This window comes from Salvelinus alpinus, chromosome 1 (genome assembly GCF_045679555.1).
Source record: "Salvelinus alpinus chromosome 1, SLU_Salpinus.1, whole genome shotgun sequence".
Taxonomy (NCBI): domain Eukaryota; kingdom Metazoa; phylum Chordata; class Actinopteri; order Salmoniformes; family Salmonidae; genus Salvelinus; species Salvelinus alpinus.
In genome coordinates, this window is record NC_092086.1 from 75,612,214 (window position 1) to 75,684,302 (window position 72,089).

Genomic DNA, 72,089 nt, shown 5'->3' on the forward strand with positions numbered 1-72,089 from the left:
CCCCTATGAGAAAAATGTATGTTGAAAAACGATTGGAACCATTTCCGTGTTACTTTGACTGCTAGATTTGATGGGTATTATGACAACAACACTGGGGTACCCTATTGTAAGATGTTTCATTCATCCACCTGTTTATTTTAACCATAGAGATAGTTAGAGGACACAACATGTACCTGTCACATTAGGGAGAGGCTATACGGACATTCCTGGTGCCCTAATAGATGAGAATGTCGTGCAGCTCGAGTTGAGACGGAGGGTTTCGGTTCTGTCAGTTGTCCCGATGAGCCCTTCCCAGCTAGCTAGTTTATGCGCTGGTTCATGCTTGTGGCTAAAAACTCCAGCAATAATTTGAAACTTGTCTGTCGAAGTTGAAACTTGGGAGAGTGTTCAGAAGCATTCCGTTTTTATTGGAGTAAAAAAAAGTACATTTTTGGTGAAAATCACTACAATGTAGGTGCTTTAGCTGTCACCCTGGCCGTCAAGCGGGAGTGAAGGACACATGCCCCATGTTGTGTTGCTAGCTTGCAGCGCAAACTCACACCATTGAGCAATAAACTGTATCACAGTGACATCCAGAAGGTTACGACCAATGTTACAAGTTATTTCTCGTGTAGGCTGCCATACTACTCAAAATAAAATGAAGTGGGATGGAAGAAATTGGCCACGTTAACTACCACCTGCGACATGTGATACAGCTGCGTTCGGAAGCCACTGCTGCAAGCACCTCAACTGCTGCAAGCACCTCGATACAACACCGTTGCACATTCATAACATCAACTAATTGCTTGTCATGGTGACATCCAGATGGAGACCAATACTACAAGTTTTTTCTCCCTCGCCCATCGAAATAGACTTCACTTTCTTTTACAAGTTTTAACTAGCTCCATATTCTGTTGTTGCCAGCATAACTGATTGACTGAACCAAATCCATTCCTCTCCACTCGACTCTCAGCTGCATGACATGCGTCATCAATTTGGGCACCAGTGTCCGTATAGCCTCTCCTGTCGCATTATGGCATCTGTGAGAGCATGGGCAGCGCCATTGATGCCATATCAATTTTGAAGTAGTTAATTTTCTTCTACTACTTCTTTGGTAAACAAACTGAAAGGGTGCATACTGCCACCTGGAGTGTGTTGTTTGAACAGGTATAAAGTCAAGGTTGATGATTTACTGCCATCTGCAGTTATGGAATGTTTGTGCACAAGTATAATTCATTGGCTGATCCCTCCTGATGACCTGGATGGTATTATGTTATCCATTAGATGCAGTAAAGAAGTCAGTGGAACGACCAAAATAATGGTAATACCATGGAAACGCGTGGGGAAAGATCCAGAATATCCTCATTGCCAGCTAAATTTGCCTACATTTAGGCTATTGTTTTTATGTGTATTTCACAATATGTTGAGGTAAAAATCGGAGTATATTGCTTGTATGGATGTCAACCACAATATACGTTCATGTCATCATCACCAATGAACTGCATTAAAGTTAAAATGACTTTGACTACCAACACCGATTTCTGTAAGCTCTCTATTCTACCAGCTCATAATAACACAAGTTAGCATTTAGCAGTCACTTCTTCTAAACCTGAAAAGCATATGTGGGAACTCCTTCAAAACTGTTGGAAAAGCATTCCAGGTGAAGCTGGTTGAGAGAATGCCAAAAGTGTGCAAAGCTGTCATCAAGGCAAAGGGTGGCTATTTGAAGAATCTCAAATATGAAATATATTTTGATTTGTTTAACACTTTTTTGGTTACTACATGATTCCATATGTGTTATTTCATCGTTTTGATGTCTTCACTATTATTCTACAATGTAGAAAATAGTAAAATAAAGAAAAACCCTTGAAAGAGTAGGTGTTCTAAAACTTTTGAACCCAAAATATAAGCTTGTTTTACTCCAATGTTTGTAAACATTGTAAAAGTTAACAAACGCTGTATAGCCTCATAACATTTTTAAAACAAAAATGTTTACATAATGGATGGTCAGTCCTTGCATCCATAGCTCTGTCTATTAATCTGAGAGTGGTAATATTTCTCCTGGCCCATCCCTCAGCTTTTTACCAAAACATACGCGGGGCGACCGTTTAGTTATTGTTTCATTTGTGGATTTGCCCTTTAAACAGCTGCGTATTATCAAGATATCAAAGTGTCACCAACAAAAAGGTAAGCAATAGGCCTATAGCAAATGCAGCATATGGCATTCATTTTTCACATGTAAATAGCACGCTTCAGTAGCGCTCAAAGCATGCCATTCCATGAGTGCAGCATTTTTTTCCCAACTCAAATCAATGAGCCCAATCAGTCCTCCATGACAACAAAATCATAAACAACAGAGTAAGACTGGCTAATAAGTCCTTAGTTTTGGGTTCATGCTCAGGTAAAACAATTTGGGTAATCTATACTTCCATATTTCCAAGTCCTATTCTTGAAGATCAAGGGGTATAACATGTATTGGAATGACTGGAATTCTGACAGACTTTGGTTTTCAATGTAAAGATATAATTTAATTGTATTATTATATGTAGTAGAATGTGATGGATTAGAAGAAGCCTACATTACCAACCCATAAAGTAAAATTGAACATCCATATATGGTCAGCTATGTAAACTTTAACATTGATTTATCCTGCAATAGATGTGGTTCAATTGGTAACATAAGTAATCCAAAAGTAATGTAATGTAATCAGATTACATTACTGAGTTTGGGTAATCCAAAAGTTACGTTACTGATTACAATTTTGGACATGTGACTAGTAACTGTAACGGATTACATTTAGAAAGTAACCTACCCAAACATGTTGATGTGTACACGCAACTGAGGTCTCTTTTGAAACTTCTAGTAAGTCGGGGGAAGTTAATAGTACAAAAAGTGAGAATGACTGGGTTACAGTGGCAAAGAAAAAGGGAAACGAGATGTAAAGCTGTGGTGGAAAATAGGAAACCACTAGACTCGTTCTTAGTCGGAGTGAGGGTTTTGGAACAATGCTACTTGGGAAATCCGTTTAACGTCTCGAGGAAAATCTGGAATGTGTGGAGGCTGGAAGGTGAGAGTCACAATAATTGGTCTTATTTAGATTTGTTGTGTGTCTGCAGAGCAGAAGAAGCATGTTTCAAGACTATTTAACTAGGCAAGTCAGTTAAGAACAAATTCTTATTCACAATGACAGCCTACTGTCAAACCCGGACAACCCTGGGCCAAATTGTGACCCACCCTATGGGACTCCCAATCACGGCCCGGTTGTGATACAGCCTGGATTCGAACCAGGGTGTCTGTAGTGACGCCTCAAGCACTGAGATGCAGTGCCTTAAACCGCTGAGACACTCGGGAGGCACCTGTGCCTGTGTAGGATGTATTTTGGAGTGGACTGTGATTGAATAAGTGTGATGGGTTTTGTAAGTTGACCTATTTAATTTTGTATGATGTCGTTTTCCCCCCTTCCGAAAAGTTTTTTTACTTTTCTTATTCAATTCCCCGTTCAGTTGGTGGCGGTAATGCACCATTAACATTGGATGCTAACCGCCGTTAAACCCCATCGAAGAAGAAGATGACGTGTGCACGCGCCCAGCGTCATAGCTGTATGAACCAATGGTATGTTACTATTCAGGAAATCCCTCCTCCATGAAACCGAAAGAGAATCGCTCTCTGGTTGGCGGTACTTCCTTCCCTGGGTTATATGTTAAACGTGCTGTTGCCTTGTGTGAGCAGCTAGTTAGGTCAATACGGGAAAGGGGGGGACCGTGGAAAAGGTGAGTGCCCGGCTTGTTACTATGCTAAGGAAACGAAGACAACATAACATTAAACACAAATTATGAACTCGTAAAATGAATCACGCTTTTTTTTTACTCGTATTTGCAGCTGACTGAGGCCAACTGGGAAACGGTGTTCATTCACTAGCTAACGGGGGAGGCGGGTAGCTAACGTTAGCATAGCTAGCTGCATCAAGTGAGTATGGCAGCCATTGTATATCGATCCAAGCTGCGTTTTCGGCGAACTGTCTGAAATCACATTTTGTCAAGAATTAAATGCTTAGGGTACGTTTTCAAACCAGTTAGTGTTTATCGTGATATTTCTCCCATTTGTAACGTTATAGCATTATTTGATGAACAAAACCGCGTGAAACCATGCAATGATGTGCGGCCTAGTTTCTACGCGCAAAGTGCTGTATTGCCCACTGCACTGTTGCTAGCTAACTAGTTGTGTGCATTGGTCTCATCTTACATCTAACGGTAACGGCTACTATAGCTAGTTAACTACTGCCACTTTTAACGTTAGTTAACAACACTTGTTCTTTCAGCAAATTTTTGTGAACTCGGTGCCGTTAACTGAAATTGTTTGTGCAGAGTGAACACTCCAAAGGAACTCAGACCTTTCAAAAGATCCCCGGAACCGAACTAACACCATCTCGACAGGTGGTCTGGGTTAGGTTCGCTTGAATTCCTCTGCCCGGTTTCCTTTTTTAGAGCATTGTGAACACGAAGCATCTCAGGTTTGCTTGTCATTATTCCTGCACCACACACTAGGCTATTGCAATACCGTGTCCCCTGCCATAAATCCTCACATTTATGCCACAAAAGAGAGAAGAGGTGGGGGTTTGCAGAAGAAACGGTCTTTGGATATTGATTGGGATTGTCAAGGCTGCAATTCCACTGGAGTTTAGTTCAGATTATTTGTATGCAATATGTCTTCTATATGTTAAGAGAGCTTCAGAAAGTGTTTATTTGATTGTGGGGTTTGAATAGTGTGAGAATAACAACATGGGGGTACAAAATCAATTCTAGCTCTTAAAGGTGTAGTAGCCTACGTTGGGTGTAAATTGAATTAGTGTTATTTAATCTGCAGTTATTCTAGTATTTATTCTGTTACCTATAATTATGTACATTTTAATAGTATCTTCTGGTTAATTATTGTCTCATCTTTTAAGTAAATGCAATTTATTCGCTTACAAAATGTACGTAGGTATGTCTAGCTGTCTGATACCACTTTCTGATGGAATGGCTTGGCCTGCACTTTGTAAAGACCCAGAGTGCATTGAGTGAATGTTTAAAAATATCTAGGTTCCTTTCAAAACATAGCAATGTGAATGTAATCAGGACTCTGACAAAATAGGTGACCTGGCAAAAGAGTTGTCGTCATTCAAAGGCCATCCAACCGGCCTCACAACCGCAGACCATGTGTATAGTGTGGGCAAACGGTTTGCTGATGTCAACGTTGTGAACAGTGTCTCATGGTGGAGGTGAGGTTATGGCATGGGCAGGCATAAGCAAGGACAACGAACACAATTGAGTTTTATCGATGGCAATTTGAATGCATAGATACTGAGACCCATTGTCGTGTCGTGCGATTCATCCGCCGCCATCACCTCATGTTTCAGCATGATAATGCAAGGATCTGTACACAATTCCTGGAAGCTGAAAATATCCCAGTTCTTCCATAGCCTGCATACTCACCCATTGAGCCTATTTTGGTTGCTCTGGATCAACGTGTAAGAATGCACATTCTAGTTCCTGATGATATCCAGCAACTTTGCAGAACCATTGAAGAGAAGTTGGACGACATTCAACAGGCCACAATCAAAAGCCTGATCAACTCTATGCAAAGATGATGCGCTGCATGTGGCAAATGGTGGTCACACCAGATGACTGGTTTTCAGCTCCACATCCCTACTTATTTTTTTTTAAGGTATATGTGACTAACATGCATATCTGTATTCCCAGTCATGTGACATCCATAGATTAGGGCCACATTTTATTTTTTTCAGTTGCATTTATTTTCGTTCAGTATAGGACTATACCGCAATATGTTTAGATGGAGTTGTTGGTTACCATAGCCAATTTCCCTCTAAACACAACATGTAAGGTCCTTGGACTAGGAGTAACGTTAGGCTCTTTTAGTCCATTATTGGGCTAGCTAACCTTTAGCCAGCCTCACTTGTAGCTTGTGCTGAAACTATTTAATTGTTCCTGTAAAATAATGATCAGCTGTATAAATTGCAAAAAAAATCGTGAAAATTATGAGTTGGTCATTATTTCATACCCAGTGCAACAGGCCATGCTAGTCCTGAAGGTCTGTATGGTGTTACACAAGGTCTCAATGGCACTCCTTCATATCTGGTTTCAGTTTTTAAGATGTCCCACTCGTCATCACGTGGCTCCTCGCGCAACACTGACTGCAAGGTCTATGTGGGTGACTTAGGCAACGGGGCTGCTAAGGGGGAGTTGGAGCGGGCGTTCAGCTACTATGGACCTCTGCGCAGCGTCTGGGTGGCCAGGAACCCGCCTGGCTTTGCCTTCGTCGAGTACGAAGATCCCAGAGATGCTGAGGATGCGACGAAGGGCATGGATGGCAAGTGAGTACATGTGAGATTGCATACAGCAGCCCGTTATTCTGTGGATTCATAGGGCTTAATCTATAACACTTTGTCTTCAATATTAAATATTTCAGATTTTTGCAGACCTAACACTTTCACAAGACCTGACACTTGCTAGCAGGCTATATATGCCATCTATTCTTAATCCACTGTCCTTTTTCAGAGTGCTCTGTGGTTCTCGCATAAGAGTGGAGTTGTCAACGGGCATGTCTCGCAAGTCACGCTACGGCCGCCCCAGCCGTCGGCACTTCGACCCCAACGACCGCTGCTACCAATGTGGCGAGAGTGGCCATTATGCATATGACTGCTCTCGCTTTAGCAAGAGGGGAGGAGGCCGTCGCCGCAGCAGGTACAGTGTAGAGGCCGCCTGCTCCAGAATGTTTCTTTCACCGTTAATTGGAATGTCACTTTCGTTGAATGATATTCAACAACATGGTGGCTCCAAGATAATGTAATTAGTGTAGCAACCATACATATACTGTATGTTGATCAATGATCCTCCTCTCAGGTCCCGCTCACGATCTCGCTCAAGGTCCAGAGGAAGGCGTTACCGCTCACGCAGCCGAAGCAACGACCGTGACCGGTGAGTGATTCTGTTTCACAAAAGGACCCCTGCAAGTTGACTTGAAGAGACTTGGAGTCTCCTATGAAATGTTTTTATTTTATTATTATTATAACTGACCTTGGACCCGTGTCTGATATTATAAGGCTGTTTTTACACAGGCAGCCCATTTTTGATATTTTTGCCAATTGGTCTTCTGACTGATCAGCTCTTTTGCCGGTAATTTGGCAAAAGATTAGAATTGGGCTGCCAGTGTAAATGCAGCCTAAGAGTTCTCTTAATTGCTATTATCAGCTTCATGAGTTCTGTTATCACCCTCTAACAGGCGTAATAGATCCCCATCATACTCAAAGCGCAGAAGCAGGTAAGATTTAATCTACTGCTGAAATCGGTGAATATACTATATTTTCTGACTGTTTATTATAAAAAATAAAATAAAAATTGCCTTGTGTAATTTGTAGCTACCATCCCAACCCTTAGTTTACATATAGCGGCTAGAGCTGCTTTGAATAGATGACATGACACAGCGGGTATTATGTTTGCACGGTAGATCTGGGTCCCCAGCACGTTCCAAGTCCAGAAGTCCAGTGCGCAGATCCAGGTCCCCAGTCCGTCGGTCCAGGACTCCAGTGCGCAGATCAGTAAGGTAAATGATAGTCAGTCATGAAGTTGTCTTTAAACATGGTAGGCCTGTCGTCTAGTTCTTACTGCGACAGATGATGCTACTGAAAGTAATGATTGATCGAAAGTGCGTGATTGTGGGGCCTCCTGAACGGCGCAGCGGTCTAAGGCAGTGCCCTGAGGCGTCACTACAGATCCGGGTTCGATCTCTGGCTGTATTGCAACCGGCTGTGACTGGGAGACCCATGAGGTGGCGCACAACTGGCCCAGAATCGTCCGGGTTAGGGGAGGGTTTGGCCGGCATGGGTGTCCTTGTCACATCGCAATCTAGCGACTCCTGTGGTGGGCCAGGCGTGTGCACGTTGACAAGGTCGCCAGTTCTACAGTGTTTTCTCCGACACATTGGTGCAGCTGGCTTCCAGATTAAGCGAGCAGTGTGTCAAGAAGCAGTGCGGCTTGGCAGGGTTGTGTTTCGGATGACACATGGTTCTCGACCTTCGCCTCTCCGGAGTCCGTACGGTAGTTGCAGCGATGAGACAAGACTGTAACTACGAAAAAGGGGTAAAAAAGTACAAAGTAAAGAAAATGCGTGCTTGCTACTTTCGTTTTACTGACGACAAACTCCGGTTTCGAAAAGCCAGTGTTGCTCTTGAAATTAAACAAACGTGTCGCAACTGCCCCACTCTAAACAGGGCTTTGCCACAACCTGATGGGGGCGATAAACTAATAGGGTTTTCAATGTAAGGCAGTGAAGTGGCAGGGCAAGGACAAGTTGGGGGAAGCTAAACTTTATGCAAGTACTACGCGATGGCTGCTGATGCCTAGCACTACCTAGTCTGCTTGTTAGCACTTATGAGGTTGACACTTGGTTGGCTATCCAAATTATCGTGTTATGTGAATTTCCTGTAAGGTGGTTTTAATCAATGTTGTAAACCAACCAATATGGCACTCAAGAATGGACTATTGTATCATGGCAGATGTCCCTTGTTGTGAAATCTATTCCTTGGGAGAATAATACAGAACTTTTGCACAGGTTAAAGTAAACTCAATCTACATTCTGACTAGAAATGAGACGGTTTCCTAAATGGCAGTAACCAGGTTTCCATCAAACTATTTGAGTCAAGTACCTGTCAAACTGAAGACAGACCTGGTGGAAACATTAAGTTGTTTTAAAGATGTTGATGAAACAAAATATGCTAGACAAGGGTGGATAGTTTTTTGTAGTTGATTAGATTCTGTGACGAATTGGGAACTATTTATTGTGCAATTGTTGATAGAATAACCGGTCACGCGATGCTATGCGGTGTGGTCCTCCCACTACGACTTTAAAAAGCATGCACAGTTTATTAGGCTACAGATTAAATAAATTGAACTTCGGTGTGGTAAAAGTGCACTGTGATGAGCTTGATGCTCCTTTGCAATAGATCATTGGTGCTTGGCTGCCAATTGATAAATATAGATTCTTGCTCTTATCTGTAATCTCATCATGTAGCCTACCCTCTGCACTGTATCTGCAAGCTGTTGGCTAGAGCGCATGCCAATACCAGAATGGGCACATTTGCTGTTTAAAACAGACTTTGTGCCGAAACCAAGTTAAAAATGGGATGGAAATGCATAGCTTTTGCTTTTTATTCGGTAAATGAAAGTTATGCTTTTTTGTGTGCACTTCATTACGCACAGCCTTTTATTCGCAAGAAGTTGGTTTGATGTTAACACACCGCTGCTAGTAAAATGCCAATATAAAAATATTGGCTTGCAAATCTGCCACATTTATGGAAACCTAGCTAGTGCTTGAAGTGGAATAAGTGCTAGTACAAAAAAAGAACCAACCAGTCACGGCTGAACGATTAATCAAATTTGACTCGAAATTGCGATATTGATGTGCAATATCCATATTGCAAGAGGCTGCAATATTTTAACATCTACTTCATCACCATCCCGGATCCGGGAGCATCCTCATCAGTAAAAAAGCTGACTAGCATAGCCTAGCATAGCGCCACAAGTAAATACTAGCATATAAATATCATGAAATCACAAGTCCAAGACACCAAATGAAAGATACACATCTTGTGAATCCAGCCATCATTTCCGATTTTTAAAATGTTTTACAGCGAAAACACAATGTATTTCTATTAGCTAACCACAATAGCAAAAGACTCAACCGCATATTTTCACAATTTTTTTACCGCGTAGGTAGCAATCACAAAACCGACCAAATAGAGATATAATTAGTCACTAACCAAGAAACAACTTCATCAGATGACAGTCTTATAACATGTTATACAATAAATCTATGTTTTGTTTGAAAATGTGCATATTTGAGGTATAAATTTACATTTACATTTAAGTCATTTAGCAGACGCTCTTATCCAGAGCGACTTACAAATTGGTGCATTCACCTTATGATATCCAGTGGAACAACCACTTTACAATAGTGCATCTAACTCTTTTAAGGGGGGGGGTTAGAAGGATTACTTTATCCTATCCTAGGTATTCCTTAAAGAGGTGGGGTTTCAGGTGTCTCCGGAAGGTGGTGATTGACTCCGCTGACCTGGCGTCGTGAGGGAGTATGTTCCACCATTGGGGTGCCGGAGCAGCGAACAGTTTTGACTGGGCTGAGCGGGAACTGTACTTCCTCAGAGGTAGGGAGGCGAGCAGGCCAGAGGTGGATGAACGCAGTGCCCTTGTTTGGGTGTAGGGCCTGATCAGAGCCTGAAGGTACGGAGGTGCCGTTCCCCTCACAGCTCCGTAGGCAAGCACCATGGTCTTGTAGCGGATGCGAGCTTCAACTGGAAGCCAGTTGAAAAATAAATAATATAAATAAATAAATCATAGTTTTACATTGCAGCTACCATCAACAATATCACCAAAGCAGCCGGAATAATTACAGAGAGCAACGTGAAATACCTAAATACTCATCATAAAACATTTATGAAAAATACATGGTGTACAGCAAATGAAAGATAAACATCTTGTGAATCCAGCCAATATTTCCGATTTAAAAAAAAAAGTGTTTTACAGCGAAAACACAATATAGCATTATATTAGCTTACCACAATAGCCAAACACACAAACGCATTTATCAGCAGCAAAAGGTAGCGATCGCAAAAACCAGCAAAAGATATTAAATTATTCACTAACCTTGACAAACTTCATCAGATGACAGTCTTATAACATCATGTTACACAATACATATATGTTTTGTTCGAAAATGTGCATATTTAGCGGTACAAATCGTGGTTTTACAATGTGAATACGTAGCCAAAATGCACAAAATTCTCTGGGGATATTTTGGACAGTCACCTAATCTAATCAAATAACTCATCATAAACTTTACTAAAAAATACATGTTGTACAGCAAATGAAAGATACACTAGTTCTTAATGCAACCGCTGTGTTAGATTTTTAAAAATAACTTTAGTACGACATACAGCTTACGTTATAGCGAGACAGCGCCCGCAATAAGGGCGGAAAATAGGACTAAACATTTTCCACAGAAATACGAAATAACATCATAAATGGTTCCTACTTTTGCTGAGCTTCCATCAGAATCTTGTACAAGGAGTCCTTGGTCCAGAATAATCGTTGTTTGGTTTTAGAATGTCCTCTTCTCCTGTCGAATTAGCAACCATAGCTAGCCATGTGGCGCAAACGTGCCCAACTTCACCTGACGCAAAGAAAATAAAATTCCAAAACTCGCAATAAACGTTCAATAAACTGATACAACTCGGTTGAAAAAAAGTACTTTATGATGTTTTCATCACATCTATCAAATAAAATCAGAGCCGGAGATATCTGACGTGTATGCCGAAAGCTTTTCAGAAGGCAATCTGGGGTTCCTTCTCGCGCCTTCGAAGACAATGACATTTCCAGACACGTCATTCCAAAATCTCTTGTTCGGCCTCAGATCAAGCTAGACACCCCATTCCACCTCCCACTGCCTGTTGACATCTAGTGGAAGGCGTATGAAGTGCATGTATATCCATAGATTTCAGACAAATTAATAGGAAGACCCTGGAACAGAGCCTCGATTTCAGATTTTTCACTTCCTGTCAGGAAGTTTGCTGCAAAATGAGTTCTGTTTTACTCACAGATATAATTCAAACGGTTTTAGAAACTTGAGTGTTTTCTATCCAATAGTAATAATAATATGCATATTGTACGAGCTAGAATAGAGTACGAGGCAGTTTAATTTGGGCACGATTTTTTACTAAGTGAAAACAGCGCCCGCCTATTGACAAAAGGCCATGTAAGTGAAAGACTCATCAGGAGGTGGAGCAAGCTGGGTGGAAAGGACCGGCGGAGTAGTGACTATGCTAGCAGGATATTATTATCTCCAATCTTTACAGATAGCAATCGTTTCCATAAATTTATGAATAGGTCTAGCTTAGCATGTATGGTAAGGCCTCGACTATCTTCCTATTCAAATGAGCTCGAAAAAAATAAATGGTAATATTCTTATTGTTCTGTTTTGTGTGGCTTCAGCGCTAGCGATAACAAGTGAAAATAGAGACCAGTTCTAGTTGAGATACGCGTCAAAGCTGTCAGCCTGCTAGGCATCATTATAATTCAGAACCATGCATGCTAAAATCGCACGCTCATGTTTGAGTTTAGGCCGTCCAACATTTTTTTTATATACTTTCGATTTTTTTGCTGGAGTTGGGAGTCCTCTCCTCTTTTGGCCGCTTCCCAATCCCACACACCCCGCCCCCTGTCACTCCAGCAGACAGTTCCTCGTGCTTGAGATTCACTCAGCATGCATTGACCAAAACGCATGCAGTCAACAGATTTTCCCAAACAAAATCGATGCAGCTTTCCACTATTCGTAATATAAATTCAAGTGTTCTATTATACTATTCGTTTGTATAACTAGCGTTTTGCAGAGAGCAAGTGATCTTAGCAAGCTCCAAATGTGCCTAAAAACAATAGCCCCTCATGCTAATTGCTAGTGACCAGATGGCTAGCGAAATCCACTGAGGGCAACCTTGCTAGGAAACTTTTGCTCTAATACAGGCTGGGACCAGTTTATCAGCACTGTTCATAATCTGAGGAAAGGGTAAATAATATTCTAAAATCTGTCTGCATGTACATTTATCTAATTAAGGTCCCATGGGAAACAGTGACCAAAACTTTGATTCCTACTGTCACAACCATTTCCTTCCTTCATTTGTTATCATGCCAAACTAAACTGCATTCCAACTATATTCCAACCTTTAAAATTAGAATGATCATTCTATTTCTGTGATTCCAACAGTACCTGTTTTGATCTATAATAGCAAGTAATATCGCAATATTTGGTACAGGCCATATTGTGCAGACCTACAACCGGTATTGAATAGAGGATTTTGAGGCCCCTCATTGCCCACTGACGCCAATGCTGTTTCTTCTGCAGTCGCTCCCGTTCTCGCTCCCATTCCCGGTCAGTGTCCCGCCCCAGGGCGCGGAGCGTCTCCAGATCTCGCTCCAGGTCCCGCTCAGCCACCACCAAGAAGAGGTATTAAACTTCAGAATCTCCTCATACCCCTACACCAGGGTTTCCCAATCTCGGTCTTCGGGGCCCCAAGGTGTGCACATTTTTGTTTTTTGATAATATGAATCGGCTGTGTAGTGTTAGGGCAAAAAACAAATGTGCACCCCTTGGGGTCCCAAGGACTGAATTTGGGAAATGCTACCCTACATATGTTTTCTTTCATGTGGCACTGAAGTAAGACTTTTATTCATGCCTTTGGTACTGGAGACACTTAAATTCAACTCAGTCAAAATGGGTTGCCTCTGTCAGTACACTAGTTTTCCTTCTTTTGCAATACAGATGTCTTTCTCCAGGTCGCATCCCAGATTACTAGCCATTTTAGTTATGGTGATTACCAGATGCTTGTACAACTTTCAGGTTCTACCTTTTTTTTTGTCCCCAGTATCTAAACACAATGATTATTTTAATTAGGAGTAGTGCCTGGTGCAGTCAGCTGATGAAATAGCTATGCCAATGTTCATGTTTTGTTTTAAAGGTCGTGCTCCACCGAAAATGCTAATTGTCTTCCTGCCTTGTTTCAGCCGATCTAGGTCTCCCAGCCAGAGGAAAAGCCCCATACCTGATGCTGACTGACCATGGGGGCGAAACCGCTCCATGCCCTGCTGTTCCCCTATCCCCATTTGCCTCAGGGCTTGAAGCCATTTAACCCCTTTGTCCATGTATTTTGATTTCTTTCTCCTGTCAATTAGTTTATTTATCCCTTGGTGTTCATCTTCTGGCTTTGGCATTATTATTTCATCTGTATGTACAACAAATTCACGAACTGTACATTTCAATGGCTCTTTTTACAGTGGTGATGTTTTTAGCTTTCTGTGCATTTTGAATTTGTTAGCCTTTGGCCAGTGTTAATGGCAAAAAAAGTTATTTTTCTGATATATTTGGCAATATATCAGCTCCAGTCGAGTGCATTGAAGTGTACTCATAGCTGTACTAAAAGCAGAATGATTTGGGGTTTTATTTCATTTTCAATGTAAATGGCGGTATCTTTTTAATAAAATGAATCTTTACACTAGTGATCTGATTCATGATTGTCTGATGTAGATTTAGTCTGATGTGGATTTAGTCTAAGTCGATTGCTCACCTGTGTCTATTTTTAATTAACATAATAATAAAATCCCCATTTAAAAATCAGTCTGTTTAAGCTAGAGGTCGATTTTGTATGGGCTACGTCTCAAGCCATTGCAATGGCCTTCCACATTTGTGGTGGAAGATGGCAGCTACAGGGCTGATTATCAGACCAGGAGACATCCCGAAAATCTGTCTTCACACAAGTCTGAGGTCAGTACTTCTGGGCTGTAGTGTCAGAACCATTTGGGATACAAACTAGACTGAACTAAATTATAAATGCTACATGTAAAGTGTTGGTTTCATGAGCTGAAATAAAATATCGCAGGAATGTTTCAATGACTAAAAGCTGAAAATTTGATTTGAACTCAAATGTTCACATTTTGTTTACATCCCTGTTAGTGAGTATTTCTCCTTTGCCAAGAAAATCATCCACCTGGCAGATAAGTATAATATGACCCTACTATGGAAAAGGGAGAGTCCTAACCAACCCATAAAGTAAAATGTAACATCCAGCTATGTAAACTTTAACATGGATTTATCTGCTAATGCCTCTTAAGGGGAAAGTAATCCGATTACATTACTGAGTTTGGGTAATCCAAAAGTTATGTTGCTGATTACAATTTTTGACAGGTAACTAATGGATTACATGTATAAAGTAACCTAACTAACCCTGCTGACATAACTAACGTTAGAGCTGACCTGGCTGTGGTAGCTACTCATTCGCGTAGCTCATTCATTCACCTCAGTCGAGAGGGGATGAAAAATTAGCTGACGTTACATGTCAGTTAAATTACTAGCTCAGCACTGCTAATAAACACTCGTTTCGTGGGGGGGGAAAAGAGACAGGAGAAAGAGACAGATATCGGGGACGAAGGTCTGGGTGCCTTATAAGGATCCAACGGCGAGCGGGTAATCTCCCTTTACCATCGGTCCTATTAGCCAATGTACAATCAATGGAAAATAAAATAGATGAACTACGATCACGTATATCCTACCAATGGGACATTTAAAAACTGTAATATCTTATGTTTCACCGAGTCGTGGCTGAACGACGACATGAATAACATATAGCTGGCAGGTTTTAAGCTTTTTCTGCAGAGTCCTCTGGTAAGACAAGGGGTGGGGGTCATGTATTTTTGTAAACAACAGCTGGTGCACGAAATCTAAGGAAGTCTCAAGATTTTGCTCGCTTGAGGTAGAGTATCTCATGATAAGCTATAGACCACACTATTTACCAAGAGAGTTTGTATCTATATTCTTTGTAGATGTCTTATTACCACCACAAACCGATACTGGCACTAAGACCGCACTCAATGAGCTGTATATGGCCATAAGCAAACAGGAAAACGCTCATCCAGAGGCGGCGCTCCTAGTGGCTGGGGACTTTAATGTAGGGAAACTTAAATATGTTTTACCTCATTTCTACCAGCATGTTAAATGTGCAACCAGAGGTAAAAAAACTCCAGCCCACATTTACTCCACACACAGAGATGCGTACAAAGCTCTCCCTTGCCTTCCATTTGGCAAATCTGACCATAATTCTATCCTCCTGATCTCTGCTTACAAGCAAACACTAAAGCAGGAAGCACCAGTGACTCGGTCAATAAGAAAGTGGTCAGATGAAGCAGATGTTAAGCTACAGGACTGTTTTGCTAGCACAGACTGGAATACGTTCTGAGATTCTTCCGATGGCATTGAGGAGTACACAACATCAGTCACTGGCTTCATCAATAAATGCATCGATGACGGCCTCCCGTGTGGCGCAGAGGTTTAAGGCACTGCATCACAGTGCTAGCTGTGCCAGTAGAGACTCTGGGTTCGAGTCCAGGCTCTGTCGCAGCCAGCCGCGACCGGGAGACCCATGGGGCAACGCATAATTGGCCCAGCGTCGTCCGGGTTAGGGGATGGTTTGACCGGCAGGGATGTCCTTGTCCCATCGTGCACTAGCGACTCCTGTGGCGGCCCGGGCGCAGTGCACGCTGACACGGTCGCCAGGTGTACGATGTTTCCTACGACATATTGATGCTGCTGGCTTCCGGGTTAAGTGGGCATTGTGTCAAGAAGTAGCGCAGCTTGGTTGGGTTGTTTTTCGGAGGACCTTCCGTACGGGAGTTGCAGCGACAAGACTGTAATTACCAATTGGATACCACGAAATTAGGGAGAAAAAAATAAGTGCATCGATGACGTCGTCACCACAGTGACCGTACATACATACCCCAACCAGAAGCCATGGATTACAGGCGACATCCGCACTAAGCTAACCTGCCACTTTCAAGGAGCTTATAAGAAATCCTTCTATGCCCTCCGACGAACCATCAAACAGGCATAGCATCAATACAGGACTAAGACTGAATCGTACTACACCGGCTCTGACGCTCGTTGGATGTGGCAGGGTTTGTAAACTATTACAGACTACAAAGGGAAGCACAGCCGCGAGCTGCCCAGTGACACGAGCCTACCAGACGAGCTAAATTACGTCTATCTCGCTTCGAGGCAAGTAACTCTGAAACATGCATGAGAGCATCAGCTGTTCCGGACGATTGTGTGATCATGCTCTCCGTAGCCGATGTGAGTAAAAATATAATGCATTATTATTCCCATACCATTATTACAGAGACTCAGATAAATGATGCTACCCTCTGCCTATTAGCTACTTAGCTTAATCAAGCCTTTCTCAAAATACAACACTGTCCCTTTAAGACAAAAATAAGCTCTGTACCTGACTTGCTTTTCAAAGATGTCTAGAAACGTACAGGTTTTGTGCTCTTGTAGGAAGGAATCACTCCCCTATTGCTGACTACAAATGATCTATAACTGGGCTAATAACACACTGACGCACTAACTAGCAAACATTAGGAACAGAATGTGGCTACATGCAGCTCTTGTTTTGATCTTAAAACAAGCACATCTACTCACTACCACAGCAGTAAACACAGTCCAGTTCATAGTAAATGGCACAGATCTATATTGTATAGTCTATATGCATAGTCTATTTGCATATAGGCCTACTGCAGCTCTGATTGGTTACACTGCACCCGTCTGTGTAGAGTACGGGCTGAGTCGTGCACATAGAATCCTACTCCAATGCGTTCTGCCTACAACAAAATCTCTTGCATAGTTAATTTTGTTTCTGTATGTTGTATTGAAAGTGGTTAATATTGCGTTGATTCGATCACAATTGCCACAGTAAAGGGAAATGTTGATACTGTTAACTAACAGTGAAAACTCTAGAAAGTTGAGTGTAGTTCAATCTCGTGCTTCTCCATGGTCGGATATTTCTTCTGAGCTTTGTGTGCCAGTGCTGCAAGCGGCAACGCTCACATGCTGAATAGAACGGGCACACGCCTGCATGTTGATTTTGTCCATCCACACCAGATGCATGCAGCTCTGAACCACCTATATTATTTGGGGACAGGTCGAAATGCTTGAAATTCATTAATGGCCATTTATCTAGCTAGCTTGCTGTTGCTACCTAATTTGTCCTGGGATATAAACATTGGGTTGTTATTTTACATGAAATGCACAAGCTCATCTACTCTGACAATTAATTTTTATTTAATTTAAAGGGCTAGGCATCCCGCTGGCGGGACAACTTCCAGTGAAACTGGAGGGCGCGCAATTCAAATAAATAATCATAAAGATTATGGATATTAAACATTTATGTACATACAAGTGTCTTATATTGGTTAAAAGCTTAAATTGTTGTTAATCTAACTGCACTGTCTGATTTACAATAGGCTTTAGAGAGAAAGCATGCCATGTGATTGTTTGAGGACGGCGCCCCACATCAAAATATATTTCAACCAGCACAGGTTTCATAAATTCACAAATAGCGATTAAATATTCACTTACTTTTTGAAAATCTTCCTCTGATTTGTCATCCAAAGGGTCCCAGCTACAACATGTAGTGTCATTTTGTTAGATAAAATCCTTCTTCATATCTGTTTAGTTGGTACCATCGAAAGGAAGGAATCCAAAAAGCTACCGCTAAACTTTGTTAAAACAAGTCAAAATATGTTTCTACTTAATCCTTAGGTACCCTAAAATGTAATTAAACTATAATATTTAATACGGAAAGAAGTAACTTATGTGCAATAGGAAAACGATATTAGCAGGTGCGCGTCCTCTTCGTCGTGCACAGACTGATTACTAAAACTCATAATTATTCCTCGTTTGGGAAGAAACAAGCCTGAAACCTTCACCAAAGACTACTGACATCCAGTGGAAGCTATAGGAATTGCATATGGGGAGCTGGATTACATTTCTTCCCTATACGTTATAATGGAAGAGCATAGCCTCTCTCTCAAAAAAAAAATTCTGGTTGGTTTTTCTTTGGATTTTCTCCTACCATATCTATTTTGTTATAGTCTCCTACATTATTTTAACATTTATACAAACTTCAGAGCGTTTTCTTTCCAATGGTACCAATTATATGAATATCCTGGCTTCAGGGCCTGAGCAAAAGGCAGTTTACTTTGGGCACGTCAGTCAGGTGGAAATGGAGAAAAATATACCCTAGCCTGAAGAAGTCAATATAACTGATCATCTGTGGTGTCAGCACTGAGTGTGTTCATGTAAATGTAATGTGTGAGCATGGGTGCATGTGTATGTGTGTATGCATGAATGTGAAGTGTCAGTGTAGGTGGGTGTGGCTGAATGGTAGAGACCTGAGGATGGGCAAAGTCCTTTCAGGTAGTCAGTGTGGATAGTCTGTTGTATGCTATTCAACAGTCTTATGGCCTGGGGAAAGAAGCTCTTTTGGAGCGTGTTGGTCTGTGACCCGATGCTCCGGTACCGCCTGCCAGATGGGAGCAGAGAGAACATGTCTCGGTTGACTGGAATCCTTAGGTTGCTGGAGCTTTTCAGGCCATTCTCAGACCCCACCTGGCATGAATGTCTTCGATGGCTGGGAGCTTTTAAGATGTATTAGCTGTTGTTTAAAGAAAGTTTTTAACAAACAGGGAAACCTTTGCCCATCCCCTTAACCCAGACAAAAAATGATACATTATAGCAATAAACTTTTAGCAATTGATTAGTATTTTAAATCTGTGATTATTATACTATTATTTTGGTGAGGAAAAACCTTTTGGTACTGGTAGCTGGGGATTCTACAACAAGCACACAGGTTGCATAGAAATAGGTAAATAGAACAGATGTATTCATTATATTATGTGATATGACATTAGCTAGCTACATTGAATCAAACAAATATTTAATTAAAAGAGACAGGCAACATTCCAATGCCCACCCCTTTTCTAACAATGTTTCTACCGTCCAATCACCACAAACACTAGTAGGGGAGGGAATATCTATCACTGTTGCACGATTGGTCTGTTGTGATAGATTGACGGATCACTCCCACCACTGTACGTGTGCTTCAGCTCCTGTCATCATTTTTTTTAATTACAATTTCTATTGCAACAATAATATCACAATACTACATATCAATACAGGGACAATACAGGGTGCACAATGAATATGGGTGAAGAGAAATCTAACAAAATATAACAAGAATATTTCAGGACACATTTAGATGTTACAAGGCAATGAGATATCAACATACATTCAGAAACATGACTTCATGACTTTAGACATTTTAAGTTTTACAAGTTTGAGGGATTTATAACATTTTTGCAGTTCAATAAAAATAAAAAATAAAACATTTTCCCACCCCAAGGGAATAGCCCCCCTATCCTTTAGGAAATGGGCAGTATCATCTGCAAATTGACTGATATTTATATCTTTACCAAAAATATGGATCCTGTTTAAATGATCAGATTTGTTAAGAAATAAGGCTAAGAAATATGTGGCTAAAATAAGTTAAAGAGGGGAGCTTTGACAACCCTGTTTAATTCCTCTAGCAATAGAGAAATTAGCGGATGTTCCATTGCTCATAGCCACCGAACTGCTAGTATCATTATACATCATCCTTATCACTCTACATAAATCCTCCCCAAACCCAAAGTAGGTTCTAAATAAAAAGCTGTCCTCTAATGTGTAAAAAGCCTTGAAAAAAACTAAAGACTATTTAAAGCCATCTTCTTCTATGAACTCACTGTAATGTAGGATATCTAATACCAATTGTATATGGTTATGAATACTCCTTCCTTCTTATGGCTGCAGGGGCAGTATTGAGTAGCTTGGATGAAAGGTGCCCAGAGGTGCCCAGAGTAAATGGCTTGCTCCTCAGTCCCAGTTGCTAATATATGCATATTATTATTAGTATTGGATAGAAAACACTCTGAAGTGTCTAAAACTGTTTGAATGATGTCTGTGAGTATAACAGAACTCATATGCCAGGCAAAAACCTGAGAAGAAATCCAAACAGGAAGTGGGAAATCTGAGGTTGGTCGATTTTCAACCCAGCCCCTATTTAATACACAGTGGGATATTGGTTATGTTGCACTTCCTAAGGCTTCCAGTAGATGTCAACCGTCTGTAGAAACTTGAATGAGGCTGCTACTGTGATGTGGGGCCGGATGAGAGCTCTTTGAGGTCTGAGGTCAGAGGTCTGGCAGAGAGCCAGGTCCTGGTCACGCGCATTTCACATGATAGCGACCTGCGTTCCATGGCTTCTCTACAGACAATGGAATTCTCCGGTTGGAACGTTATTGAAGATTTATGATAAAAACATCCTAAAGATTGATTCTATACTTAGTTTGAAATGTTTCTACGACCTGTAATATAACTTTTTGAACTTTTTGTCCGACGTTTGGCTGGACCTGCACGAGCGTTTGGATTTGTGTACTAAACGCCCTAACAAAAGTAGCTACTTGGACATAAATAATGGACATTATCGAACAAATCAAACATTTATTGTGGAACTAAGATTCCTGGAAGTGCATTCTGATGAAGATCATCAAAGGTAAGGGAATATTTATAATGTTATTTCTGATTTCTGTTGACTCCAACATGGCGGATACATTTTTTTTTGCTTCTGAGCGCCGTTCTCAGATTATTGCATGGTTTGCTTTTTCCGTAAAGTTTTTTTTTTAAATCTGACACAGAGGTTGCATTACGGAAAGGTATATCTATAATTCCATGTGTAACAATTGTATTTTCATCAACATTTATGATGAGTATTTCTGTAAAATTGATGTGGCTATGCAAAATCACTGAATGTTTTTGGAACTAGTGAACGTAACGCGCCAATGTAAACTCAGATTTTTTTATATAAATATGAACTTTATCAAACAAAACATACATGCATTGTGTAACATGAAGTCCTATGAGTGTCATCTGATGAAGATCATCAAAGGTTAGTGATTCATTTTATCTCTATTTGTGCTTTTTGTGACTCCTCTCTTTGGCGGGAAAAATGGCTGAATTTTTCTGTGACTTGGTGGTGACCTAACATAATCGTTTGTGGTGCTTTCGCTGTAAAGCCTATTTGAAATCGGACACTTTGGTGGGATTAACAACAAGATTACCTTTAAAATGGTATAAGATACATGTATGTTTGAGGAATTTTTATTATGAGATTTCTGTTGTTTGAATTTGGCACCCTGCACTTACACTGGCTGTTGTCATATCGATCCCATTAACGGGATTGCAGCCATAAGAATTAATGAAGGCTGATTGAGTTTCAGTAAGATCTGACAGAACAACTGGTCAGGGTGGTGGATGCGCTACATTCATAAAAGAAGGTCTTGTGTAACAGTATAGCTTCCGTCCCTCTCCTCGCCCCAACCTGGGCTCGAACCAGGGACCCTCAAAACACATCAACCACAGTCAATCACGAAGCATCGTTACCCATCGCGCCACAAAAGCCACGGCCCTTGCAGAGCAAGGGGAGCAACTACTTCTAGGTCTCAGAGCGAGTGACGTCACCGATTGAAACACTATTAGCGCGCACCACCGCTAACTAGCTAGCCATTTCACTTCGGCCACACTTGCATATCGTAATATATCTGTTCCACTTGAATATGAATGTGTGATGGTTGACATCTACAGTACAGGTAATAATATTAAGCTGGTCAATTTAAACAATCCTTGTCAAAAACTTTGTATAGCAATGTTTGATGAAATATCAGGATACTTGGGGTCTAGAGCGATATGGTGTGGTGTCTTTAATACACATACTACTTTATAGGGAAGCCCACATACTGATGCTAATGGTAAGATTGTCAAAGATATGATGGAAGAAAAAGCATTAGTATGTCTTAAAGATGGATGGTGATACAAGAATAGAAGTTGTCAGAGAGGTTACATCCTGCCTGGACCTCACAATGACTTCTAACGCTATTGCAGCCATGTGTGAATGGAAGGTATTGGATGATTCTACTATTGGGAGTGATCATTTCCCGATTATGTACCATGAACTTTGATGTCACTATTCCAGATAGGGTATCATTCAGAAGATGGGGCTTTCCTAAAGCAGACTGGGAAACGTTTGGAGAACATTGTTTAAACTCTGTTGGAGAGTTGTCTTTAGAGAGGTATGTTGATGTTTGTGCTGCCTCTGTCACTTCTCTGATTTTGTATGCAGCGAACTTACATATACAGTGGGGCAAAAAAGTATTTAGTCAGCCACCAATTGTGCAAGTTCCCAAACACACCGCCCGGGCAACGAAGGAGTGGCTTTGTAAGAAGCATTTCAAGGTCCTGGAGTGGCCTAGCCAGTCTCCAGATCTCAACCCCATAGAAAATCTTTGGAGGGAGTTGAAAGTCCGTGTTGCCCAGCAACAGCCCCAAAACATCACTGCTCTAGAGGAGATCTGCATGGAGGAATGGGCCAAAATACCAGCAACAGTGTGTGAAATCCTTGTGAAGACTTACAGAAAACATTTGACCTCTGTCATTTCCAACAAAGGGTATATAACAAAGTATTGAGATAAACTTTTGTTATTGACCAAATACTTATTTTCCACCATAATTTGCAAATAAATTCATAAAAAATCCTACAATGTGATTTTCTGGATTTTTTTTCTTTTCTCATTTTGTCTGTCATAGTTGAAGTGTACCTATGATGAAAATTACAGGCCTCTCTCATCTTTTTAAGTGGGAGAACTTGCACAATTGGTGGCTGACTAAATACTTTTTTGCCCCACTGTACCAGTGAGTGAAGTGGGTGAGAAAAGAAAGGTACTTCCTTGGTGACTGTCACGTCTGCTCCCCCTCTTCCCCTCCCCCTGGCGCTTGAGGGCGCCAGAATGCCTTGCATCACTCACTCCTGCCATCCATCACGTACACCTGCCTTTCCTTGTCACGCGCATCAGCGTTATTGGACTCACCTGGACTCTCATCACCTGTTCATTTCCTCCCCTATATGTGTCAGTTCCCCAGCTCTGTTCCCTGCTTCTGCATTGATTGTTTTTCTGTTTGCTAAGCTGTTTATGTCTCGTTCTATGTCCGTTATTTATTAAATGTTACTCCCCGTACCTGCTTCGTCTCTCCAGCGTCATCCTTGTGATAGATCGTGACAGTGGCCTGAAGATTGTACTTTGGCTATTCGAGAAAGATATAGGGTCTACAGAGTATGACTTTGACGCCTGAAAATCTAATTGATTTCCAAAGGAAGAGACCTTTGGTCCATAGGGTCGTTAAGTCTGCCAAGAGAAATGCATGGAGACAGTTCGTCCTACAATAGGCAGGGGTACTGAGTTGAGAGATGTTTGGTCCAAGTTGAAGAAAATGACTGGAAGAAGCAAAAACACTCGAATTCCAGTTTAGGTGACGGTGATAATCTGGCTGTATCAGATTTAAAAAATATGACATGTTGGGAGAGCATTTGCTAATGTACATAGTGGGGTTACTTTGAACGAAGTGTACAAGCAACGCAAGCATCTAATTTCAAATGCTCATACTAATGTGTTTAAGAAGAGGAATATTGTTGACTCGTCGTTGGATGCTGGTTTCACATTGCATGAGATGTGATTAGCCCTAATAGGCTCTGGATGTACAGCCCAGGTTATGATAAATTATGTTATGCAATGTTTAAGCATCATCCTGATGAGGTCATAAATATTCTCCTGAGATTATTTAATAAGATCTGGAGTGAAGGGGTTCTACCTTCTAGATAGAAATGTGTAGTTATATTGCCTTCTGTAACGCCTGGGAAGGATCCTTCATGTGCGGGCAGTATGGTGGCAAAATTGCAAGATTATGTTATAATACTTTTATTGCATCAAATGGTTGTTTTATTCAACAGAATAGAGTATTCTTAACTATTGTGTGTGTGTTCTACTGAGGATGGACCTCTGGGAGATAACACTGACAGGAGATTTATGATTTATTTTGGGTGATAAAACCTAAAGAGCATTCCAGAGCATGAGTTAATGTTTCTGTTCTATACCGTACCAGGGAGAGATGGTTCCAGTTTGGAGTCGGAGGGACAGACACTGGTCTATACAATGAAAACTGTTGACACAGCAGATACTGTCTGCTATGTATTATAGGTATCTTTCATACAAATCTTAACCTTGTGACCCATTCTATATATCTGTTGTTCGTCATGTTGGTTGAAAGGGGTGTATCTTGGCTATACTTTTTTCTTGGCGCTCTCAATGGATCATCAGAGATGGTGATTCGTCGACCAGCCATCGCCTTTGCAAAGCTCTCACTAATAAAGTTTCAGTTTAAGTATAACTCTGTGATAAGTTTGTCTCTCCTCATTTGATAGTAAAGAAATGAACCACCACAGCAGTTATAGACTGATAGTACTAACCTCTAATTTATGTAAACTGATGGAAAAGATGATTGTCAATAGATTGTGCTATTTCCTGGAGCACAGAGGTTTATACAGTCATTGTCAAAGTGGTTTCTGTAAAGGTAAACCTACCCTGGATGTATTAGTAAAGGCAAATAAGTGTAAAAAAAAAACTCTGGTCACGAAAGATGGCTACTGTCTTTTTTGACATTGAAAAGGCCTACAATACAATGTGGAGAGAAGGGCTATTGATGAAGATGGAACGTTTGGGCATTGGTGTGAGGTTATTTAACTGGGTTTTGGCCTTCTATTTAATTGTTCCTTTCGAGTTCAAATGGGACCCATTTGGGATATGGGATATGATGATTTTGGAGTTGACAATGTGTTGTGAAATATGTTGTAAAAATTTATTGTAATGTTTATAAAATTGTATATAACTGCCTTAATTTTTCTGGACCCCAGAAAGAGTAGCTGCCTTGGCAGCAGCTAATGGGGATCCATAATAAATACAAATGCAAATAATATTCCTCAAGGCAGTGCTATCTGTTCTATTCTGTTCAACATTATGATTAACGATGTGTTTACGAATGTGGTTAGGGGCACTAGGGCTTCCTTATATTCTGACAATGGAGCAATTTGGAAGGGGAAGGAATGTCTCTCATGATCAAATCGATTCAACAAGCTACAGTATATATTGGCTGTTGAAAGATGGTTGATTAACTGGGAATTTAAATGATCAGTGGAAAAGTCTTGCTGTATGTTCTTCTCAAAGACAAAAATTGCTGATAATAAAAGTTGTTTTTGTATGAACAGCCTATGGGTAGGGTTTCTACATTCAAATATTTGTGTTTATGGTTCAAATATATATATATATCATATACCATTTAAAAAATCAACCATATAAGAGTTATATATTGGAAAGACAACAAGAGACAACAAAAATACTATTTACACACTATTCATACATATTCATATTCTTATATACAGTTAAATTAGATCTTTAGAAAAAGATGATGTGATATAATATATATTTTTAAAGCTTGCTTTTTGCCTGAGTAACCTCTGGTGGCAAATCATTCCACAATGCATGGCTCTATACATAACTGAGTGATGCATTAAATCTGTTTTTGGTTTGGGTACAGTGAAGAAACCCACAGCGGTGTGTCTGGTGGGGTATGTATGTCTGTTTGAAGTGTATGCAAATAGATTATACAAGTGGTTAGGCATTTTCAACAAACAAATGTTTATTAAAAAGACGAGAAGAGAAGATGTCAAATTCTCTTCTACCATCAACTCTCCAACTATGTGATGGCAGGTTATGTAAACTCATAACAAGTGAGTTTTTTCAATAACAAATTATGATCAATAACCTCAAAGGCTGCACTGAAATCTAACATTACAGTTCAATCTATCATCTTATTATCCATTTATTTTAGACAATCATCAGTCATCTGAGTCGGTGCAGTACAAGTAGTACACGATTAGATAGGAGGGTTTAGTTTCTCTAATGTTTGGTGCTTTAAACATTTAAACAGGGTGTACACTACATGACTATCAAAATCCTAACGTCACTGAGCCTCTCACATTAAACGACCGTATTTCCTGTATTTTTTTGTTGTCTTGCCAACACTAAAAGATGTGGCACAGACGGGGATGACACACTACAAGGTTCTTCACTTGGATCATGAGGATTGTCGATTGCAGGTTGTCTCGCTAAAACAATGATGTGATAAGATTTAACGTAGCTACAACGAGCTGTGGATCAAAGCAGCCTCATTAACGTTTTCAGTCAGACATTTACGCTTGCCACACAGAGTTGAAATGTCTAGCCAACATTTTGAATTGAATAACATTGCATGTGCACTTCAGAGCTGTAACGATTTGATGCTTTGGTTATTTAATTTTTTATTGAACCTTTATTTAACTAGGCAAGTCAGTTAAGAACAAATTACTATTTACAATGACGGCCTACCCCTGCCAAACCGGGACGATGCTGAGTTAATTGTGCGCCGCCCTATGGGACTCCCAATCACGGCCGGATATGATACAGCCTGGATTCGAACCAGGGACTGTAGTGATGCCTCATGCACTGAGTGCCTTAGACCGCTGCACTGGCCTCTTCTCTGGCAAGCTCTCTTTGGCTTTTGCTGATCGTTTTTTTCAAAACTTGTCGTTGCACATCTCACACCACAAGAGCATTGCAGATTTTTGTCCGATAAAATCAAACATGTTTGAAACTATCGGGACATGTGGGACTGCTCACATACGAGATCGGAAGCCCTCTGATTGCGTCTCTGACCCGCTCATATTTAACGAGCGTCGGTGACGGCCGCCCGTCCCGAGTAGGCAACAACATGGTGATTTTGTCTCCGATCTTAGAAACTTGTCTGGGACAGCTAAATCGGGGCAAGATCGTGTAGTGTACTCCCAGTGACAACACACTCCAGTACAGTAGGTGGCGGCATGCACCTATAATGTTTGCCATAATATTATAGAAGAAGAAGACAACATGGCTGCCGCAGCAGGTCGCTATTACAACGAGGGTGGCAGAGCAACGAAAAGACAGAAAACCGAAGACGGGATGACGACGGTAAGTATTGACTGGCGACTTCGTTGGGGAGGAAAAGTGCATGCATCAGTTAAACATCTCCCCCCCCAGCATTTTGGAACTTCGAGTGTGCAACAACATGATTGCTGAACACTAGCTAGCCTGAGCCAGACGGAACTAGCTAACGTTAGCTGAAGGTAACTAGCTAGCCGCACAACCGGTATTCTTTTGTAGCTAAGCTAGTTAGCAATGTATTTCTGCAGTTTTGTAAACTATATTAAACGTAGCCAACATTGCTATCCTGCGTGATTTTATCGTCGAAGATGTGCGGCTAATGAGGATAGCAGGCGTTAGCTAACTAGGTTCCGAACGTTAGTTAGCGTTGTATGATGGAGGTTAGTTTAGTCACCATATCCAAGCGGGAATACTTGGTGACAATTTAATTCATTTCGTGGGGTGGGTATAATTTGTGGAACGTTCCAACAGGAATCTGTTCCAAAAACTTCGTAAATAACAAGGTTGTAAACAAATATCGCATACAAAGTTGTATAGCGCCCGAATACGGTACCGGGTAGGGAGTGGGCTATTTCAAAGTTTTTCACTCATCACATTTATTCCGAAAAATGTCTGTCCTCACTCTGGTAGCCAATGGACAAACATTAAGCATAAACTACGTAGTGAGTTATGCCTATTTGGCAGCGAGTTAGCAAGGTGAATTGATCGTGCTACTTTGTATGCGTTGTTTGTTGAATAAACGTGGTGAGTGGAAAAACTCCACAAAATTGCCCACTCCCTACCTGGTGTCTTATTCTGCCGATATACAACTTTATATGCATTGCTTGTTGGCAGCTTTGTTATTTACAAAGTCTTTGGTACAGATTCCTGTTGGAACGTTCTACAAATTATACCCACCCCATTTTGTGTCCTTGTTTCCGAGTATTTTCTACCTAACTTAGTTAGTTAGCCAGCTAACAATCCCCAGGCTGACATCCATCCCACTCACTTATGCACGGGATTGGCTTTTCAAGAAGATCAGGCACTTTATACAAAGCCCACCACCCTTTAAATTATGTTTATGATGTGGTGTTCTATTTAGTACACTCGTTGCTTGCCAAACCCCATCATTGTTTACTTTAGCTAGCTTGGATTTGTGTTATACTCTTGGTTGGTTCCTGTGTCGCTCTGTCATCAATACAGGTTGGTTTTAATTGGTAGCACACACCCTGGGGATGTCTATATTGCATTGGTAATCTGTACTGGTTTTCTCTAATCAACTTTTTGGTCTTGTTTGTAAGGAGGGCTATGATGACCCCCATAAAACAGTCCCTTCCCCAGTGGTCCACATCAGGGGCCTTGTCGATGGCATCATGGAGGCAGATCTAGTGGAAGCCCTGCAGGAGTTCGGGACCATAAGGTAATTATCCTTTTCTTTGACCAGATTTTTATTTTGCACCATTCTAAATTCATTGGTGAAGTCTTTTGTTCCTGTAGGTTTATTATGCAGTGCATAGAAACCAAATTATTCCATCTTCCATTCTCTTCACAGTTATGTGGTCATGATGCCCAAGAAGCGCCAGGCCCTGGTGGAGTACGAGGACATGAATGGATCCTGCAATGCTGTGACCTATGCAGCCGAGAACCAGGTCTACATTGCCGGGCACCCCGCCTTCATCAACTACTCCACCAGCCAGAAGATCTCCCGGCCCGGAGACCCAGACGACTCGCGCAGCGTCAATAACGTGCTGCTGCTCACCATCATGAACCCCATCTACCCCATCACCTCGGTAATACACCCACTATTATACAAGGCAGCTGTTTCGTTGCCGTGACAAGGCACAATTGTTTGTCTCCCTGCATTGCATTGTTAGTCATACCATTTGTCTCTGCTCTGCAGGATGTGCTGTACACAGTCTGTAACAACTGCGGACCCGTCCAAAGGATTGTCATCTTCAGGAAGAATGGCGTTCAGGCCATGGTGGAATATCCTTTGCTCAAAATCTCATATTGTTGAAAATGTCGTATCGTGCCGGGGATCTCGTCACCACACACAGGTTCACATTCCCCACCGCTTGCCACACAACCTTACTTCACACCACAGTTAAAGCTCCTGTCAGCACCACTGACTGTTGTCATTTGCAAGTGGTGGCTAGTAAATATTTGTGCTTGACATAGATCGAATTGTGTAACAAGTGCTCATTGTTTCGTAAATAGAGCTTTGAATTACAAGAGAAACATGGAATGTGGAAAGTAGGCATAGTATGCATTTATTACCCGTAGTTTCCATGACTTCCCATACATTTGATGCTGTACAAAGTGCCCAGAGGGCGAAAGCCTCTCTAAATGGGGCAGACATCTACTCTGGCTGCTGCACACTGAAGATTGAGTATGCCAAGGTGAGTGGTTACATGCTTATCATGTATAGTCCATCTAAACACTGGGGTCATTTCACTGAAGGAACACTGCAATGGGCAAAATAATCAAATGCGCGAATGTTCTGCTTTACAGCCAACCCGCCTCAACGTGTTCAAAAATGACCAGGACACCTGGGACTACACAAACCCCAACCCGAGTGGCCAAGGTAAAAAACACAGCCCCGCATCCCTCCCCATCCCCTTCTCTCTTCCCCTCCTGCTCTTATGGCATTGTGGGATGGGTAGGGTCCCAGGCCTCCGGGCGTAGTGCCTTTGAACGCCCTGCTCCATGGTGACTTTGGCCACGACGAGCAGTGACGCGGGTGAGGCACTACTTCTGTGACGCATCACCCCGTGTTCTCACGCTCTCTCACAACACGACAGACAGTAAGGGCATAAGGAGTGACCTCGAGGGGTAGCCATTTTGCAGCACATGCTTCTGCATGGTGAATCGTCTGCATCTCAGACCACTGCATGCATTCTTTGGTAAACTGATGAATGCCTCGTTATGTCACAATGAAGCACCTAGGGTCTCGCCACACAGGTTCACATTCCCTGCAGTGCGTGTCACACCTCACTTCCACACGTCAAGCTCCTGTCTGCACCCAAGCACCGTGTTACACTCTAGGTGTCCTGCTTGGAATGCCCCTGCACCCATTAATCCCAAAACCATATTGGAGATTTTTTGTTGTTGAAAAATAACACTTACGGTTCTTTTAGTTTGACCAATCATGGCTAAAGTCAGGCTTTGACATTCAAATCTGTTCCTTGGGGCTAAAGTGTCTGTAGGTTTTTGTTCCAGCCAGGGTGTGTTAGCAACCTCTGACCCTGTAGCTCTCATGGACCAGGTTTCCCTGCCTTTGGGGTGGCCTTTAAGTAAAATGTTTATTTCATTAGGAATCTCTATGGTAACATTGCAGAGGCGAGTGTTAAAGGAATCCATGGTATTCCTGGAACTTGCAAGAAGTCCAGTTTATGACCTGTCAATCAGTTGTTCATTCTGACTATTTGTGGATGGCTGTTTTGAATCCAGGCAGGGTTTCTTGTGGCCTTCTCTCTATTTGTATATGGTGTGCTGCCATGAGTGCCAAAATAAAATCATGGTGTTCCAGTAATTTATGAAGCTTGGTAGATACATTCATCTAACATTGCTCTCTTAGTTCAACCTCTTACAGCGCATAATATTTGCCATCCGACGGGACACAGTGAAATAGCAGTATGCCATTTGCCTTGCTTCTAGCTGTATGCCCTGATCCCTTTATGCAAAAGGGAACACATTTTTATTTGAGGTGGTAGTCCACTTGACTATCAGATTCTCATATTTTAGCCACGATGCGTACTGGTCTTAGTAGTTTCATCCACACCATGGCCACATCTTCATTTCAGACATTTGACACTCATGAGGTGTAAGAGAGAAAAAATAACGGTAGTGTTTAGAGAGCCCCTGTTAAGTGCAGCCGGCGCTGCTCCTCGTGTCACTGTGCACAGACTCACCTACAGCCCTAAGCAGACACATGCTGTAGCTTAAGACACATCAGCTACAACAGCACCCACCCACAGGCATTCCAAACCAACCAGTTCCTCGGTTAACATCGGACACAATGGGGGCAGCAGACACTGGAATTCATACAACCTGATTTTCTTCCTAATCCAAATTTCCACCACCACTCTCTCCACTTCTGCAAGGAAAACCATGTTCCTCTTTTTATCCCACTTTTGGTTTGGGGGAAATAGCCATCCTGTTTTGATCATGGTGAGGGCCTGAGACTCCCAAGAGTCTGTGAGCAGACACCCAGCATTATCCACCACCACAGACTGATCTGATAGATTGATATCCATCCATCCTCCTCTTACAAGTACAGCATATCCCATCTCCAGAACGCTGAAGATCTCACCTATTGACACAACACATTTTGTTTGATGGGGGCAGGAGTCTGGTGTGTGGCCGATAAGGCCACTCCTCCCAGCCCTCGGGATCCGACTGTCAGACACCAACCACTCAGCGAGCAACAGAGGAGTTTTCAAAACACACTTAACAGCCCGAGAAGGGAACAGATGACACTACATACTGAGACAATATACAGAGGCAGCGGGAACACTTTTTCTCAAACTACCCCTATGCCGTCCCGTCTCTTGACTTGGGTGTGTGGGCTTCCTTTTGATATCATTCTCCCCTCTTGTGCTGAACAACACACCACCGAGCTGAATACTCACGGCAACAACACACCAAGTTGAATCGCCATGACAACACACCACCACGCAGACAATGCCATTCCAGATGAATTTACTGCCAAGCACTAGATGCCTCACTTCGCCATGGGGGGACCACATCCATTGTACAAAAAAAACAAGCAGCACACTCTGCGGCCCCTTACATGAGAAGACGCACTGCACAAAACCCAAACGGGGACCACGAAGACACAAGCATCAAACACCCGCCAAGCATACAAGCACAGAGCCAAACTGATAGAAAAATCAGCATTTCCCCAAACTTCTCTCTGCATTGATGGACTTGGGTGCTCTGTTTTTTCCCTTGTACCCTCCCCTCCCCCCTCTTCTCTCTGTGCTGTTCTTGTGTTGATTCTACTACGTTGTTTTTTTCCCTTCTGAACTGGCCTGTAGTGATGCCTCTTAACGCCTCCCGTGTGATGCAGGTTTGGCTCTGTGTCTGACGACAAGACACGCCTCAAACGGTGCAAATGTCCTCTGGCTTTGCGGTCAAAGCACGGTAAGCTGGAAATGTGCCTCAAATGGCAACACTTAAAAACAAAGCAACCAACTTGGAGCGAAGCGTGGAAGATTGGTGTATACTCTTTCTCTGGTGGGGAAATGTGGAAACAGTGAGTTGAAGCTGGAGTCACAGGTTTGGTGGGTAGGATCCTTACTGACGAGTGCCCCCTACCAGCCTTCTGCATCCTGTGTTCTCCGTGTCTGGTGCTGTAAGTACATGTAAAGAGACGTGACTGACCAGGTCATAGAGAATGATTGAAATGTAAATGTCTGCTTGTTGTGATTGACTTTGTCAACCCCATATGTGAATCGTTGACTTAACAAATTAGTTCTGGAATCTCCTCACTGAGATTGCTGCTAGTGCTCTTTAGGCTGTCCTCTGTAATATTGCTTTAGAAATGTGTAGTCTCACAGCAACTTCTATGAAAAGGGGAATACGGAATTGAATTTCTAGTTTTTCATATTTTGATGCAGACCACTGTTAGATGTATAAGTTAAAGTAGTTTCTAAAATCACAATTCACTGGACATTTGAGGAAATGTATCTGGTTGTTGCTCTATATTATAGCTAGCCAATGTAATATATTCATTCACATATATAAAATTCCAGGCCATGTTTTTGTCAAATGCTTTTCAGACTGTTGTCCATGGGTGGGGTGCTATGCATTTGTCAGGCTATGAAACTCGAGTCATGCTAGAATCAAATAAACATTAAGCTTAGCTACTAAGTGATATTCAATGTATTATTAGTGCTATATCGCATTACTACTAACTGGGGGAAAGGGCTGCTCCTTTTAACCAATGTAATGACTACATTTTAATAGAATTGTTCTGATTTAATAAAAATTAAACAAATCTTAATACATGTAGCCCGTTAGTGTTTGAATTACTTTATTTGTCAGGGCTTCTAGTTTTTCCTAGATGTCATTTTATTTTTTGCAACATGTTACTGATTAAACGTTAATTTGAGATTCTTGCTTTTGATTGAATATTTGTTTATAGTTTAAGTTTGTACATGATTTGTTTTGGTTTTGACGTGTGTATGTACCTGCACAGATGCTGACGCTGAAGGCAATTGGAACAATTCACAAGGTGTGTGTGTTTGTATGATCATGATTGAGCAATAATGGAATACATTAGTGTGACTCTGTTCCATTTGCTATGCTGCTGTTAAATCCTCATACAAATCTCCAGTATGTTACATTTTGTTTTAGTTATGGTAACAAATAGTATGAGGGCCTGCATAAGCTTGTAACGTATGGTTTTAAGACAGTAAATATCTTAACCCAGCTTCTCGTGCATGATAATCACAACACTGCCCCATAGTTTGTCGTTGTGCCCCTTTTGATACACTGTCAAATCAGCATTCAGGGGCTAACTTTATTGCTATTTCTTGCTCTCAGATCCCAATGCCAACCCCAACAAGCGTGCGAGGCCGCCAGCTTTATTAGGAGACCACCCTCCAGAGTATGGTAAGTATAGGCAGAGAAGTTCATTGTACTAAAAGCGTCACAGTTCAACTCGGAGTTGGGATGTCTAGAAGGACTCGAGTGACTATTTGAATCGGTTTGCCCAGTAACCACCTTTCTGTGTATCCATTCCTCTCACAAGGCGGGCAGACTGGTGCTTATCACGGCTACCATGATGAAAGTGGCTACGGGCCCCCTCCTCCTCACTATGAGGGCGGGCGCCGCATGGGGCCTCCAATGGGAGGGCGTGGCCGCGGACGTGGTGGAAGCTACGGGGGACCTGGGTACGGACATGGCCCACCTCCCCCCGGTGACTACACCGCCCACGCTGACTCCCCTGTTGTTATGGTGTACGGCCTGGAGCCCGCGAAGATCAACGCCGACAAGGTCTTCAACGTCTTCTGTCTCTACGGCAACGTGGAGCGGGTGAGTCCAGACAGGGGAGCAGTGTATTACTGAGGCAGAGGTTATAGACTGTTCATGTTCTTGTTGGGGTGTAGACTGGTGAAAAATCTGTTCTGTGGCCATGTTGGTGGGTAGTAGGGTAGTGTTTCTGAACCCTGTCCCCCTCCGTCCTCAGGTGAAGTTCATGAAGAGTAAGCCGGGGGCAGCCATGGTGGAGATGGGCGACTGCTACGCTGTGGACCGTGCCATCAGCCACCTCAACAACAACTTCCTGTTTGGACAGAAGCTCAACGTCTGGTCAGTGCTGCTTTCAAACTCTGCATACACATTGACATCCAAAGAAACTGACTAGTAACAGACGCGTCACAGGTTTGTGGTGTTAATGTACACAGAGACTAGTGTTGTCCATCCACTGTCCACAGTGTGTCCAAGCAGCAGGCCATCATGCCTGGTCAGTCCTACGAACTGGAGGACGGCTCCAGCAGCTTCAAGGACTTCCACGGCTCCCGCAACAACCGCTTCACCTCCCCGGAGCAGGCGGCAAAGAACCGCATCCAGCACCCCAGCAACGTCCTGCACTTCTTTAACGGGCAGCCCGACATCTCTGTGGAGGTCTTCAATGGGGTAAGACAACTGGAGAGGATTCGGGGGCTGGGAGCTTTGGATTGGGTTGTTGGTTTTCTTTGAAAGTTGAACGTTACAAGTTTACTTACCTAGTTTGTGTGGGGGGGTGATCCTTTCAGGTCTGTGAGGAACTTGGTGTGAAGATCCCATCCAATATCAAACTCTTCACCGGAAAGAGTGAGTGATATGAACTTTATTTGCATGAATAGTGTTTTCTGGTCTTTAAATTAGAGTGAATTCCCATGGGTCAGGTGTTGCAGTGTCAATAAATTGGAATGTGTGTGTCTCGCCTCGGGTGGCGCGACAGGTGAGAGGAGCTCATCCGGGCTGCTGGAGTGGGAGTCTATAAACGATTCCATGGAGGCTCTGGCCATGATGAACCACTACCAGATGAAGAACCCCAGTAAGTACTCCGACTGCGATAACAACACCACCGCTAATGATACCAACGGTGAGCAAATACACTAGTCTGTCCTTCAGGAGTGACTTTCCCAAAAACATGATCATCTTCAGCACTAAGATCACCTTAAGGCCAGGATTCATTCAAAGCCACGGTACTACCCTACCGACTATGTTCGCAGAGATCAAACTCATGGTAAACGCTGCAGATATTGGCTCAAGTGTAAATGTAGGAACTATGATCTTAATGCTAAAGATTCTTTGTTTTTGGGAATCCACCCCAGACTAGTTCATGTATTATTCCGGACCGACACAATCTTTCCAGTTGGCTAACCTCACCCTCCCCTTTCTTCCAGGTGGTCCGTACCCTTACACACTGAAGCTGTGTTTCTCAACCGCGCAGCATGCCAACTAGGAAGAACTCTGACCCCTCCAATCTGTAATGCTCTGTGTCCATGCATAGTGTATATTGCATTCACATCTTCACTACAAGTCCCCTGTATGAATCAGAAACAAAATGTATGAGACCGACAAGTGTTTTCCTTTAACTTAAGTGATAATATTGCGGACAAGATTTTGTACCAGTGAGTGTATTGTTTGATGTAGAATCTAATAATTTTTTTTTGACTTATTGTTGAATTTGATTTGTTCTGTACATTAGACCTTGGAAGGAAGAACCGCTCCTATTCTGAATTAAATAAAAATTCCATGTTAATACGGCCTGTCTGTTTTAATAAAGTGAATGATGAACTATAGGGCTGTGATCTTTCCTTTTCAGTTAGTAGATATAAGGCCTTAAACAGGTTCTTCAAGCCTGGACCACAGCAGGTATACACAATGAAGCAGAAGAGGATTCCTACTATGGTGATGGTGGCCAGGGTCATCTGGAGGAAGGAAATTATTATATATATATTCTATTTGAGTCCAAGGATGCATCCCAAATGGCACCCTATTTAGTGCACTACTTTTGACTAGAGCAAGTTGTGCACTGAATAGGGTACTGTTTAATTGAACCATTTGAATGAGCACACAACTTGTAAAAGACATGCAAATTAGTAAAATCAGAGGATAGCAAACACTATGGAAGTTAAAGATAACTATTTGGAACAACCCAGCGACCTGACTTACCAGCATGTAGAACAGGCCTCTGGTGTGGTCCAACGGGAATCCTTGCATGTGGAGTATAAACCGCAATGCATAGTCGCAGTATGTACTTGAATTCATACCCCTAAAGAATGCAAGGCCATGTCTAACATGCAATCAGACTTTGAGTGCACACATTCTAAAGTATAACCTATACACATGTAACACAGAACACTAAACCCTTACTTGTTTGAGACTTTGACAAAGTAAGTCTGGTGCTTCCAGGATCTGAGCCGCCATGTTGACACAGGGAGCGTTTCCCCTGACACACATCCAACTGCACCACACCAGTCAGTGATCAGTATGTAGCCTGTTAGTGCTGTAAGCCAACTCAAGGTTTGGTATTAACAAATACCACATGAGTTCAGGCTATACAGCACAAACGAGCCGGGTAGAAACTATGCCAAGACTCATAAAGATGCACCTTAGTACAGTCAGAAGAATTCACAGCATTACGCAGACAATAGAGTGAAAGAATGGGAAGAGTATTCTGATTATATGGAGTGTTACCAAATCTTGTTTGTAGTGCCATGCATGACCACAAATCCTTCCTCAGTGACATTGACATTTGTCCATGTCTTCAAACATCCAAACCAGTGTCCTCTGGGATAGACAGAGAAACCAGGGGGAGTCCAACAAATATGCATCTCTGTTGGTAGCATATATAACACCAACCTTGTTCTAATATACTAAAATTATACATTTGGGTCCTCCTGTGTGTTTTCCAGTGCAACTCCGTCACCTGTAGTTGAGGCTGTTGTACATCAGCAGCACCTCTTGAGTGTAGAGGCAGATGTGATCTTTCAAGTAAGCTCCTCCACCTAGCTGTAGTGTAACAAATAGAGACTGTATTATATCAAGCCATGGGCAGCAATTCAGTCATGTATAAAATAAAATAAATCAGTAAACAAAAGCAGGACAAGAGGAGATGAGATTGATGTCCTCGAGAAAAGATAGAACACTGCAGACAGATACAAAACAGAGGACATGTAGAGGGCCACAGTGGTAAGTAGTTCAGTTCAGATTTAGGTTAATGGTCAAAACTTGTCTTTGCAAAATGTAACCATTTCAAAACAGGCTTTGTTCAAGGTCATAGTCTCACAGTCTTCGTAGTAGAAGCATGATGGGGTTGGGGTAGTTAAAATAGCCCTTGTTGCGGGCACACTGCTCCAGGGTGGTGGTGATGTCAAATGGCAGGCGGTTGCCAGGAAGGCAGCCTTACCCACAGGGTACCCTGTGCAGCCCCTGAGTGCTGGTGCAGAGCAAAGGGAATAGAGAGAGACATGTATGCCTGGTTCACACTTTAGGGACATGCCGAGCTGCATTGGGGTGGCCTGGTTACGCATCCACCATAGTTGGAACAGTGTTGGAAAGGGCAATGTGAAAAGACAATATCCAAGCAACCGATACATGAAATGGCCTAAAGCACCAGTGTTTTAAATACATTAGGTTGTCTTTAAGTTGAACCTAATAAATGAGTCTAACACAATAGGACAGCATGGAAACGCAGTCTCTCACCGTCACCTGGGAACACAGACGAACATAATTTTGTTTGATAATGGTGACAAATTACACTAGCGGTTTCCAAACTAGGGATCGCGACTCCATGTGGGTTCGCCTGAAATGAAAATGGGATAACGGGATAATTTTAGTTTTTTTAAAGGAAACAAATTTATAGACCTATATATACACAAAAAATATATATTGTCTTTGTATCTCAAAATCATTGTAATGTGGTCAACCTTAAATCTAAATGAAAATTATTCAAATATAAAATTCTACCAGAGAGCATCATGGGAAAAGGCCGCACTTGACTGTTGCAATAGAATCATTCTCATGGTGAATGGCTAGGCTCGCTACGCTATGAAAGCGCATACTATTGCAGAGATTTTGATATTACCGGAGCAATTGATATGGTGAAAACAATATGTGGGGAGGTAAAGGCACAGAAACTCACATCAATACCTTTGTCAGATAACACCGTTAAACAAAGACTTTATGCTATTGTAGCAATCATGAGGAAACTTTGACTGAATGACTCAAACTCCCTAGCTTATGCTCTCCAAATGGGCGTTAGCTGTGAGGGCCGAGATGCCCATGCATTGACTTTTGTTCGCTATACTGCTATTCACGAGGACATATTGTTCTGTCTCACAATTCCCAGTCATGAAATGGCAAATGGGATGTTCAGTGTGCTGTGTGGCTATATTGACAGATTCCATAAGGGATCAAATTGTGGGCTTTTGCACAGATGGTGCTCCATCTACCATGGGATGGCGGGCAGGCCAAAGGGACTCAAAGGGAATACCCTGAAATCTCAGACTTCAGTGCGCTCAAGACAACTGGAAACTCGGAAGGAAATGAGCTCTGACTTGGAAAAATCGTTTTGAAAGGTCATCCAACTCCGAATTCCAATTTGAGAACTCGGGCCTCTTAGCTCTGACTTTTTGACCTAAAGATCACTGACATCATGATTTTACCTTGTATTTTTCAGAGTTCCCAGTTGTCTTGAATGCACCATAAAACTCATGGTAGGCTACTCTTTGCCACCTCATATCTGTGTGAAGCTGGATTCAGTGCTCTCGTTTGCGTTAAAACCAAATATCGATCTAGGTTGGATGTGACAGCAGAAATTAGTTGCGCACTGTCGACCACGCCCCATGACTTTGAGAAGCTCCGACACGACATGCATCAAGTACACAAATCTCATTAGTGGTGGTGAGATAAGAGACATTATGAGACTAATTTGCAATTGACTGCCCCACATTAAAAGTATGTGATGGTGAGTTGAAAAGATAATCAGAAATACTGTTAGAATGTTTTTCAATTGACTGCCATAGCCACAAATATGGGTGGGATCGCAAGAATTTTCAGATATCAAAATGTGGTCGTGGGCCAAAAAAGTTTGGGACCACCTGGCGTAAACTGTTTGACCTGTGTGGCTCAGTTGGTAGAGCATTGCGCTTGCAACGCTAGCGTCGTGGCCCGTGGGTTCAATTGCCGCTGGTGCCACCAATAAGAAAATGGATGCATGCTCTGGATTAAAGCATCTGCTAAATCACATTTATTATTATATTACATTGATCGTTTAGCACACTGCCAGTGATCAACTAAAAATGTGTGAAGATGAAGCTGTGTGTCAAAAGATGTACCCCCAGGAAAATTTGTCAGAGAAGCATGTTGTAGGTTGTAAAAGAAAAGTGGTGGTGATAAAGTGAAGGACATACTGAGGTATCTAAAGCTTGGTTTATGCATGCGTTACCTTATATAACATGGCTGTAGTGGTTGTTGGACGATTCAGCCAAGAGCCAGATGTAGTCACAACACATGACGTAAACATCACAGAAATGCCAACAGAATGCTCTTGAACAGTTTATTAGTATTTTGAAATTATTTTCACTGGTGTCAGACCTGGGTTAAAACAGCATTTGTTTTCTTTCAAATACTTTGAGTGTTTGAGCGTGCCTGGAGTGCAAGATGGCTCAAACAAGCACAGATGAAGAATTTCAAAGAACTGTCGTGGAAATCTAACCAGAAAGGAAGAGAGACTGTAGATTCTTCAAACAACAACCTTTTATTATAAGAATTGCAATTCTGGAGCAGTTAACAATCACTCAAAAGGTGCAGAGTTAAGAGCCCAACGAACAAGAGTTGGGTCTCAGCGTTTATAACCTTTGTCTACATGGCAGTTTAGCAGGTGTGTGAGATCATGATGGGAACATAGCGATCAAACAAGTGATAATGTCAGTTGTGTTACTCCTTTCTGCTGATAGAATTGTTACTGCTGCTCAAGCTAGCCTCTGTTCTCTTCATATCTCCACACAGCTGTGCGCTTGAAACATACAAATAGAACAGGATGGACCAAAAACTGGTCACTCTCAGACAGCCCTTTGTCTTTGGCCGCATGACTAAGTTACTCAGAAACAAGAGAGGAAAAACACTGGCTTCTTTTTACATGAGAGAAACAGACAGTGGACATGTACAGGTTTAAAGCTCATACAGTGCATGAGCATAACAGAGTTTGTATTTGTTCCACCATATTCCTCCCCTTTGAGACTAATCTCAACCTAATACAAAATTACAAGTAAGCATGTAAGTAATAATTCATCATGTAAGCCAATTATGTCATAATCTAAGCAGAAGTTCAACCAAGCAAAATATAAAGCATTGTAGGAGAGGGCTTTCTTACACTAGTACATTATCTTTGTAAATGGCTTCCGTTGAGCCACTGAGTCCCCCCCCCCCCTTCAAAATGCTGCAAAACATTCTTAAGGGAATCATTTAAACAGTTACACATAATTTAAACAGTTACAAATAATTTAAACAGTTACATAGGAGTACACTCTTCATCTGTACAAAGAGGACAATCATCACGTTGACATTGTCCACATTGCCATGGTTCAGCATTGACCTCCTGCTTCTTCTAGCAATGGGGCGGTTATTGTTTGCTGGATCCCGTCCTGAGCCTGCCGTTGGCTCGAGCTGGAGCGGCTGTTATTTAAGTCCTGCCGTGGGACTATGCTGGTGCTGTATACTTCAGTTTGAATTGTGGCCACTTCTCACTCTGTGCTGTTCTGCTCCTCCCAGGACCCATACAACAGTTGCAATGGCTGCTGTGAACCCACTTAGACATCTCTACAACCTTCACCACTGTCTGGGTCATCAGAAGCAACTTGAATGGACCAGTCCAGCGCTGTTGGTGCCAAGTCTTTCTGTGGAGGTCCTTCATGACCACCCAATCTCTTGGCTGCAATTTGTGGTGCTGGCCTCGCTTTGGTTCAGGCAAAGCTGCTTCAACTCGGGGGAAAATATACTTCAGAGCATTGTTAAGTGCAGCACAGGGCATAGTAACTTACCATTCCAGCGGGGTACTTGACAGGTATTCGATCCGATCTTAAGAAAAATGTGTTAAACAGTTCATCAATATATCTAGGTGTCTGGCTAGACTGTAAACTCCCCTTCCAGACTCATATTAGGCATCTCCAATCCAAAATTAAATCTAGAATTGGCTTCCTATTTCGCAACAAAGCCTCCTTCACTCACGCTGCCAAACATATCCTTGTAAAACTGACCATCCTACCAATCCTCGACTTCGGCGATGTCATTTACAAAATAGCCTCCAACACTCTACTTAGCAAACTGGATGCAGTCTATCACAGTGCCATCCGTTTTGTCACCAAAGCCCCATACACCACCCACCACTGCGACCTGTATGCTCTCGTCGGCTGGCCCTCGCTACATATTCGTCGCCAGACCCACTGGCTCCAGGTCATCTATAAGTCTTTGCTAGGTAAAGCTCCGCCTTATCTCAGCTCACTGGTCATCATAACAACACCCACCCGTAGCACGCCCTCCAGCAGGTATATCTCACTGGTCATCCCCAAAGCCAACACCTCCTTTGGCCGCCTTTCCTTCCAGGTCTCTGCTGCCAATGACTGGAACGAATTGCAAAAATTGCTGAAGTTGGATACTTATATCTCCCTCACTAACTTTAAGCATCAACTGTCTGAGCAGCTTACCGATCGATGCATCTTTACACAGCCCATCTGTAAATGGCCCATCCAACTACCTACCTCATCCCCATATTGTTTTTATTAACTTTTTCTGCTCTTTTGCACACCAGTATTTCTACTTGAACATCATCATCTGCACATCTATCACTCCAGTGTTAATTTGCTAAATTGTAATTACTTCGCTACTATTGGCCTATTTATTGCCTTACCTCCTTACTCCATTTGCACACACTGTATATAGATTTTTCTATTGTGTTATTGACTGTACTTTTGTTTATCCCACGTGTAACTTGGTGTTGTTGTTTTTTGTCACGCTGCTTTGCTTTACCTTGACCAGGTCGCAGTTGTAAATGAGACGGTATCAACATTTCTTTACAGCAGTCAACTCTAAGATCAATCAGTTAACTAATTGCAGGCCTATATGAAATAAAATTTGGTTCACTTAAATTAAATTCCAAAGATCAGTCAACTCAATTCTCACTACTTAAATTCAGTTCCCGATAGTACAGGTATTCTTACTACCATTACTCCTCCCTTTTAACACATTGTCTCACTTTGCCAGGCCCTGCACCTGATTGCAGATCAGAAACATCTTGTGGAGAAAACATGTATTTAACAGAGACAGGAAGTGCAACAAAATAGCCCCCAACAAGTTTTCAACCAATTTAGAATGTGAAATTGTCTTCCCAGATGAGGTGAGGAATCCACGTTGCTTCCAGAGTGTACCAAAGTTATGCACAACCCCAAATGCATGACTGCTGTCAGTATAAATCGTAACAGTTTTATCCTTAGCCCAAATGCATGCCCTAGTGAGAGCAAAAATTCTGCAGCTTGGGCTGACAGATGTGGTGGTAATTTAGCACTCTCTAGGGTAGTGGCAGCCATAGTTACTGCATAAGCCACTAATGGTTCTCCTTGAATCCCCCTGGAGTCCACTGTATCTTGTCATTCATCGCCATCTTATGGTCAGAGAGTGGTTGTACAGCCTCAGCATGGTCAGGCAGCCAGGCTCTACAATAGCCTGCCATTCCTGTGAGTGTTAACATACAGTCAAAAGTTTGTACACACCAACTCATGCCAAGAGTGTGCAAATCTGTCATCAAGGCAAAGGGTGGCTACTTTGAAGAATCTCAACTATAAAATATATTTTGATTTGTTTAACACTTTTTTGATTACTACATGATTCCATATGTGTTGTTTCATAGTTTTGATGTTTTCACTATTATTCTACAATGTAGAAAATTGTCAATTTAAAGAAAAACCCTTGAAAGTCTGTATGTTGTTTTGTAACTGGCTGTGGTACAGATAGAATTGCAGCCACACGTTCCAGACCAAATTTTCTACCTTTTGATGTAATATCATGTTCTAGATACTTAACGAATTGAGACACAAGCTGCAGCTTTTTCTTAGAAACTTTTTGGCCATTTTCAGCAAGGGACACTGACAGAGCTCTGGTGTCGACTTCGCATGCTTGTTGGGTTTCAGAACACAGTAACAGGTCGTCGACATACTGTATTAACATACTCCCAGCGGGGGGTATGAAACCCTCTAAATCTTGCGCCAAGGTGGCAGAAAACACCGCAGGCGATTCCATATAAGCTTAGGGGCAAACCTTAGGGGCAAACGGTCCAAGCCCAACGCTTGTTTAAAAATGTAAACGCGAATCAGAGCTGTGATTCTGGAGCGACGGGAATGCTAAAGAAAGCATTAGCCATATCAACAACTAAAAACCATTTACCCAACACAGGCACGGCAGATAGTACTGTAACAGGGTTTGACACAACAGGTGCCCTTGCATGAACAGCATCATTAACTGGTCTAAGATCTTAAATAAAACGCCAATCACCCGAGGATTTCCGGACGGGAAGGATGGGGGTGTTACATGGAGAGTCTGGACAAGGCACAATATCGCTTTCTACCAATAAAGCATGAACAGGGGTAATTCCCCCGCAATGCCTCCTGACTCAGAGGATACTGGGCTCGGCCGTGTCTGTGTGCTCTCAGGTGTGACGTAAGCGGTTCCACCCCCCTCATTCGCCCAATGTCATACTTATCTTTAGCCCACAGAGAGTCTGGGAGACCAGCCAACAAGGGTGACTCAGTCTCAAAATAAACCACCTGTTTAGTTGGTTTCACATCAAGGCCATGGACACCTCGTTGAACAGATGCATTCCAAAAGAATGGCACACAATGTACAGTGCCTTCAGAAAGTATTCAGACCCTGTAACTTTTTCCACATTTTGTTACGTTAAATAAAATAAATAAAATAAAACAACTCAGCAATCTACAGACAATATCCCATAATGACAAAGTGAAAACAGGTTTCTAGAAAGTTTTGCAAATGTATTAGAAATAAAAAACAGAAATACCTTATTTACATAAGTATTCAGACACTTTGCTATGAGATTCGAAATTGAGCTCAGGTGTATCCTGTTTCCATTGATCATCCTTGAAATGTTGCTACAACTTGATTGGAGTTCACCTGTGGTGAATTCAATTGATTGGACACGATTTGGAAAGGCACACACATGTCTATATAAGGTTTTACAGTTGACAGTGCATGTCAGAGCAAAAATCAAGCCATGAGTTTGAAGAAATTGTCAGTAGAGCTCTGAGACAAGATTCTGTCGATGCACAGATCTGGGAGAGGGTACCAAAAAATGCCTGCAACATTGAAGGTCCTCAAGAACACAGTGGCCTCCATTTTTAAATGGAAGAAGTTTGGAACCTCCAAGACTCTTCCTAGAGCTGACCGCCCGGCCAAACAGCAATCAGGGGAGAAGGGCCTTGGTCAGGGAGGTGACCAAGAACCAGATGGTCACTCTGAAAAAGCTCCAGAGTTCCTATGTGGAGATGGGAGAACCTTCCAGAAGGACAACCTTCTCTGCAGCACTCCACCAATCAGGCCTTTATGGTAGAGTGGCCAGACGGAAGCCACTTCTCAGTAAAAGGCACATGACAGCCCGCTTGGAATTTGCCAAAAGGCACCTAAAGACTCTCAGACCATGAGAAACAAGATTCTCTGGTCTGATGAAACCAAGATTTAACTCTTTGGCCTGAATGCCAAGCGTCACATCTGGAGAAAACCTGGCACCATCCCTATGGGGAAGCTTGGTGGTGGCAGCATCATGCTGTGGAGATGTTTTTCCAGTGGCAGGGACTGGGAGACTAGTCAGGATCGAGGAAAAGATTAACGGAGCAAAGTAGTGAGATCCTTGATGAAAACCTGCTCCAGAGCGCTCAGGACCTCCGACTGGGGCAAAGGTTCACCTTCCAACAGGACAACGACCCTAAGCACACAGCCAAGACAACGCAGGAGTCGCTTCGTGACAAGTCTTACCGTTTTTCCCAATTGTTTACACACTAAAACTGGCTCATGAGGCACAATGACCCAGATCTGCAGTACTACTGGCACATGTTTTGCTTTTCACTCAGATGGCAATTCTATAACAAACATTTGGCAAAACAAACACTTCTCTTTGGCACAACCTTCACAACTAAAATATATTGCGTTTAAATGAAAAGGAACACTGTTCAACAAGCTAAGCTCAATTACCAATTGATCACTTTCTCTCTACACATGTGCAAACACTAATTGCAGAAGTGTTCACTTTGCAATCAGACTGTTGGTATGGATCAAAAGGCCACATGTGAATACTCCTGTGTTTGGAGAACAATGGAAGCAAACTTGGCAGAGAGAGGTGGAGGTAGAACAAGGAGAGTAATGTCTGATGAAATTTGGGCGACTATGGTGGACCATGTTGTCAACCATGGTTTGACCTTGAGAGGCTGGGCAGAGAGTGCCGCCCAATCTGAGCCGCTTCACCGTAGCACCCATCATCTGGACATTCCAAAATGAAAATAGGTATTATAGTAGGCTCAAGGGTGTGGGGTTTCCACATCACCAAGTTCAATAACAAAACATGCAGTAGCACAACTAGAACGCAAATGGGTAGTTTATTAGGAATTTTTGTACACATGGGGGGAAAAAGGGGGTATTCACCAATTACTTCACAGTCCACAAGCCGTTTTTATTGTCCGTTCCTTCCTCCAGGGATAATCCTAAAACTCAGGTCCTCCGCCAATCTGGTTCTGTACACAAGGGGAATAATCTCACATATATTATTCTTTCTTCCACTCTTCATAACACACATTGCTCTCTCCTTACTCTGCCCTTTTGTGCAGGCTGCATCCTCCTTTAACCTCAAGCATTCCCTGGCTTAACGAACAACAGCCTCGCCTCGTCGGGTCAGGAAGTCCATATAAGGCTCAGGAGTGGAGCCAGAGGACTGCAAGTTATCTCCACTCAATAACCACTCCCCTCACCTCTCCCTGCCGTCTGCCACAGTATGTACTGCAGACATTGGACCTATCTACTACTTTTACTACTTGACAGTAGTACAACATAAAGCACAGTAAAACTGTAGATTCCAATACATACTGTAAGGCGAAACAAAGTAAATGTTTTAAGTATTACTGTATGTATGAAATTGGGAGCTATACTACTTTGTAAAATGTTTATTTTGTATACTGTATTACTGTAGTGTTTACTCTACTGCATGCTATTTCGTTTTTGTAGAACTGAAAGACGTCCACCATGTACGTGGTGGTAGAAAGCGTCTCTTTACAGACGAACAGGAGGCTGCTATTGTGCAAATGGTAGTTGAAAATAATGCCATAAGACTGTGGGAAATCCAACAACAGATTATTGAAAACTCTGCCATAACATCAGGGCGAGCTTATCAACCATAGCCCGCATCCTTAAGAAACACCAACTTCGGATGAAGCAAATCTACAGAGTGCCATTTGAATGGAGTTTCCAAAGAGTGAAAGATAAATGGTAAGAATATGTGCAAGTAAGCAATATAGTAGTATTACACTCTTGAAACATTAGAGACTCATTGATGTTGCCAGTGAACCTAACTATACAGCAATTACAGTATTTACTGTTATTTCAGAGAATCATGGAGTTGGATGCAAGTCCTATCCCCCAGGAACTCATATTCATAGATGAGGCTGGATTCAACTTAGCAAAGACAAGGAGGAGAGGAAGGAACATCATTGGTCAATGCACCATCAATGATGTACCTGGCCAGCGCGGGGGAAATGTCACCATATGCGCAGCTATGAGCCACGATGGGGTCCTCCACTGCCATGCCACCCTTGGACCATACAACACTGCCCATCTCCTTAATTTCCTTGAACACCTTACATGACAATCTTTTTCAGCCAGAGCAGAGAGGGCCAGGTGATCCTAAGCAGCAAATGTGTGTTCTAATTTGGGACAACGTGAGTTTCCATCGGGCTGCTCAGGTCCACAACTGCTTCCATGACCATCCCAGGTTTACAATTCTCTATCTCCCACCATATTACCCATTTCTCAACCCCCATGAACGTATGGCTGTTCTCCAGGCAATGGAGGAGGCCTGTGGTGACATTTCAGTGCTTTCAGGGCTGGATGCATCATGCCAGAAGATATTTCACCCGCTGTCTGGCCAAGGAGAATATCGCTTGTGATGTTGATGAAAATTTGTGGCCGGACAAAAACAACAGATATGACAGATTTTCTTTTCGCAATGGAGTATTTGTTTCTTGACTTATGATTTAGATTTTACTGTATTTTGATAGTTTCTTTATCTATTCCGTACAATCTAACATACAGTACAGTAGTACAAATAGGCCTATTTTTTTTCCTTTGCCTATGCACAAAATATATTTACTGTATGTGTGCTTACAGTATGCTGTTTGACATGTATTGAGTCATGTTGAAATATAAAACTTACATTTTTGCATTTGTGTTCCTTTCTTGTTTGATTACACACAAACAATATACTGTATAACAACAAAATATTAGTCTTTACACTGAAATAGGTTCCGTTAGTAGTGTTTTGAATATGTCACATGAGTGTGATCTCTGTTTTCACTAAGTTAGATTCATTTGATGTGTGTGTGTGTCTCATTTGTACGCAGAGTTTCATTTTGAGCAGGGAGTACATGATTTTGATTGATATGTTTCATTTTGCAAGATGTCTGTGGGGTTTAGGGAAATTGGCAAACTGTTTTGTGTTTACAGTTTTGAGTACCAGAGATGTAGTTTCAGCAAACGTGTGTCAACTATTGGGAGAAACTGTAATGTCCTTGAGTGGCCCAGCCAGAGCCCGGACATGAACCCGATCTAACATCTTTGGATAGACCTGAAAATAGTTGTGCAGCGACGCTCCCCATCCAACCTGACAGAGCTTGAGAGGATCTAAAGAGAAGATTGGGGGAAACACCTCAAATATAGGTGTGCCAAGCTTGTAGTGTCATGAATGTCAAGAAGCGAGGCTGTGATCGCTGCCAAAGGTGCTTCAAACGAAGTACTGAGTAAAGGGTCTGAATACTTATGTAAATGTAATATTTCAGATTTAGATTTTTTAAACATTTGCAAACATTTCTAAAACCTGTTTTTGATTTCTTATAATGGGATATTCTGTGTAGATTGATGACGGAAAAAAACGATTTAATCAATTTTAGAATAAGGCTTTAACGTAACAAAATGTGGAAAAAGTCAAGGGGTCTGAATACTTTCCGAAACGCATGCAATAATTTCAAAGATTTTACTCAGTTACAGTTCATATAAGTAAATCAGTCAATTGAAATACATTTATTAGGATTTAATCTATGACTTTCACATGACTGGGAATACAGATATGCATCTGTTAGTCACAGACACCTTAAAAAAAAATGGGCCCCACAATGGGCCTCAGGATCTTGTCACGGTATTTGCCATTGATAAAATGCAATTGTCTTCGTTGTCCATAGAGCGTGCCTGCCGATACCACAACCCCACCATGGGGCAATCTGTTCACAGCAAACCGCTTGCCCACACGATGCCATGCACATCGTCTGCGGTTGTGAGGTCGGTTGGACGTACTGTCAAATTCTCTAAGACGACGTTGGAGGCAGCTTATGGTAGAGAATTGAACATTGATGAACTGACTTGTTGGAAAGTTGGCATCCTATGACGGTGCCATGTTGAAAGTCACTGAACTCTTCAGTACGGGCCATTTCACTGCCAATGTTTGTCTATGGAGATTGCATGACTGTGTGCTAAAATAGCTGAATCCACTAATTCGGGGAGGAGAAGGAGGGAGAACGGTAGAAAGATATGCAAAGTGTTGGTTTCATGAGCTGAAATAAACGATCCCAGAAATGTTCCATATGCACAAAAAGCTTATTTCTCTCAAATGTTGTGCACAAATTTGTTTACATCCCTGTTAGTGTGTATTTCTCCTTTGTCAAGATAATCCATCCACCTGACAGTTGTGGCATATCAAGTAGCTGATTAAAACGCATCATCATTATACAGGTGCACCTTGTGCTGGGGAAAATAAAAGGCCACTCTAAAATGTGCAGTTTTGTCACACAACACAGTGCCACAGATGTCTTAAGTTTTGAGGGAGCGTGCAATGGGCCTGCTGACAGCAGGAATGTCCACCAGAGCTGTTGCCAGATAATTCAAGGCTAATTTCTCTACCATAAGCCGCTTTCAACATAGTTTTAGAGAGTTTGGCAGTACGTTCAACCGGCCTCACAACCGCAGACCACGTGTATTGCGCCATGTGGGCAAGAGGTTTGCTGATATCAATGTTGTGAATAGAGTGCCCCATGGTGGCGGTGGGGTTATGTTATGGGCAGGCATAAGCTATGGACAACGAACACAATTGTATTTTATTGATGACAATTTGAATGCAGAGATACCGTGACCGGGACCTGAAGCCCATTGTCGTGCCATTAATCCGCTGCCATTACCTCATGTTTCAGCATGATAATGCTCGGCCCCATGTCGCAAGGATCTGTACACAATTCCTGGAAGCTGAAAATGTCCCAGTTCTTCCGTGGCCTGCATACTTACCAGACTTGTCACCCATTGAGCATGTTTGGGATGCTCTCAATCGACGTGTATGACAGAGTGTTCTAGTTCCCGTCAATATCCAGTAACTTCGCACAGCCATTGAAGAGGCCACAATCAACAGCCTGATAAACTCTATGCAAAGGAGATGTGTCGTGCTGAGGCAATCTGCGATTTAAATTAAAGCATTAATGAGCGAGCTAGGATGGATGTAGTCAATATATCTATTTGTTCAGCACTTTTGAAATGTACAGCGATAGAATTTAGAACATGGGCCATTCTTACATTACACCAAGTCAGAACAGTAGGATAAATAAAGGGGGCATATAAGCAGACAATGAAAGTGCTTACGATATTCAATGATTACATTTCTCCCAAACAGGCTATAGGCTACATGTGCACCACCAAGTCAGAACATTAGGTGAAATTAAAAGGGGAAAAGGGACCAAATTATTAGCGTCGTTAAATGTGAAGACTTATTTTATCAAACCAATTCTCTATGTGTAATTTAATTACGCAATTAGACTAATCATGTAACTTCAAATAACTAGGAAGTCGGGGCACCATGGAAATGTTTTGTTTATGGAGTGTCAATTTCCCAAATATAACTCTTCAGATATTTTCATATCTTATCGATTAGTCAATCTCATTAATGTATTATTTTTACCTCATCAGTTCTCATTACTGAACGTTGAAAACACTTGGATATGTTTACGAATGCTAGCCTAAATCATGAATCAGCGAATTACAAATTGGCTTAATTATTTATTTACTAACTAACTAAATGATCACACAGAATTACATAACAAACAAACAGTAGATATTGGTTACTAACACAACACATTGATAAGTCCCTAGTGGGCTTAACCGGTATGACGGCTTGGTAGACAATGGAAAGGGGTGGGGACAGATCAAAGAGCTGAAAAGACAAAATGGATTCATTACACACAGTTGATAATTATAATCCTTTGCACATGAACGGCTTCTCATTCTGAAAGAATTGCAATGTACATATTGCAATGATTGCAATGTACATATTTATGCTTGTATGTTTTGTTGTCTCTCTCTGTTGAAATTGCTGGACCGTCTGCTGAAGAGTCAATCAACAGAAAGTCTTGGGTTGTGTTCATAATGGATACGTCAGGCGTACCATGTTCTTAGAATAGATGTTTCGGCGGTTGTCGGTACTCTCGTCCTAGGTTTACGTAATTTCTGGCTGCAGACTAGTAATTCTATGTCTAGGATTTGCTCTTATTCTGTAGTGATCGATAGTCTCAGAGTTGAACCATTTCCAGCCGTGTAGCCAACACTACACGCGGTCTGGTTTTCTGGTCTTGTAGTTTTAAGCCATTTGTCAGTCATGTAGCCACCGCTGCACGCTGACTGGTCTAATGTAAATTATGTAGGAAGTGGGTTTTATAGTCTGTGGAAGAAGGGGCGGTCCATGACGCCGACATAATGTCTATGCTCACGTGGGCGTGACCACTGATTTGGTTAACTTCATATGAAAACCCATATTTTCTCATTTAGAAGGTTAACAACACATTACATATTTTCACAAATAAACTCAGCAAAAAAAGAAACGTCCTCTCACTGTCAACTGTGTTTTTTTCAGCAAACTTAACATATTTGTATGAACATTACAAGATTCAACAACTGGGACATAAACTGAACAAGTTCCACAGACATGTGACCAACAGAAATGTAATAATGTGTCCCTGAACAAAGGGTCAAAATCAAAAGTAACAGTCAGTATCTGGTGTGGCCACCAGCTGTATTAAGTACTGCAGTGCATCTCCTCCTCGTGGACTGCACCAGATTTGCCAGTTCTTGCTGTGAGATGTTACCCCACTCTTCCACCAAGGCACCTGCAAGTTCCCAGACATTTCTGGGGGGAATGGCCCTAGCCCTCACCCTCCGCTCCAACAGGTCCCAGACGTGCTCAATGGGATTGAGATCCGGGCTCTTCGTTGGCCATGGCAGAACACTGACATTCCTGTCTTGCAGGAAATCACGCACAGAACGAGCAGTATGACTGGTGGCATTGTCATGCTGGAGGGTCATGTCAGGATGAGCCTGCAGGAAGGGTACCACATGAGGGAGGAGGATGTCTTCCCTGTAACGCACAGCGTTGAGATTGCCTGCAATGGCAACAAGCTCAGTCCGATGATTCTGTGCCCAAGACCATGACAACCCTCCACCTCCAAATCGATCCCGCTCCAGAGTACAGGCCTCGGTGTAATGTTCATTTCTTTGACGATAAATACGAATCCGACCATCACCCCTGGTGAGACAAAACCACAACTCGTCAGTGAAGAGCACTTTTTGCCAGTCCTGTATGATCCAGCGACGGTGGGTTTGTGCCCATAGGCAACACTGTTGCCGGTGATGTCTGGTGAGGACCTGCCTTAAAACAGGCCTACAAGCCCTCAGTCCAGCCTCTCTCAGCTTATAGCGAACAGTCTGAGCACTGATGGAGGGATTGTAAGTTCCTGCTTTATTTCGGGCAGTTGTTGTTGCCATCCTGTACCTGTCCCGCAGGTGTGACGTTTGGATGCACCGATCCTGTGCAGGTGTTGTTACACGTGGTCTGCCACTGCGAGGACAATCAGCTGTCCGTCCTGTCTCCCTGCAGCGCTGTCTTAGGCGTCTCACAGTACGGACATTGCAATTTATTGCCCTAGCCACATCTGCAGTCCTCATGCCTCCTTGCAGCATCAAATCAAATCAAATGTATTTTGAAAGCCCTTCTTACATCAGCTGATGTCACAAAGTGCTGTACAGAAACCCAGCCTAAAACCCCAAACAGCAAGCAATGCAGGTGTAGAAGCACTGTGGCTAGGAAAAACTCCCTAGAAAGACCCTAGCCCCCCGACACATAAACTACTGCAGCATAAATACTGGAGGCTGAGACAGGAGGGGTCGGGAGAAACTGTGGCCCCATCTGACTATACCCCCGGACAGGGCCAAACAGGCAGGATTTAACCCCACCCACTTTGCAAAAGCACAGCCCCCACACCACTAGCATGCCTAAGGCACGTTCATGCAGATGAGCAGGGACCCTGGGCATCTTTCTTTTTGTGTTTTTCAGAGTCAGTAGAAAGGCCTCTTTAGTGTTCTAAATTTTCATAACTGTGACCTTAATTGCCTACCGTCTGTAAGCTGTTAGTGACTTAACAACCGTTCCACAGGTGGATGTTCATTTATTGTTTATGGTTCATTGAACAAGCATGGGAAACAGTGTTTAAACCCTTTACAATGAAGAGCTGTGAAGTTATTTGGATTTTTACTAATTATCTTTGAAAGATAGGGTCCTGAAAAAGGGCCTTTTCTTTTTTTGCTGAATTTAGTTTCATGTTTAGTCACGTACGTTTCACAATATTTAGATGTAAATCTGACAGCTGGGAAACGTACACTTTAAGATATACAGTTACGGGTGTTTCCTGTCCTTCATGAGATCACCAAATGAAACACAGTCGACATAACTGTCCCTTAAGTGTCCACGGACCATTCCCACATTCTCAAAAGTAGAAACATTGTTTAATTTTTCAAACTTTTGATGTCCAAGGAACTCTCTGTGTTCCACAGTTTACATTCCAATCTAAAACACTACAGAACATAGGGTCAGCGTATTTTATGACCGACCATAAAACAGTCGACTTCCCGCTCTCCCCCTCTATGAGAGAGAGCATGCTGTAGAACGGACCCCCCTGTAACCTGATCCTTCAGAGAGTTATGACATGAGGATGAGGCACATGGGCTACAACAGCTTACTTCACAACATACACTTAATATTACTTTCTTAGCTACAGTATACATATCTCCCTGGCATATTACATAATTTATGCAGCAGCATACATTACATTTTTGGACTCACCTTGTTGTGCTGTGCTCACTTGAACAGGAAGGTGGCGCAAGGGCGGTCCTTCGTGGGGAAATGTTGTCATCAAAGACTGGCATTCTATGGATTTATGGTGCTTTCAAGACAACTGGGAACTCTATAAAAACAAGGTCGAATCACGATGACGTCAGTGATCTTCAGGTCGGAGCTCTAGAAATAGGCCAAGGTTTCCGACTTACAATTCCGATTTGGATGACCGTTCAAAACTTATTTTCCTAGTCTGAGCTTTTTTTTCAATTTATAAGACTTGTTCATAGAGAAAAATGTGTTCATAAGAAGGGCCTGAGATCAAAATCAATATTCAGACCACTAGGGGTCAATGTTTTTAGATTGGATATCCATTAAGCCTCCCTTTGTAGTAGTAGGATCTCGATGTTACCTCCTCTCCTTGGTAGAGCAACATGCTCAATGCCTGTGTATTTGAGGGAGGAGATGGGATGGTTAGCTTCAATAAAGTGAGCTACTACTGGATAGTCAATGTTCTTACATCTGATTGAGCTGTGGTGTTCAGCTATGCGTTGTTTTAATTGTCTTTTTGTTTGTTCTACGTAGGCTTTTCCACATGAACATGTGATGAGATAGATTACTCCCTTGGTCTTGCATGAGATGATACCCCTAACAGTGATCTTTCGACCTGTATGTGGGTGTCTGAAGAAATACGTTTTTATAGTGCTATTGCACTGTGCGCATGAGCCACATTTGTAGTTCCCATTTGGGATAGGTGTCAAGAGTGTCTGAGTGGGCTCATGGGGTATGTCAGATCTCACCAAACTATCTCCAATATTGTGACCATGCTTATAGACCACCATTGGGGGTTCCTTGAAGAGGTGTGCGATTTTTTAGCTATTTCAGGATTGCTTTCATTTTTTCCGAACCCTTGGTGTACTTAGTGCAAAAGACGGTTGCGTTGTTTTTCTTCTTTGGTTGAGTTTTTAGTAATTCCGCTCTTGGTTTTTGATATATTTTCATCATTGCAGCATCAAGAGTTTTGTCCGTGTAGCCTCTCATTTTGAATTTATCTGTATTTTTTTTAGCATTGCTGTCAAAATCTGACTGGTGGCCACAGATACGTTTTACCCTGCATAACTGGCTATATGGTAGACCATTCTTGAGGGGAAGGGGATGCATACTATCCGCACATAGCAAGGTATTGTGATCTGTGGGCTTTGTGTATAAGTCTATTTGTAATGCATCATTCGCTTTGATAATCCATAAGTCCAGGTAGTTTATTTTTCTCTCATCAGTCTGCATGGTGAATTTGAGGTATTCAGAGCTCTCGTTTAGTAGAGTTTGGAATTCATTTAGTTCCTGCTGACATCCTTCCCAGAGCACAAAGACATCATCTATGTATCTCTTCCATAGAAGTATTTTAGAAAGTAAGGGGTGTGTCTCTGTTTTTAAAAGGAATGCTTCTTAAAATTGTCCCACATACAGGTTTGCATAGTTGGGGGGAAAAGGGGAGCCCATGGCTACACCCCGAATTTGAAGGAAAAAGTCTGACTCAAAGACAAAGTAGTTATGGGATAATGCCAGTTCAGTAAGTTGTAAGATGCAATCATTGGATGGAGCAAGGGTAGAGTCTCTCTGCTGAAGGAAGTGTTGTAGTGCCTGCAAGCCTCCAGTGTGTGGGATGTTAGTGTACAAGCTCTCCACATTAAAAGTGGCCAGCAGGGTGCCCTCTGGTATCCTTCCTAAGCCCTCTATCAATGAGATTTACATTTACATTTAAGTCATTTAGCAGACGCTCTTATCCAGAGCGACTTACAAATTGGTGCATTCACCTTATGATATCCAGTGGAACAACCACTTTACAATAGTGCATCTAACTCTTTAAGGGGGGGGGGGGGTTAGAAGGATTACTTTATCCTATCCTAGGTATTCCTTGAAGAGGTGGGGTTTCAGGTGTCTCCGGAAGGTGGTGATTGACTCCGCTGACCTGGCGTCGTGAGGGAGTTTGTTCCACCATTGGGGTGCCAGAGCAGCGAACAGTTTTGACTGGGCTGAGCGGGAACTGTACTTCCTCAGAGGTAGGGAGGCGAGCAGGCCAGAGGTGGATGAACGCAGTGCCCTTTTTTGGGTGTAGGGCCTGATCAGAGCCTGAAGGTACCGAGGTGCCGTTCCCCTCACAGCTCCGTAGGCAAGCACCATGGTCTTGTAGCGGATGCGAGCTTCAACTGGAAGCCAGTGGAGAGAGCGGAGGAGCGGGGTGACGTGAGAGAACTTGGGAAGGTTGAACACCAGACGGGCTGCGGCGTTCTGGATGAGTTGTAGGGGTTTAATGGCACAGGCAGGGAGCCCAGCCAACAGCGAGTTGCAGTAATCCAGACGGGAGATGACAAGTGCCTGGATTAGGACCTGCGCCGCTTCCTGTGTGAGGCAGGGTCGTACTCTGTGAATGTTGTAGAGCATGAACCTACAGGAACGGGTCACCGCCTTGATGTTGGTTGAGAACGACAGGGTGTTGTCCAGGATCACGCCAAGGTTCTTAGCACTCTGGGAGGAGGACACAATGGAGTTGTCAACCGTGATGGCGAGATCATGGAACGGGCAGTCCTTCCCCGGGAGGAAGAGCAGCTCCGTCTTGCCGAGGTTCAGCTTGAGGTGGTGATCCGTCATCCACACTGATATGTCTGCCAGACATGCAGAGATGCGATTCGCCACCTGGTTATCAGAGGGGGGAAAGGAGAAGATTAATTGTGTGTCGTCTGCATAGCAATGATAGGAGAGACCATGTGAGGATATAAAAGAGCCAAGTGACTTGGTGTATAGCGAGAATAGGAGAGGGCCTAGAACAGAGCCCTGGGGGACACCAGTGGTGAGAGCACGTGGTGCGGAGACAGATTCTCGCCACGCCACCTGGTAGGAGCGACCTGTCAGGTAGGACGCAATCCAAGCGTGAGCCGCGCCGGAGATGCCCAGCTCGGAGAGGGTGGAGAGGAGGATCTGATGGTTCACAGAGATCATGTGACTAGTGTCTTTGACATAACATGGGAGATTGTCAACCATCGGTTGATTGTGGTAATCCACAAATTTAGAAATGTTGGATGTGTTGGCTGATTGCTGCTACAATGGATCTACCTGGAGGAGGAGACACTTGTTTGTGTAATTTAGCGACTGTGTAGAAAGTTGGTATCTTGGGAAATTTCACACATAGAAATTCAACTTCTTTTTTTAGTGAATTGTCCTGATTCCAAACAGCTTTCCACTGTGGATGAGATATTATCCTGGAATTCGACGGTAGGGTCACAATTCAGTTTGCGATAGAAGTCACCTTTAGATAGTTGTCGGCGACATTCATTCACATAGTCACATTTTTGTTTTGTATACAAATTCCTCCTCCTTTGTCACATTTATTTTACAATAATCGAAGGATCTGACTTTAAGTCCTTAAGAGCCATTCTCTCATCTCTACTCAGGTTATCATAGGATTTGTGTTTCTGTTTGTCTTTCAGTAAGTCTCCTACATCATTTTCAACAATCTTACAGAAGGTTTCTATGGAGCCTTTGCGTCTGGGGGAGGTACAAATTAACTTTCTGCTCTAAATGTAGTTCTCTCATAGTTCTCAGGTACCTCAGCTGAGTTAATGGCTCCATCTCCTTCTTGACTCACAGTAGGACAGGTAAGTCTATTGAATAATGTGGTAGACCTATGTATACATCTCACTGAGGATGACATTTCAAGTGGAGTCATGTAAATTTCACTCTTATCGAAGAAATCACGCAATCTCAGATTACGGAAAAACTTGAATAGATCTATCTGGACATCAAAGTTATTAATGTATGCAGGGGGTACAAATGTTAACCCCTTATTGAGAACACTGAGGTGAGCGAATGTCAGGGTCTTAGTTGATAAGTTGAAGACATTTAGCTCCTGTTGGACTGGGGGCCCGTTCTGGGTCTCAATTGATAGGTGTCGCGGGGTGGTAGTGGATTTCTTCTTCCCCCGACGTATGCGCCGAACCCTCTTACGTGCTGGGGGTGTTGGCCTCGACGTTGTCCCCGGTGTCCCCGCCCTCTGTTGCAGACAAAACGCTCACAGTTAGTAGAGGAGCCAGAGATAGCCCTGTCTGTGGATAGTCGGTCTGACAGAGGCGCTCAGCGTCTGTCATTGGCTTGTCTCTTAAAGTTTTTAGGTTTCTTGTGCTTAGAGTCTCACCAGAGATATATTAGTCCGTTGTTCTTATCTTCCAAATCGCGTTTATACTTCTTGATTTTCCTCTCCTTCAGTTCGGTCGTAATCTTAGTCTGAAGGTCAGCATTACTCTTAATGAGATCATCCAGTTTAATAGGGTCATTAAGCTCGTCTCTTAAAGCTTGCTGTGAATCTTCAACTGAGGTTGCAATCTCGATAATATCCTTTTTAATTTTTAAAACACATTTCTCTCTATGAACAAGTCTTATAAATTGAAAAATTATTTTTACAGCTTATAAGCGTACACCTAATATGTTCCCCCTGTTGATGATGTTCATTATATATTAAGGTTGAACCAATATTACATGTAACAAAAATGAATAGGAAATTATTATGTGAAATTGAATGAAACAATAATGTATGTTGATGCTAATATGATGTACAATATTCTATTATGTTTCTATATGATAATAGCATAATATATTTAATAAGCCATATACTATTTTTTAACAGTTTCACAAATTAATTTTAATTAACTTAATCATTATGACACACCCCTCACTACTGTCATTGGTTACACTAATTGCACTGTGGTTCTACATAATCTGGTTCAAGTATTCATGACATTACCCTGAAGAAGGCACAGTGATGCCGAAACATTGGTAAATACCCATTAAATTGCTGGGAGATTACACATGGAGTGTGCGACTTTCTTCATTTTGATAGTTTATTGCAAACTGATATGTGACACATATTAATGCCAAATTAATATGCAAAACAGGCAACCCCTCCCCCAAATGTGTTGTTAAAAAGGTGGGGCTCAAAACATGTGGGACTCTGGTTGGTCGAGAAGTGGCTATAGGAAAGGATATTTGACAACAGTCAGCTTCCTCTTCACCACAGAACCCTTTTCCTCAGTCCACTGTGTATACCACCTAACCACAGAGAGAGTGAGGGAGGGTTTACATTCAACCTCTCACAGGAACATCTACTGTGTACTCTCATGAAAACAAATAGGCCTAGTACGCACTCAGGTTGTACAACTGCTTTACAACCCATTTGATATAGCAATTGTGTGGGATATATTGTGCGAGCTTCGACTGGAAGCCAGTGGAGTGTGCGGAGGAGAGGGGTGACATGGAAAAACTTGAGAAGTTTGAACACCAGGTGGGCTAAGTTATAGATAGATAAGTTGCAGGAGCTCAGCCAACAGCGAGTTGCAGTAGTCCAGACGGAAGATGGCAAATGCCTGGATTAGGACCTGCGCCACTTCCTGTGTGACGTAGGGTTGTCCTCTACGGATGTTGTAGAGCATGAATGAGTCACTGCTTTGATGTTTTCAGAGATCAACGGTGTTGTCCAGGGTCATGCCAAGGTTCTTTGCACTCTGGGAGGAGGACACCATGGAGTTGTCAACCGTGATGGAGAGGTCTTGGTGTGGGCAGGCCTTCCCTGGGAGGAAGAGCAGCTCCGTCTTGTCAAGGTTGAGCTTGAGGTGGTGGGCCGACATCCAAGTGGAGATATCTGCCAGGCACGCAGAGATGAGTGTCACCATCTGGGTGTCAGAAGGGGGGATGGAGAAAAGTAGTTGAGTGTCACCCGCATAGCAATGATAGGAGAGACCAGGTGAGGATATGACAGAGCCTAGTGACTTGGTGTATCGAGACAGAAGAGGAGAGGGCCTAGAACCAAGCCCTGGGGGACACCAGTAGTGAGAATATGTGGTGTAGACACTGATCTTCTCCACGTCACCGGGTAGTAGCAGCCTGTCAGGTAGGATGCAATCCAATAGTGTGCAGAGTCCTGAGAGGGTGAAGAGAAGGATCTGATGGTTCACGGTGTCGAAGGCAGTGGATAGATCTAGGAGGATGAGAACAGAGAACAGAGAGTCAGCTTTGACAGTGTGGAGAGCATCCGTGACACAGAGAAGAGCAATCTCGGTTGAGTGACTCGTTGTGAAGCCTAACTGGTTAGGGTCAAGAAGATTGTTCTTGAGTAAGATAGCGAGAGAGTTGGTCAGAGACAGCACACTCAAGTGTTTTGGAAATAAAAGAAAGGGATACCAGTCTGTAGTTTTTGAGTGGTTGAGTGTTGGTTTCTTGAGTAGGGAGCTACTCTTGCAATTTGAAGTCAGAGAGGATGCAGCCATTGGTCAGGGATGAGTTGATGAGAAATGGGAGAAGGTCTCCAGAGGTGGTCTGGAGAAAATAGGAAGGGATGGGTTTGAGGGGGCAGGTTGTCGGGTGCCCGGACCTCACTAGTTGCAGGATTTAATCTGAAGAGAGAGGGGAGAAAGAGGTCAAGGCGTAGGGTAGTTCTGTGTGAGTGGGACCAGTGGACTCAATAGGCTGAGTGAATGAGGAGTGGATGTCGTCAACCTTCTTTTCAAAGTGGTTGACAAAGTAATCTGCAGAGAGTGAGGAAGTAGGTGGAAAAGAGTTTCCTATGGTTAGAGGCAGAAGCTTGACATTTAGAGTGATAGAAAGTGGCTTTAGCAGCGGATACAGAGGAAGAAAAGATAGAGAGGAGGGAGTGAAAGGATGATAGGTCCTCTGGAAGTTTAGTTTCTCTCCATGTTTGCTCAGCTGCCCACCGCCCTGTTCTGTAAGCTCGCAATGAGTCATTCAGCCACGGAGCAGGAGGAGAGGGGACAGTGCGAGTCATAGGATGTGGGAAAGGAGAAGAGTAGAGTCGAAAAGGCAGAATCAGGAGACAGGAGGGAGAAGGATTTAGCAGAAGGGAGAGATGATAGGATAGAAGAGGAGAGAGTAGTGGTAGAGAGAGCGCTAAGATTGTGATTGCGCATGACCATCTGGGTAGGGGCCGAGTGGCTAGGGTTGGAGGAGATGGAGACAGAAAAGGAAACAAAGTAGTGATCAGAGACCTGGAATTGGGTTGCAGTGAGATTAGTAGGCGAACAGCCTCTACTAAAGATGAGGTCAAGCATATTGCCTGCCTTGTGAGTGAGGGTTGCAGCTAAGGAGTGGGGAGCGTCTGTAAAACCTACAGGGAGAGAAGCAAACAGGTATAGAAAACACACAGTTGCCAAAGCTCTAAAAGAGCAAGATTAGATCATCTGAAATAACTGGGCAAGATATTAAGAGTTGTGTGGTGCCTTCTTCTCTTTCCTTCCTCGAATAACTCAGCAGAACAACTCGGCAGAACTGTCATTGTTTTGTCGACGGCCTTAGTTTTGCAGGACCCAGGGGCTTTAGAAGTGGAGGGGACATAATCTGGTGGGGGGTCTTGGGGTCCTCAATCAGAATTTTTTGGGGCATCTAAAGCTCAATTCCTGCATTTATACACAATCTAATATGATCCTTTTGTGGTCTTTTTGAGTCACTTATTGTAAATAAGAATATAATGTTTCTAAAGACTTCTACATGAATGTGGATGCTACCATGATTATGGATAATCCTGAATGAATTGTGAATAATGATGAGTGAGAAAGTTAGACGCACCAATATCATACCCCCCCCCCAAAAAAATGCAAACCTCCACTGTTATTATAATAGTGAGAGGTTAGCATGTCTTGGGGGTATGATATTTATCCGTTCAACTTTCTCCCTCATCATTATTCACAATTCATTCAGGATTATCAGTAGAAACATATTATATTTTTATTTACAATAAAAGTGACTCCAAAAGTGACACAATACATTATATACCATTAATTTCTATTGGGCACAAAATAATCTGAAACAGCCTCTCGAGTGGCGCTGCGGTCTAAGGCACTGCATCGCAGTGCTTGGGACGTCACTACAGACCCGGGTTCGATCCCGGGCTGTGTTGCAGCCGGCCGTGACCCGGAGACTCATGAGGCGGTGCACAATTGGCCCAGCATCGTCCGGGTTAGGGGAGGGTTTGGCCGGCCGGGATGTCCTTGTCCCATCACGCACTACAGACTCCTGTGGCGGGCCGGCGCATGTACGCTGACACGGTTGCCAGTTGTATGGTGTTTCCTCCTACACATTGGTGCGGCTGGTTTCCGGGTTAAGCAAGAAGTGTGTCACGAAGCAGTGCGGCTTGGCAGGGTCGTGTTTCGGAGGACGCATGGCTCTCGACTTTCGCCTCTCCCGAGTCTATACGGGAGTTGTAGCGATGGGACAAGACTGTAACTACCAATTGGGGAGAAAAAGGGGTAAAAAGTAATAAATAAGTAAAACAATAATAATAATAATCTGAAACACAACCAAAACAAACAGCAAATGCATCCAAGAAATGTGTAGAGTCACAATGTAGTAATTGCATTCTATGAATGTGGGACCAAATACTTAACTTTTTACTACTGTGTTTTACACATACAAGTGAATTTGTCCCAATACTTTTTCTCCCCTAAAATGGGTGGACTATTTACAAAAAGTACTCTAATTTCGAAACAGTTCACCCGATATGGATGAAAATACCCTCAAATTAAAGCTGACAGTCTGCACTTTAACTTCATAGTCCTTGTTTGATTTAAAATCCAAACTTTTGGAGTATAGAGCCAAAAGAAGAACAAATTCTTTGCTGTCCCAATAATTACAGAGGGCACTGTAATTCATATCATAGGCATAATAGTACTGTAGAGCTCTTTTAACTTGCACACAATATAGCTGGATCGCCCTGTCCTATAGGGTCTGCAACTCAACACATCCCACTCAGCTTTAGAGTCTTAGAGAAACATTCATTATTGGTTTCAGGTGTGTTAGGCCAATGGCCAAGGCCAGAGTGACAACCAACAGAAAAGCCGACACCCAGGGCTAGGACTGAACAGGCCAGCAGCTAAGGATTGCCTAAATACAGTAGGTACAGTATCTCCCCTGAAGTGGGCATGTTTTCAATACAGACTCCTTTTGTCGTACAGTATTCCATATAAGGCATCCAGACCTTAGGAAAGTTGCATAGTATACCTTTAATCTTGTAATAAATCAAATCTAGTGATACATAACTTGACATTTCTGACATCCATTGTGGTATTGTGGGAGGATAACCAACCTTCCAATTGAAGGCAATGCATTTCTTAGCCACTATAAATGCTAGGTTACACAGTTTCTTCTGATAACAGTCTCCAGTATCAACATTTCCAAGCAAACAAAAACAGGGAGAATCTGTAGACATGCTGAGATAAAATAACATACTCTTTGCCAGAATTCAGCCAGCCTTCACAAGAGCATAACATATGCAAATATATGTCCTCTTTTGTGTTGTACACCTCCAGCAGAGAAATAACATTTCTGAGTGCATGATATTCAGTTTCACTGGCAAATAGTACATTCTATTGATGGTCTTAAACTGCAGTACTTTATGTCTGAGATGATATGAACATGACTGGGCATTCAAACATATTATCATCAATAGTCTCCCAGGTCTTCCACACATTTTTGATTTACATGTTTTGTGTCATCTGGAAAAGCTTCTATAATCCTTGATACAGTTTGGAAATAAACTTTAAGGTTTGTCAGACTGCCATAAAATAGTTTCAGTCTTTGAAGCTTCTGGCTTGTCCAGTGTTTGCTGCACAGAGAGTAAAGTGTTGCATCTCCAAACGTTCACCTTAGTGCCGTTACAGGCTGGTCTTCCCTGGTTGGCTGACCCTGCTGAGACCCCTGTCACCATCTGATCCTGCTCAGATAAGGCATGACAAAGAACTACCTACATTTATACATTATATTGTCCAAGAATACAATAATTGAAATTACCATTATTCCCAGATCCCAGACTGTAGCCTACCCATCCACTCAAGATGGAACTTTGTATTGTTATAATATACTGCAAAATTCACCTGAGCTTTGTAGACTGGTCTTCCCTGGCTGTCTGATCCTGCTGGGACACCTGTCACCATCTTATCCTGCTAAGAGACAGTGGTGTAAAGTACTTAAGTAAAAATACTTTAAAGTACTACTTAAGTAGTTATTTTGGGCATCTGTACTTTACTTTTCTATTTATATTTTTGACAACTTTTACTTCACTACATTCCTAAAAAAAATATTATACTTTTTACTCCATTACATACATTTTCCCTGACAACCAAACATACTCGTTACATTTTGAATGCTTAGCAGGATAGGAAAATAGTTAAATTCACACACTTATCAAGAGAACATGTGGTCATCCCTACTGCCTCTGGCTTGGTGGACTCACTAAGCACAAATGTATAATTTGTAAATCATCTCTGAGTGTTGCAGTGTGCCCCTGGCTATACGTAAAATTAACCAAACCAGACAGCACCATTTTCTTGTTTTTTAATATAAGGAATTTTAAGGGATTTATACTTTTACTTTTGATATTTAAGTTTATTTGTCACGCCCTGACCTTAGAGAGCCTTTTTATGTCTCTATTTGGTTTGGTCAGGGTGTGATTTGGGGTGTGCATTCTATGATTTTGTGTTTCTATGTTTTGGCCGGGTATGGTTCTCAATCAGGGACAGCTGTCTATCGTTGTCTCTGATTGGGAACCATACTTAGGTAGCCCTTTTTCCCTCTTTTCATTGTGGGTAGTTATCTTTGTTAGTGGCACTATAGCCCTCGGAAGCTTCACGGTTGTTTATTTTTTTTCTTGTTTTGTTGGCGACATTTTAAAATATAATAAAATGTACGCTCACCACGTTGCACTTTGGTCCAGTTCTTTCGACGGCAGTGACAATATTTTAGCAATTACATTTACTTTTGATACTTAAGTATATCTAAAGCCAAACACTTCTATTTGGTTTTACTGGCTGACTTTCACTTTTACTTAAGTAACTTTCTATTAAGGTATCTATACTTTTACTAAAGTATGACAATTGGGTACTTTTTCAACCACTGCTAAAAGACATGAGCATAGTGTTGTGGACTGACTGTGCACCATGACAGTGAAGCCTGTAGAGATGTGTACACCGTGTAAGTGTAAAAAGTGGGGAATTAGTTAGGGAAACTGACGGATCAATAACGTTACATTGCTATACTGACTAACAAAAACACACATTCCTCTGTCAAAAGATGTCTGAATCTTGTTAGCTGGTTTCATCATTAAATTCAGATCTAGTGTGATTGAGGCAAAAATAATAGCTAAAGTTAGTGAACTAGCTAGCTAACATTAGCCAACTTTTGTCTAGCTCTAAGATACATCAACTGGTGAAAACTAGCCAAGTTAATTTACTTCTGTTGAAACGGGTCAAAACGAAGGCAAAAAAATATGTACATACAGCTGTTAGATACTGCTACCTGACAGATAGCTAGAGGCTAGAGCTGAACTGGCTGTGGTAGCTACTAGCTAAATTTCATTCCCTTCAGTCGAGAGGGGATGAAATAAGAAATGCATTAGCTAAAGTTACATGTCAGTTACACTACTAACTCAGCACTGGGAATAAATACTTTTTTTTCTGTTAAGTGAAACAGCAGTTACCTTGCCATTTACCTCAGTCAAATAAAGAGTGGCCAGTTTCTGCTCTGCTTGCTTTTTTTTTTTACACAAATCACAACACACACAGACAACAGCTGCTTCTGTTCGCATGCTCTGTGGTGTCCGTGTAGCCCTAAATCCAGCTGGCTGATACAGCCTACCCGACCGCTCTGAGGCGTCCGCATGGTCCTAAAGCTCACAATTCTTCTTTTTGTATCACAGTGTAATGACAAAAAAATACAATTTGAGAATGTGAGGCGTCCCCAGTGAAAGTTGCACCCCTGGTGAGACTGGTGCTGAGAAAACAGGGGAGACTGATGTACTAACACTAATTGCTAATTGCCTTGCAGAGGTGGAGAGCACACCTCCCGGTACTAATTGCTGATTGCCTAGGAGAGGAGAAACCACTCCCCCTCCAATATCCATATATTACAAAGACAACAGTTGAAAATTGCCCTGCCCCTTAATCCTGGTTGATGTGTCAACAATCATCTGCAAGTTAATAGCAGTCAGCAGTTCACACACCTTGTAGGCTACTGGGAAGACAGGCAACACTTAAAGTAGATGGCCCTCGCTAGCAAAAAGACAGTAATAAAATAGAATAGAATGAAGCCCTCAGCTGCAGAGTCACAGTGGTGTTCTCCTGAGTTTTGGTCACCGCCGTGAACGAGTCTCCACTGCCTACACACACAAACAGGCACACACAAACACTGTTACTATCCTCATTAAAAATAAGTTAATATTTCACAAAATATAATAAATTATTCTAATGTGTTAACTGTGTCATGCTGTCGCTCAACAGTTTAGCTTCCTCATTCACGAGTCCGCACTGGTTACTTGATCTTGCATCCTCTGTCTTGCAAACACACGTGACCGTCCCCTTGAAACCCCTTAGCCAGCTGCACCACTGAAAAGATAGCAATACAATGGTGTGGGTGGGGGTACTTCAACTTGAGGAGTGAGTTTAAAGCTACTCAACTCGGTCACAAATGCAACACACATGAAAGAGGGGCTAAAAATACCTTTTGGAATACACTTGGGGAAGATGTTGCCAATGTGGAAATTCTCATCTGCAAAGACCAGAAACAGCCTTATTATTACATGTCTTACATCTCACACTTCTTTGTTACATTGAAAGTATAGGGTGCATCCAAAATGGCACCCTATTCCCTACATAGTGCACTATACTGCCCTACCAAGCAAAAAGGCAGTAACAGCTCATTTGGTCAAAAATTAGTTAGTCATTTTTGCTACATTAAATACATGCTTAATCATGTGGACAAGTATCCTGCCTCTATTGTATTGTGTTTTGGAGAAAATTGGGGTCATGTTAGCAGTAACTGCATAAAGTTACTGTGAAACCCAGGTAAATAAAATATACTTTTCTCAGTTCATGCTATGAGCAGTTACTGCCTTTTCGCTTGGTAGGACAGTATATTAGGGAATATGGTGCCATTTTGAACGCAGACATAGAGACTTTCAGGCTTTAAAGTTTCTCAAAAAATTCTGAAATAACATGTTCCATACTGTACCTAATATGAGGAGGTGGTAGGAGTGGGACTGACTGGCTGACTGGTTGATTGATTGTTTGACTAATTGACTGACTGCCTGCCTGCTTGACCAACTAACTGACTGACTGTAGACCTGGGCCCTGCAGAGGGTGCTCTTCTGCCAGCCTCCTCCCAGGATGTAGAAGTACTTGCTGCCTCTGTAAAGGATGAACACAGGCACGATGCGGGACACGCACACTGAGCGCAGCACTTGCAGCCATGCCTCTGACACTGGGTAGAGAGAGAGGTATAAAGAGAGAGTTTAAATGGAGCTCTGTATGGTTTTGTGTGTGGATTGTATGGCTACGACCACACAGAGATTCTGTGTCAGAAAATTGAGCCAATGTTTTTTCAACGGGAGTCATCCATAGACATATGATGTACAACAGAGCACTAATTGTCTGTATTTTTATGTATGCAGCTTGTCCAGAAATAGTTGAATTGAGCGGAACTTTTGACGGACAAAAACGTACGTTTGATGAGGTACACAATTTAATCTGTGTTCATGTGTCTCTGTGTGGCCATAGTCTCAGTATGTCCATCAACTGTTTGTGCAGTTCCTCCCATGGCCACAGGGGACCTAAATATTTCAGATTTCACTTTCCAGTGTGTAAGCGGGGTGAATGGGAGTAAGTGGTGTCTGACTGTGCTGTGGTGCTGGTACCTGAGAGCGAGGCGCTGAGCGGTAACAGGGAGAAGTTGCCCACAAAGCGGTGCAGCAGCTGGTTCTGGCCAATGATAAGGGTGCTCTCGGGAAAATGGCCTCCAGGTTCATGGAGGAGAACGCCACCTAGGGGCAATTCAGGGAGCCTGCCCAGCAGCTCTCGATGCCCAACTAAGTGTATACAGAACGGACATACACATACGTACCAGGGTGGGGGTCAATTCCATGTAAATTCAGGTATTAAACTGAAAATCCAATGTTTTTCTTATGGAGAAGCATTGAGGAAATTTGCAATTGGAATTTCAGTTTACCCCCTGAATTGGTGGAATTTAAACTAAGCATTTTCTTGAGCATGCCTGGAGAGCCAAATGGGCAGGGTTTGCACTTTTTGACTATTCCATTCGTTCCTTGCACTAGGCAATCCCAATAAAGCACCACTTAAGTATTTTTAATATTTTAAATACTATTTGAACCCATGTCTGGGTACACAGTAGTACACACTCGCACAAACAGTCAATGCGAAAGCCTGTGCCTTAACTATGCGTGTGTGGTTTTACCTTCATGAGGGAGTTGTGCTGGAATTTGGGGGTGGACATCAGGACAGCCTTGAAACCAGGGATGCCTTGGAGGATGAGGTTGGGAAAGCGTTCCACCACCGCCCACAGAGGGCGAGAGGGACTGCCCAAAACAATCATGTCCTCCAGTGCTGGCATCTATAGCCATACAGATTGAGAGAGAGAGCGAAAGCATTGACTTCAGAAAGTATTCAGATCCCTTGACTCATTCCACATTTTGTTGTTACAGCCAGAATTCAAAATGTGTTGTATTAGATTTGCCCCAAACATAACACCTAGTTTTCAGGACAAAAAAATGTATGGCTTTGCCTCATTTTTTGGCGGTATTACTTTAGTGCCTTGTTGCAAACAGGATGCATGTTTTGGAATATTTGTACTCTGTACAGACTTGCTTCTTTTCACTCTGTCAATAAGGTTAGTATTGTGGAGTAACTATGTTGTGGAGTAACTATGTACAATGTTGATCCATCCTCATTTTTTGCCTCACAGCCATCCAACTCTGTAACTGTTTTAAAGTCACCATTGGTGAAATCCCTGAGCGGTTTCCTTCCTCTCCAGCAACTGAGGTAGGAAGTACACCTGTGTCTTTGTGACTAGGTGTATCATACACCGTCCAAAGTGTAATGAATTACTTCACCATGGTCAAAGGGATATTCAATGTCTGCTTTCATATTTTCTTTTTTACCCATCTACCAAAAGGTGCCCTTCTTTGCGAGGCATTGGAAAACCTCCCTGGTCTTTGTGGTTGAATCTGTTTGAAATTCACTGCTTGACTGAGGGACCTTACGTGTGGGGTACAGAGATGAGGTGGTCATTCAAAATTCATGTTAAATACTATTATTGCACACAGAGTGAGTCCATGCAACTTATTATGTGACTTGTTAAGCACATTTTTACTCCTGAACTTATTTAGGTTTGCCATAACAAAGGCGTTGAATAGTTATTTGTCAACATTTTGAACTCTAGAGCTCTGTCAGAGTGACCATCAGGTTCTTGGTCACCTCCCTGACCAAGGCCCTTCTCCCCCGATTGCTCAGTTTGGCCAGGCGGCCAGCTCTAGGAAGTCTTGGTGGTTCCAAACTTCTTCCATTTAAAAATGAGGGACTCCACTGTGTTCTTGGGGACCTTCAATGCTGCAGAATTGTTTTAGTACCCTTCCCCAGATCTTTGACTCTACACAATCCTGTCTCTGCGCTCTACGGGCAATTCATTCAACCTCATGGCTTGGTTTTTGCTCTGACATGCACTGTCAACTGTAAAACCTTATATAGAGAGACGTGTGCCTTTCCAAATCATGTCCAACGAATTGAATTTACCACAGGTGGACTCCAATCAAGCTGTAGAACCTTCTGAAGGATGATCAATGGAAATAGGATGCACCTGAGCTCAATTTCGAGTCTCAAAGCAAAGGGTCTGAATACTTATGTAAATAAGGTTATTTCTGTTTTGTATTTTTAATAAATCTGCAAACATTTCTAAAAACCTGTTTTTCACTTGGTCACACATAAAAAAAATGTTTAATCCATTTTAGAATAAGGCTGTAAAGTAACAAAAAAAGTAAAGGGGTCTGAATACTTTCCGAATGCACTGTATGAGTGTACAAAATATTAAGGGGACCTGATCTTTCCATGACATAGACTGACCAGTTGAATCCAAGTGAATGCTATGATTCCTTATTGATGTCACTTGTTAAATACATTTCAATCAGTGTAGCTGAAGGGGAGGAGACAGGCTAAAGAAGTATTTTTAAGCCTTGAGACAATTGAGACGTGGATTGTGTATGTGTGCCATTCAGAGGGTGAATGGGCAAGACAAAATATTTAAGTGTCTTTGAACGGGGTATGGTACTAGATGCCAGGTTTAAAAAAAATCTTTAACACAGAAATGCTACCAAACAGAATTTACTGAAACTTGTTACAACTGACGGAGTCACCCATGATTCACCAAACTATATGTTGAAAGAGGAAGCAAAGTACTTTAAGCATATGTTTTTGTTTCAGTCTCCTACATCTCCATTAACCAAAGTTATTTGTAACTATTTTTTTCCTATTAATAATGTAAAATTAAAAGATTGTTGATGTACTCAGAGGACTGTTATTAGCATGTTTTAACCTCTCCTTTAAAAATTGTAGATTATCACATACTCAGCAGGAAGGTCTGATTTAATTATTCCCTGAAACAGGACCCAAGTGGTAAATATAAAGATCCAGTCTATTAAAAAAATTGGAGGCCCCTTACACTTCAGTGTTGTGATGCAAAAATTCTAGCAAACTGCATAGCGCATAGAATTAAAAAGGTATTGTTGGATATTATTCATCGTAATCAGACAGGTTTTTACATGGACGATACATTGGAGATAATGCCCGAGAAGCCGGTGTTTGGAAGATATATTGGCACGGGTGTTGCAAACCGTGCCAATATATCCTCCAAACACCGGCTTCGAGGCCATTATCACTTTTATACAACGGGTTACCAACATATCCAAATAATGATTGACATATTTTCATGAAAAACTTTATTTTTATGAATTTATTCATACTATTGCTAGAGACGCAACCCAAACGTTTAGTCTTTTTGTTCTGTATCTGTGGATGTGACCCAGTCGTTCGTTCCAAATGTTCCATTGTCATACTGGCTGGCAATGTTCTTATCCCTTGCTTGCTAGCTAGCCAACTACGGCTAACTTATAGTCATGTCAAAAAGAGCAGCCAGAATAACAGCAAAGTAGCGCATTTGCATTTGTTTAAGCTGTTTTCTAGTGACATTTATTTAGATACATCCAACAATGAGCTAATGAGCCATGGCATAGAAAATGTGCTCACTCGTCAGGACACTGTTGTTAAGAGGAGCTAGCCAACAACACAGCTAACCCAAACACTTCAAACTGAAGCTGGAAAGACTGCAAACTAGTTGCACTTTGTTTTGTTTGACTTTTTTCAATTGACATTTCTTTGTACATATCCATAAAAATTATGCCAGCTGATTCATGATTTCGACTGGCTGAGAAACGCTGCCTGCCTTTCTGTCTCGTCCCGACTCCCGACATGTTCATTACTATGAGACAGCTGGAGATCGAATTTGAATATTGAAACAATGTTGTAAATGTCGGAGAGACAGACAGCAACGTTTATACAAATCTCTGCTGTTGTAAAGTAAATGTTAGTCTAAAAGAATTGTGAGATAATGTCTAGATGTTTTTATAGTGGAGATCAAGTTTATAAAGTGCGTGCCTGGGCTGATAAGACAGTGGATTTCACAGTCAGATAGAACAGAGTAAATAGGTATTTTAACGTCATAGATTTAGCCGGCGGTAACTTGTGGAATAGACACAGGCTGGAATGCGGTTTTAACCAATCAGCATTAAGGATTAGACCCACCCGTTGTATAATATAAGACAAGTGCTGGAAACAACAGAACACTATGAAAAATCTGGGAATCCAGGCCTGGTACTCATAGCTGACTTTGAAAAGGCTTTTGTTAAAGTACAACTGGAATTTATATATAAATGCCTGGAATATTTCAATTTTGGAGAATCTCTTATACAATGGGTTAAAGTTATATATAGTAACCCTTGGTGTAAAATAGTAAATAATGGCTACTTCTCAGAAAGTATTAAACTGTCAAGAGGATTAAAACGGTGAATGCACCAATTTGTAAGTCGCTCTGGATAAGAGCGTCTGCTAAATGACTTAAATGTAAATGTAAATGTAAAACAAGGTTGTCCACTATCGACATATCTATTTATTAAGGCCATCAAATGTTAGCTATTAAAATAAGATCCAACAATAATATCAAGGGCCTAGAAATCCAGGGCTTAAAAACAAAGGTGTCATTGTACGCTGATGATTCACGTTTTCTTTTAAAGCCACAAATTGGATCCCTCCACAGCCTCGTAGATGATCTAGATAATTTTTCTAACCTCTGTAACGCTCGTCGTGAGGTGGAAGAGAGGAGGACCAAATCGCAGCGTG

General features: G+C 42.2%; 2 protein-coding genes and 1 long non-coding RNA gene across 15 annotated transcripts; all 3 read left to right on the forward strand.

Moving 5' to 3' along the window:
* Nucleotides 1–2,864: 2,864 nt before the first annotated feature.
* LOC139551081 (serine/arginine-rich splicing factor 7-like) lies at nt 2,865–14,095 on the forward strand. Of its 7 annotated transcripts, XM_071362651.1 has the most exons (9): nt 3,607–3,749; nt 3,859–3,945; nt 6,121–6,349; nt 6,534–6,719; nt 6,879–6,953; nt 7,258–7,296; nt 7,483–7,578; nt 12,946–13,047; nt 13,605–14,095. In XM_071362651.1, exons 3-9 carry the CDS (start codon nt 6,129–6,131, stop codon nt 13,654–13,656), a joined length of 771 nt encoding a protein of 256 aa, XP_071218752.1. In that variant the 5' UTR covers nt 3,607–3,749; nt 3,859–3,945; nt 6,121–6,128; the 3' UTR covers nt 13,657–14,095. The 7 variants fall into 7 exon arrangements, with proteins under 7 accessions (XP_071218607.1, XP_071218677.1, XP_071218752.1 ...); XM_071362506.1 differs by lacking the exons at nt 3,607–3,749; nt 3,859–3,945 and adding an exon at nt 2,865–3,046; XM_071362843.1 differs by lacking the exon at nt 7,258–7,296 and having other exon boundaries at nt 3,618–3,749.
* A 13,140-nt stretch (nt 14,096–27,235) lies between these two features.
* LOC139530365 (heterogeneous nuclear ribonucleoprotein L-like) lies at nt 27,236–36,139 on the forward strand. 7 transcript variants are annotated; one of them, XR_011666014.1, is made up of 14 exons: nt 27,236–27,389; nt 28,643–28,761; nt 28,894–29,131; nt 29,242–29,327; nt 29,644–29,740; nt 29,853–29,925; nt 33,544–33,579; nt 33,891–33,959; nt 34,099–34,382; nt 34,537–34,658; nt 34,784–34,985; nt 35,105–35,162; nt 35,237–35,436; nt 35,741–36,139. XR_011666014.1 is itself a non-coding variant. In XM_071326703.1 (14 exons), the coding sequence occupies exons 1-14, from the start codon at nt 27,309–27,311 to the stop codon at nt 35,797–35,799; spliced, it is 1,680 nt and encodes a 559-aa protein (XP_071182804.1). In that variant the 5' UTR covers nt 27,236–27,308; the 3' UTR covers nt 35,800–36,139. The 7 variants fall into 7 exon arrangements, 5 of the variants coding, with proteins under 5 accessions (XP_071182804.1, XP_071182821.1, XP_071182813.1 ...); XR_011666015.1 differs by having other exon boundaries at nt 35,237–35,388; XM_071326703.1 differs by having other exon boundaries at nt 35,281–35,436.
* Nucleotides 36,140–46,425: 10,286 nt separating this feature from the next.
* On the forward strand, nt 46,426–47,832 carry LOC139568226 (uncharacterized). The gene is made up of 2 exons (XR_011673547.1): nt 46,426–46,880; nt 46,999–47,832. It is a non-coding gene; the product is annotated as an uncharacterized lncRNA (long non-coding RNA).
* The last annotated feature ends 24,257 nt before the right edge of the window (nt 47,833–72,089 follow it).

What these genes read in the sequence shown, in the direction of transcription:
- LOC139530365 (XM_071326703.1), top strand. Translation starts at nt 27,309, where the DNA reads ATGGCTGCCGCAGCAGGTCGCTATTACAACGAGGGTGGCAGAGCAACG. An exon ending in CTGTGGAGGTCTTCAATGGG is followed by an intron (nt 34,986 to 35,104) that starts GTAAGACAACTG and finishes TGATCCTTTCAG; the next exon opens with GTCTGTGAGGAACTTGGTGT. An exon ending in CAAACTCTTCACCGGAAAGA is followed by an intron (nt 35,163 to 35,280) that starts GTGAGTGATATG and finishes GTCTCGCCTCGG; the next exon opens with GTGGCGCGACAGGTGAGAGG.
- LOC139551081 (XM_071362506.1), top strand. Translation starts at nt 2,878, where the DNA reads ATGACTGGGTTACAGTGGCAAAGAAAAAGGGAAACGAGATGTAAAGCT. An exon ending in GAATGTGTGGAGGCTGGAAG is followed by an intron (nt 3,047 to 6,120) that starts GTGAGAGTCACA and finishes ATCTGGTTTCAG; the next exon opens with TTTTTAAGATGTCCCACTCG. An exon ending in ACGAAGGGCATGGATGGCAA is followed by an intron (nt 6,350 to 6,533) that starts GTGAGTACATGT and finishes GTCCTTTTTCAG; the next exon opens with AGTGCTCTGTGGTTCTCGCA.